The sequence below is a fragment of the Bos indicus x Bos taurus genome, chromosome 1 (assembly GCF_003369695.1).
Source record: "Bos indicus x Bos taurus breed Angus x Brahman F1 hybrid chromosome 1, Bos_hybrid_MaternalHap_v2.0, whole genome shotgun sequence".
Classification (NCBI taxonomy): Eukaryota; Metazoa; Chordata; class Mammalia; order Artiodactyla; family Bovidae; genus Bos; species Bos indicus x Bos taurus.
This window is the reverse complement of record NC_040076.1, coordinates 148,085,144-148,156,633: the sequence shown is the minus strand read 5'-3', so window position 1 is coordinate 148,156,633 and position 71,490 is coordinate 148,085,144. Positions and strand designations below refer to the sequence as shown.

The following is a 71,490-nucleotide window of genomic DNA, read 5'->3' as shown; positions in this document are numbered from 1 at the left end:
AGGCAGATTCTTTACCATCTGAGCCACCAGGGAAGCCTAACCCTTGGACAGAGGAGCCTGGTGGGCTGCAGTCCATAGGGTCGCAAAGAGTTGGACGTGACTTTGGGACACAACTTCCCAACCCATGGGTGGAACCTGCGTCTCCTGTGTCTCCTGCATTGGCAGGTGGGTTCTTTACCACTAATGCCACCTGGCAAGAATACTCGAGTGGGTTGCCATCATCTTCTCCAGTGGATCTTCCTGACCCAGGGATCGAACCTGTGTCTCCTGCATCGGCAGGTGGGTTCTTTACCACTGAGCCACCAGGGAAGCCCTCTGGCATGCAGTAGGTGCTGATAAAGGGGGACAGGCCTCCAGAGGTGGAGCACGTGAGCTTGTGGGCAGAGACTGCCTCATCAGTTGAAGGAGGGAGAAGGCGAGATTGCCACAGACTCCTCCCTGAGTGGGGATGGTCCCCTCGGAGGCCCCCAGTCTCTCTCATTAGGGAGACTCGAGGCTATCTGTGGCTGAAATGGAATCCACAAACCAGTCCCCATAGTACTTCTGCTCCTGTTCAAAATAAACCCCATTCTATCTATGAGGGGTTTTATTTTTATTTAAAAATATATATATTCCACATCCCTCCCAAACCTGCCTTTGAGCAAAAGCTTGATTGTTGCTGTTCAGTCGCTCCGTTGTGTCTGACTCTGCCACCCCATGGACTGCAGCACACCAGGCCTCCCTGTCCATCACCACCTCCTGCAGTTTGCTCAATCTCATGCCCATCGAGTTGGTGATACCATCCAACCATCTCATCCTCTGTTGTCCTCTTCTCCTGCCTTCAATCTTTCCCAGCATCAGAGTCTTTTCCAATGAGTCGGCTCTTTGGATCAGGGGGCCAAAGTAATGGAGCTTCAGCTTCAACATCAGTCCTTCCAATGAATAGTCAGGTTGATTTCCTTTAGGATGGACTGGTTGGATCTCCTTGCAGTCCAAGGGACTCTCAAGAGTCTTCTCCAACACCACAGTTCAAAAGCATCAATTCTTCTGCACTCAGCTTTCTTTATAGTCCAACTCTCACATCCATACATGACTACTGGAAAAACCATAGCCTTGAGTAGACGGACCTTTGTCAGCAAAGGTCCTTTGTCTCTGCTTTTTAATACGCTGTCTAGGTTTGTCAAACCCTGATCGAAGACTTACTCTTTAACTGAGACGCACGGTGCTGTGTCAACTGGCGGTGGTGGTGCAAATCTTTTAAATCTTCCCACAAAACCCGCCTCCCTGGAAGTTGTGCCCTCCAGTACCTAAGAGGCTGGGTCCATGGGAAGGGGACAGTTAGCGGGCACTTCTCTGACACTAACATAATATCCAAGTGTACGGCAGTATTTTCTCTGCTTAAAGTGTGTCAAATGTCTGTGCCTTCTGTGCGTGTGCACGCTCAGTCGTGTCCCACTCTTTGGAACCCCACGGACCGTAGCCCGCCAGGCTCCTCTGTCCGTGGGATTCTCCAAGCAAGAATACTGGAGTGGGTTGCCATTTCCTTCTTCAGGGGATCTTCCCGACCTAGGGATCAAATCCACATCTCCTGCATTGCAGAAGGATTCTGTACCACTGAGCCGCCTGGGAAGTCAGGTAGCGCTTATTTTTTAGACTGAGAAACATAAGTAAGAAATGAGAGAAATAGTATGGGAAAATGTCTAGATCTCATACAGCAGGTGAATGCTATTTTTTACATCAACAAATGCAAATAAAAGATAAGGGGAAATCTCTTAAAAACTCCCCCTAGCTGTTTATTCCTCAGCACCTCCTGCAAGTTACCAAGGAAGACTGTGATTATAGGGACATATATGTGGGATAAGATCTGAATTTTTCAAATGATGGGAATGAGATGAGGAAACAAAGCAAGCTGTACATTCTGAGTTAGAAACCACTTAATAGAAGTACAGATTGGGGAGTTTTTTTTTTTTTTTTTTTTCCATTTAAGAAAACCCTTTGTATGAAAAGATACATCCTTTCAAACATGATTTGTGTGTCTTGCCTGGAGCTTTCTGCTCAAATTATTTCTAATTCTAGTGAGGAGAAAGCATTTCTTTCTAGCCAAAACAGCCGTCTGGATGAATACAAATGAGCTTGTAAAAGGCTTGAGTTACTAACGGGGTATACACTCTGGGCAGGTGACCTTCTTCGTTTGAGCTTTGTTGCAGAAGGCTGTTGTAAGCCACCCCTGGCTTACGTTCTCTTTGCCCTCGGTGGATGGAGGGCTATGGCCAGGTGAGGCTCACTCCAAAGCAGATTCTGCCTGTGGTAGAAATGAGGGAGAGGAGGAGAGCAGAAGCCGTTTCCAGAACCTTCGCCATCTCCAACGTGCGGATTATCTCACTGAGCAAAATCGATTTCCCAGCAGCCAACCTGGGTCCCAGGATGAATCACACATCTCTGGGACAGGGCAAGGACAGATGCTCCCGCACGGATGGTCAGTGCGGGGGACCCACATTCTTTAGGATCAATGGAAGGGGAGCGAATCCCAGGCTAGCTCCGATGTCTCAGGTGGCGCTAGTGGTAAAGGATCTGCGCGCAATGCAGAAGACCCTGGTTCGATCCCTGGGAAGATCCCCTGCAGGAGGGCACGGCAACCCACTCCAGTATTCTTGCCTGGAAAATCTCGTGGCTAGAGGTGCCTGGTGGGCTACAATGTATAGGGTCACAAAGAGTTGGACACAATGGAGCATGTGCCTGCGCGCACACACACACACACACACACACACACACCAGTGAGAACCAGCCAAAATGAGACCTGCAGCCCAGTGGGAAGAACAGAAACTGGGAAGTAACTAGTTTGCCTTCTTTCTAAGAAGGGGAGTGTTAGCCTGTTTAAGAAAGAAGAGTTGCCTGGCATTTGGCTTCACCGATGCACAGAGGTTAAACGTCTCAAGTCATTTTTGTGCGTTCAAATCCCACTCAGCTGTGGACCCAGGCAGGCTAGTTTCCTCTCCAGCCTCCCTGCCTTAACTGGAAAATGATGGTAATAATAATGCTCGCCCCAAAGGGCAACAGTGACGATTATATGACTAAAGTGTGGAATTCTCTTACCACACTGCTTGGCACATGTTAAAGATGGAAGAAACGTTGCCTTTAATTGTACATTCTTTATTAACAAGTCTGCCATTATTACTTACTCATCTTTAGCAATAATTAGAGGGTGTGATAGCTAAAATAAATGTACCTCCTAGGGTGAGGTGAGAGAAACTGAAAACCAAGCCTAATCTTACAATATTGACAACATTGTGTCAAATAGTGAAGAGTAATAACTAATAGTTTAAAATGCAAAAAAAATTGCTGACACATTTGAGTCAGTCTAGATGATAAAGTTGGACTTTTTTTCCACTAATTTTTCCCAGGTGGCTCAGTCGGTAAAGAATCTCCTGCAATGCAGGAGACTCAGGTTTGATCCCTGGGTCTGGAAGATCCCCTGGAGAAGGAAATGGCAACCCACTCCAGTATCCTTGCCTGGGAAATTCCATGGACTGAGGAGCCTGGGAAGCTACAGCCCATGGGTCACAAAGCACTGGACACAACGTAGCGACTGAACCACCACCGCCAGTAATGTTTGCTACTTCAGCTCTGCATCAGACTGGTGTCTAGAAAAGAGACGTCCCAGTATTGTGACCAAGTCCGGGCATCTGAGGACGCCTTCTAAAACCTGAGCTTAATTGTTTTAAGCAGCAGAAATAAGTTCCCCTCCCCACCCAGTAATAGGAAAATAAGCAATGAGGGGGAAAAAAATTAGGAAATTAAATCGAGATGTCCTGGTGAATGCCTGAACGGTGACGATTCCTTACTCCTGCCAAACCTGGGGAACTGTTGTTTCTCCTATTTTCTCCCTAGAGAGGGACGAAATTATTGCATGATAAGTCATTTATCTTCAGTGCAGGTACGACAAGGATCTAACCGCATATTACCCAAAATGGGGAATTCACGTCACATTATTTTCCATCAGTGAGTAATAGATGGGAAATGGGAAATGTCACTACAAGGCTGGCTGGCCATCTGGTCAGAGCCTCTCGATGAATACGGCAGCTGATCTACATGGAAATATTAAGGCAACAAAGTCTGAATCTGTTTTGCTTCTCCAGGGAACGTCAGTTCATGCATGGGAGGAAGGCAATAAAGTCCAATTATTCTGGACGGGGCTACACAAGGACTATGAAAATTATCTCAGGTTGTGTAACTCTAAAGCTAAGTATTTTTTAAAGTAGCCATCAGTCACTCCAAGTAACTAAATCAAACAAACCGATCAATCTCTGAGGAGCTAACCATTAATCAAAAGATGGTGGTGAGATGTTGGCAATTTTTCATGATTCCACGTGTAATATTTTACATCTGACACGCTGACAGGGTGGTCCGAATAGATGGAATTATCACGTCCGAAAAGAAGAACAGTTCGGTTACATATGTTGGGCTACCTGTGCACTGACCATTTAACATGGATCCTCAAGTTTCCCCTTTTCAAGTGTTTGCTTTCCTTTTATTTGGGGTGCACGGTACCTGTAGGTGTCAGTGACAATGATAAAAAGCTCTTAGTAGGGAGCATGACCAAAACTTTGGGGAAACCCGGTGCTTTTCCAGTGGTCCCCAGAGCCAAGGTTCTGTCCATCAATGTCCCATGTCTCCAGAGGTCAGCATATTGTCCCCACCAAGCACAGAAGCAGCCTGACTGCTTCTGACTTCAGTAGTCAGATGGATTGTACTACTTATTAGGTGATGGTAAAGCCTAGAGGAAAGGTTAGTTATCATCACACTGGAGTGAAGTCTGTCTCAGGTACAGTTGCTCAATCAACCTCAGGAGTGTGGTTGCCTGGCTAGACTTAAAGTGGATATGAATGAGCACACCTAAAATAATAATAATAAAACCCTTCATCTGTTTTTATTTTTTCTACACCAGTGAAAACACAAACATCCCAATGGGTCCCCATGGACTTTCAGATCTCTGAGTCTTTAGCCAAGTCAGTCCATTTGTCCAGGGCTCTGCTTCATCATCAGTGAAATGAGAGTGAACATTAGATAGGGAGCAGCAGGCTAGGACCTGTGGGCCAGATCCGGCTCTCTGCTTGTTTTTGTCAATAAAGTTTTATTGAAACACAGCCATGCCCTTCACTTCTGTGCCATCACAGCTGCTTTCACACTGCAAGGGCAGAGTTGAGCTTGTAACAGAGGCTGTATGGCCAGCAAAGCCTAAAGTACGTACCATCTTGCCCATTAGAATAAGAGTTTACAGGCCTCTGCCCAGGTGATCTCCATAGAGGTTCCTTCCAACCCTGAACTCTGTGATTCTGGGAAGAAGGAAAGAATAGGACACCTGTGGGTACCTGAGTGGAAGGGGTGGCACAGAGGAGAGGAAAGGTCAGAAGGGAGGCTGAATGGGCCGAAATAAATGTTAGTTTTCCCTTGTGATGTTGCTTTGGCCCAGCCCATGGTGGAAGTGTATGTGGGTGGCTGGGAGGGGATCAGAGAAAGGCCCCAGCTCATACTTTCAAGATATGACAACCCTTTAGTGTTACTCAGTCATGTCCAACTCTGAGACCCCATGGACTGTACCCTGGCAGTCTCCTCTGTCCGTGGAATTCTCCAGGCAAGAATGCAGGAGTGAGTTGCCATTTCCATTTCCTTCTCCAGGAGATCTTCCCGATCCCAGCTCTCCCGCATGGCAGGCAGAGTCTCTACCATCTGAGCCACCAGGGAAGCCAGTTCCCAATAAGGCAATGGATGATGCCAGGGGCTCCCCACACGTCCCGAAGACCTGCCCCTCTGCACACAGGACAGTGGGTAGCCAGGGGGTCATGCTGGGGACCTTGTAGATGCCACTTCCCCAGCAGGGCCTGATTCCATCCCGAGGGTATCTGTTCTCTTCTGCTGTGCTCCGGGCACCCCACATGTGGCTGCCACATGGTCCCCACCCTTCCCAAACTGTCACTCGCCTGCTCAGGAAGTCGCCCTTCGAAGCCTCTGCCAAGTTTCCGAAGCCCCCACCCCCACCCCCTGTCTAGCCTCCTGCCAGCTCCTCTGTTATCACCCATTTTCCCTGGCTTGGCCCGGGGGCTCCTCACCATCCTCTGACCACCGCAGTGCACCCACCCAACCACTGTGTTGCTCTTCCGGCGCCAGAACCTCCTTTCTCCCTGCCCTTAGCTTTGATGTCTGCATCCTTCAAGGCTCAGCTCAGTGTTCACCTCCTCCAGGAAGACCACCACTCTCTCCTGCCCCCTTCCCAACTCCTCTAGCATATTTCAGCAGACCAGCAGCTACTGGGTCTGTGCACTTTGGTTCCATCTCTACACACAGCCACATGCCCTTGACGTCAGGATCTCTGTCTCTTATTTCTCTTGAGGTCACAGGATTGGACCTTGATAGGAGTCAGTGCTTCATTGATTCTCAACCGGTTTGGGCAGCCCTGCTGAGGAGGGCCATGGCGTCTACTCTCCTTGGGAGATAACTGATCAACTGGCATATTTCACTGAGCTCGTACATGTGGGTAGAGGTCCTGCTCATCTGTATAAGGTCTATGGAGCATCTTCCAAGGGCAGCAGGAGGTGAAGAAGGCTCTCAAAGGGCCCATAACTCCAAGGCCATGAGTCAGGGCTGCCCAGCAGTGCAGGGAGAGCCAAAGCAGAAAGCACCCTGTGCCTGTGCCTTGCGTCCCCAGCATGCGCGGGGGTGACCTGAGAAAAGAGCGCTGTCTCTGGACCTGCCCCCACCCCCCCACCAGGTCCCAGTCCTACCTCTCCCATGTGTCATGGCCTGATTGGGTGTCTCCACACAGGTCCTGTTTCCAGTCTTACCAAGTGCCTACCCGCCTGGCCGGAAAGTGGCTAGTGACTGTGTGTGAATGTGACAACTTGAACAGCAAGTGCCTGCATTCGCCCCAGTGGGCCCAGGTCCAGCAGATTCTAGGTATGTGATCCTGGCTGTCACGTGGCACCAGGCAGACCGTGCCCCTGGTTTCTGGGCCTCCACCGTGGTCATGTGATGTCGGAGGGAGGGGCATCTAGTTCTCCGTGTCACTGGCTCCCCTGTTTGCCTCGTGTGAGTAGAAATTCAAGGCAGAGGTGTGCTGCCAGAAGCTTGCACTGCTGGGGGGTGGGATGGAGTGGCGGGGCTTCCTTGTGTTCGTGGAAGGCAGTCAGGCCCTGGTGTAGAGGTCACATGCCTCCCCGTCTGTCCTGTTACTGCTCCATGGAGTCTTCCTGGGAACAGAGGGTTGGAGCATCTCAGAGCAGGCGGTCAAGCGGTGGGGATGGCCCTTACTCTTTATCGTGTGAAAGGGTGCTTACTCCACATTCCACCAAACTGGGAAACTTCCTATATTCTTTTCTTTCTTTTTTTTTTTTGTGGCCACGCCACAAGGTTTGCAGGATCTTAGTGGCGGCTCAGTGGTAAAGAATTCCCCTGCCAATGCAGGAGATGCAGGTTTGATCCCTGAGTCAGGAAGGTCCCATGAAGAAGGAAGTGGCTACTCACTCCAGTGTTCTTGCCTCGGACAGAGGAGCCCGGCTGGCTGCAGTCCATAGGGTTGCAAAGAGTCGGACAGACTTAGCAGCTAAATGAACACACAGTTCCCTGATCAGGGATTGAACCTAAACCCCCTGCAGTGGAAGTGAGAAGTCCTAACTGCTGGACTGCCAGGGACATCCTTAGATTATTTTCTAAGTCATTGAAGTTTTGATCCTGAGTGCAATCCTTTCATTTGCAAAAGTTTTGTTGAACACAGACCATCTAAACCATGGGTCTCCAGTCTCCAGGTCACGGATGGATACCTCCCATCAGATCAATGACAGTGTTGGATTAAAGTGCACAATATATGTAATGAGCTTGAATCATCCCCAAACTGTCCCCCACCCTATGAAAAAAATCGTCTTCCGCAAAATTGGTCCCTGGTGCCCAAAATGTCACGGACCACTGATCCTAAACAATGTAGCTTGAGAATGTTCCTTTTGGTGCACACACACACGTATTAACACACACCATCACTCTGTGCCCAGATGAGGTTTCAGGAGATGGATCTGTGATATCTAAAAGCTGGTTTCCTGCAAGATGTGCAGGAAACCAACCTATTATCTGAAGCTGTCTGTTTGCTCTGTACAAAGGCAAAGGAAAGAAATATGGGGGTGGCAGAGATGGTCGCCCTCGTGTGGGGAGCACACTGGGTCTGCTTAGGCTCATGCCTTGCTCCCTGGAGCTGGGAAGGTGGAAGCCTCGCACGAGGAGAAGGCGCACTCAGGACCATGAGTGACTCGGGACAGATCGGGGGCTGGAGGACGACTGTCCACGCCAAGCACCCTGGTTGGTCTCAAGCTGGGTCTGCAGTTGACATGGGGTCTGCCCACACTGTGTCGTGTGTGACACATGTCATCTCCCCCTTCCCCTTATCAAACACCTCTGCTCCCAGGAACGACCACGCATGGCCACCAGGGGTGTGTGGCTGGTGGTGCCGGGGCTGTAGAGGCACAGTCCTCGCTGCTCATGACCTAGTCACTGAGCCGGACATACTGTTTGTTGGAGACCCAGCAGATGATTGAAGCAGAATGGGGGGAAACATCACCTCGGAGTCAAAACTACGCTCCTCTCAGACTTACCTTGAGCACAAAAAGGTCCAAGTTTGCCAAGAGAGGAACGTCAGTACTCGCCTTCCCACTGGGAGCTGCGGTTGGTAATTTACGCGTGGAACCCCCGGGCACAGAAGCATCCTTACAGCACTGTTCTCGGATTTCCCTCCCCCGCGCGTCTGCATCCTGTCCTCTGGAAGGGACCATACATCACAGCGTCCTCCGGATGCCGTCACTTGGAGCTGCTGAAATCTGGGGCCGCAGGGCTGGGGAGGGGGCGGGGGGAGTTCCAGGCTTTGCTGGCCTTGAGGCAGGGATGTTCGCAGACCGCCACCCCCAACCCCATCCTGGGGAGCTCTCAGTGTCTCCAAGAGTTAATAAGTGAGGCCAGGAAGTGTACTGTGCCAAGCCAGGGTGCACCGTTCAGTTTGAGTCACTCCGCTGTGGTCCTGATGCGCTTTATTTCAAGACAGGCTCCTCACCCACCAGGGCAATCACACATAGTCTCAGATAGTGTGGGGTCTGAAAATGGGAAAGGAAGGCTAGGTGGGTTGAGTGTGGGGGTGTGGCTGTCTTGATTATATTGGACATGAAAAGAAGATGACTTTTATAATGAGCGTAGGTGCCATCGAGCCATTCTCTTACTTTGGGACACATTTATCGACAAGAGGAACACAGAGATCCTGCTGGGAGGTGTGGCCCTTATTTTTAACCTTAAGTCATGAATGGATTTCCTATAATAACTTGATGCTTCCCTGATGGCTCAGATGGTAAAGAATCTGCCCACAATGCAGGAGACCTGGCTTCGATCCCTGGGTCGGGAAGAACCCCCGGAGAAGGGGATGGCAACCCACTCCAGTATTCTTGCCTGGAGAACTCCATGGACAGAGGAGCCTGGCGGGCTACAGTCCATAGGGTGGCAAAGAGTCAGACATGACTGAGTGACTAGGAATCCAAAAAAATCCAAATAACTTGATGGGGATTTTTTTAGCTGACATTTTGCCATTGATAGAGCATCCTGAAGCCTAAGAGTCTTAATAAAACATGAAATATTCTCCAGCATGATTTTTTTAATGTCTTTTTAATTGTGGTAAAAGTCACATAATATAAAACATACTGCTCACACCCTATTTAACTGTATGGTTCAGAGGCACCAAGTGCATCACATGGTTGTGCAACTCTCACCGTCATCCGTCTCCCGACCTTGTCCCCTTCCTAAACTGAAAGTGCCCCCATTAAACACTTAAGTCCTCATCCCCCCTCCCCACCCCCCGCCCCCACCCCTGGCATCCATCAATGTCCTTTCTGACTGTGAATCTGACCATTCCAGGTACCTCGTTTAAGTGGAGTCAGGCGGCACTTGCTTGTATCTACTGCACCCTGGAATGCAGTTTTAAGGTTAACTGAATACACCCAGCACGGTTTTTTTAGCGGAGAAATCATGACAGTGTTGCCAGTTCCCCGGAGAAGTGAGGGGCTGGGAACAGGGATGACAGATGCATGCCACAGTGCCCCCCACCACCCCCCCGCTACCCCCATCAGCCCACCTGAGGCCCCAGCCCAGTGCCATCGGCATCAGGACGAAAACACTCTCTCCAGCCCGTGTTCCAGCCCCCGCCCGATTCCCCCTCCAGCAGTGACCACCAGCTCTGGGCCTCACTGAGTTGCTCTCAAGACATCTGCCCACACAGATGCACCTCTGATGCGTGAAAGATTATTTCCTTGCTCCCCCCACCAAATTCCAAGCCATCTACAGGACTCGATTTCAGGATTTTCTCGGAATGTTGTGAAAATCTCTGTCTTGGCCATGGGAACGTTCAGAAGTCGAGGTTTGTGTGGCTCTGGTTACAAGATGGTATGTCTGAAGCTATGTTGTTTTTAGTTGCTAAGTCGTGTCTGACTCTTTCGCAACCCCACGGACCATAGCCCCGCCAGATTCCTCTGTCCATGGGATTTCCCAGGCAAGACGACTGGAGCGGGTTGCCATTTCCTCCTCCAAGGGCGTCTTCCTGACCCAGGGATCGAACCTGCATCTCCTGCATTGGCAGGTGGATTCTTTACCACTGAGCCACCTGGAAAACATCTGAAACTATAGTCCTACCCTAAACAGATATTTGGTAGGCCACCGCGCTCTCTTCTCCTGTGTATCTGTGAGCTGGGGAAAGATGGAAACCACCTTTAGAAAAGGTTCCCACCCATTCTACCTTCATTCTCTTCCTCCCTTCCTTCTCTTTCTCCCTCTCCATCCTTCACCAAGTGGGTACCAGAAGGGGACATATGAAACCTCAGCTTCTCCCACGGAGCGGCTTAAATGCTGCCAGGAACCCAGTGGATGGCCTGGTGGTTTAAGGAGAAGCTGATCTTTACAAAGCAGCCTCCATTTTCAGACATTCTGTGGTCGCAGCCAAGTTTTTAAATCTTTGCTACTCAGCGCCTATCCTCCCAAACGGTGGAATTTTTTTCCCTTCCTTTTTGAAATGACAGCTTTTTGAGAAAGTCTGGCCTTCCCCCAAACCACTGCCATTTTGGGCCTTCTGCTCAGCGCAGCTTGGAAATTGAAGTGAGCAGCTGCTAGGTCACAGCGTCTGATGGTCCACGATCCCACGAGAGTCGCTTTGCAAAGCTGTGAGCCTCGTCCACGGGGAGAACTAAAAAGGGGGCGGTATTCTGAGAGACACACCAGCTTCCTCCTGCCAAACGTCTAAGGAAAACGCACACGTTGTTTTCCATTCCCTGCCTGGGTGCCACAGGAGGCCCCCTGGGATGGCACCACGTAGGCTGAAAAGACCTTGGAAAGAGATGTTTTACTTGGGGTCGTTGTGGCTTCTGGGGGATTGTTAGGACGTGTGGAGTCTGTTGAGAGTTGAATTGTGTCCCTGCCTCTCCAAGAGATGTTCACGTCTTCATCCCTCAAACCTGCAAATGTGACCTTGTGTGGCAACAGGGTCTTTGAAGATATGGTTGAGATGAGGTCATGCTGGAGGGCGTGCATGCAGGCTCAGTGAAATTTCATCTCATTGTTAAAATTTTTTGAAATTTTGTTGGGGAAAAGTCAAGATAAGAATAATATTTCATGACAATAATATCATGACAAGATAATATTTCAGGCTGGAGGACACTGATTTAGATGGGCTTATGCAATAATGTTGCAGAAATGTTGGCACCATCAATATGAATGGCAGGCTTCTCAGTTCTTGATGTTCAGACCTCACATGGATACAGCTGAGTCACTTCAGTCGTGTCCGACTCTGTGCGACCCCATAGACGGCAGCCCACCAGGATGCCCCGTCCCTGGGATTCTCCAGGCAAGAACACTGGAGTGGGTTGCCATTTCCTTCTCCAATGCATGAAAGTGAATACATGGATACAGCTGTTGTCTGATCCAGGAATTGGTGAATTTTTTCTGTAAAGGGCCAGATAGCAGCTATTTTAGGCTTTGGGACTACATGGTCTTCATCAGAACTACTCAACTCTGCACTGGTACAGCAAACGCAGCTATGAACAATGTATAAATAAAAACAAATGTGGCCATGTTCCTATAAAACTTTACTTGACATGATTTGAATATAATTTTTCATGTGTCATGAAATATTATTCTTATCTTGACTTTCCCCCAACCATTTAAAATGTGAAAACCATTCTTAGCTTGCAGGCAGTCTGAATGTAACTCTCTCTTACTTTTATCCCCCACGAACTCAGTGTGTTCAGCTAATAATTGAATGAAGACTTCAATAAATGTTCATTGAATTGAATGAAACAGAAACTGATGAAAAACAGTGATTTTCAAACTTCGTTTTTATCAGCAGAAACATTTTGGAGTTTGAATCTTAGAGAAACCCCAGTGTTTGAAACAAATATAGTATGTTATTAGTAAAATTTTATTTTTTGAGTTCAAATGGATAACATTTGTATATTTTGATGGACACAAAAATCAAGGGGGGATTCCAGATGGCTGTGTGAAGATTCTCTTTGTGCAAACTGTCCAGATGCTTGAAAAGGAGAGAGAGGGAAGTTTCTGTTTCAAAGCAGAACCCCTGATGATATCTAATGGTGGTTTATATTCTTATTCACAAATATAAAAGTTAGACAAGAAGCGTCAAAAGCTTCAAATACATGACAGATGTAATCTTGTGGTTGGGCATGTCACAAGGTGCTCTCATACAACGGGCTCCTATGGCTGTGACAAGCAGGTCATAGCTATGCTCCCATAATTTTATGTAACTGGATAAAGGCAAGTCTGAATTTGTAAAAGATTCGTAGCCCCTGACACATTTGCAATAAATGCAAATCCCCCCGAGAAATGCTGGAAGAAGCTTGATTCCCAGGAGAGCTTAAAGGAAGCCCAATTTAACACACAGGTGTCCTCTAACGTCTGCACAATTCATGTATATTTGACTATCTGGAAGTTTATGACGTTTCCATTATAGTTTTTTTTAGCAGTTAAGAGTTTTATAAATATTTTTTCAATTGTGGTAAAACTTATGTAACATAAAACTTAGCATTTTAACCATTTTTAAGTGTGGAATTCAGTGACATTAAGTACATTCATATTGTGTAACCATCACCACCATCCATTTCCAGACTTTTTCATCATCCCAAACAGAAACTCTGCACCCGTGAAACACTAGCCTCCTATTCCTCCCTCCCTTCAGCCCTTGGCAATCACGACCCTACTTTCTATCTCTGTGAATTTGACGATTTATACACATGGAATCATACTGTATCTGTCCTTTTGTGGCTGGCTTTACTTCACTTCGTGTTTTCAGGTTCATCCATATGGTTGTGTGTAACAGAACTTTATTCCTTTTTAAGCCTGAATAATATTCCAATATATGGATAGAACACATTGTGTTTATCTACTCATCTATCAGTGGACTCTTGGCTTATTTCCACCTTTTGGCTGTTGTGAATAATGCTGCCAAAAACATAGTTGTTTGTATCTGTTTCAGTCTGTGCTTTCAATTCTTTGGGATATATTAATATATCTAAGCGTGGAATTGCTAGGTCTTACACTTAATTTTTTTGAAGTATCTCCATACTATTCTCCACAGAGACTGTACCATTTTACATTTCCACCAGCCGCGCCCAAGCATACCAATTTCTCCACATTCCCACCAACACTTGCTTCCTGTTCTGTATCTTGTTTCCCACGTGAACCAGAAAAGTGTTTAAATGAGACTTGTACACTTGCAGCCCCTGAAGCCCTTTCATGTCACTTTAGGTTCCACAGATTAGTTCAAAAGCCAGTGCTGGGTTTATTTTTTTTGACCCTCTTTCAGAGTTTGTGATTTAAGAGTAAACCCTCCTTGACTTCACTCCAAGAATTGAGTGGGATGATTGATTTCAAGCTGCAGGTGAGACCAGGAAACGAAACAGATCTCCAAGCGTGGGCTGGCGTTCACAGCCCACGTGAAAACCAGCCACCCACCTCTTTAGGATCAGGTTAAGTGAGAAATCACTTGGCCCCTCTCGCTCTCTCTTCCCGGTCTCTCTCCCTAAGTCTCTCTGTTTCTGTCTCTGTTTTTCTGTTTCTGTCTTCCTCTCTGTCTCTCTCTCTCTGTGTCTCTCTCTGACTCTTGCTCTTCCCCCAGGCAACCACGATAAATCAGACTTATTCCCCTGCTCTGCCTTCCGGGACTCAGCTCCCACACAGCAATGTTTAAACTCCAGTTTAAAACATTTTAAATCAACATCATGTTGGGGATCACTGGAGTTTAATTCAGCTAGACTTCTCTACAAACCAGTCAAAACCGTCACCACTTCTGGGCAAATTCGTGGTGGATCCTGGGACACTGTGGAGGGCCATCTCCGGGGCTTTCTCACCTCTTCCCCACTGCGAGGTGGCGTGGAGCCACCTCCAAAACATTGCCACCCGGCCCAGGCACTGTGGGTCACAGCCCCCCGTGGCCCATGCTCAGCTCTGCGAGGTTGAAGCTGTGCTCCCTGTGGTGCTGGCCACCACACACTGGCTTCAGCCCTAAGGAGGCTACTGACATGTAGAAGCCGGAGCTTTGCACTCCAAAGGAAGGAAACATTCCCTCCAAATAGCCCAGCATTGTGATGGCTCTTTTGAGCCATCTCATAACCCCCTGCCCCACACCTGCAGCCTCACTCACCACCAGGATGCCAGAAGAATGGGTGCCCCTGTCTTAGGAGGAGTTCCCTGCTTCCCCAAAGCTCCCTCTCTCCTTCCAGCCACCAGGCTCCTGACCTCTTCTCCATTCTGGAAAATGTTCCATTGCCCTAGGACTCAAAGATGCCCCAAGTCCTAAGGAGCCTGAGACCTCATAAGCAGACAGGGCTCCTGCTGACTGCTATGTCAGTAAGGATGCATTAGGCTGCAAGTAACAGATAATCCCACCTCAACAAAAAGAACAGTGTCCCCTCTCACTCAGCAGAGGTCCGGAGGTAGACCAGCTCTGGGGTATGTTCATTCAGTGGCTCCATGAGGTCTTCAAAGACCCCAGTGTTTCCATCTTTCTAGCCACATTCTCAGAGGTCAGCTTGGTCCTAGCTGCTGCACCACCAGGCTTCTCATCCAGGACTCTAAGATATCCACCAGAAGGGAGAAGATGTGCTTTCTCTTCTTCATTCCTCCCTTTAAGAGCGAGGAAGCTTTATCCAGCAGCCTCCCATTGGCCATGATTATATCACATGATTAAGCTCAAGGAATCACTGCAGAGGGATGGGACCACAATGATTACCTTTGGTTTAATCACCTATCTATCATGAACTTGCTTTGTATTTTTCACTCTTTCCCTTTTTATGTAAGAAATACACAGGTTTTTTTTTGTTCTGAATAATTTATTCAATACAGAAGTGTGTTGAGTAAAAATATGGAAAGTATCCTTTACAGCCTTCCTCAGTCTCACTTTCCTCCTGAGAAGGAAACTGTCTCAATTTTGGTGTATCCTCTTCCTGTTTCCTTTATGGATTTACATACATATGGATGGTCATACATACTTAGGCACTTTGCTTTAATTTTTATGTAGATGGTATTTTGTTTAGTTGCTGGCCTTTTTCCACTTCACATTCAGGACTTATAGATTTTCTTCATTCACTTCAGTGGGAGAATATTATCCCATAGGGCGGATATTCCACTGCTTTGCATTTTAACTAGGTTTTCAATCTTGGGTCTTATCCCGGTAGCTAGATTGTAAACATCCTGAAGACATATTTTTCTTTCTGTCTCCAAGCACCTGATACAGTATTTTCCTACAAAGTGAAAGTCAATTAATAGTTACTGATGGGAAGATTCTTTCTCTTGCCACACAAGAGATGTTTTAGCACTTCTGAGTGTTTGAGGTGGAGGCTTTTTCAGAGTGAGTAGAAGGGACACAGCTCCATAATCTATCAGTTTGCCACTTTGTCTCTCGACAGTGATAAGTCCATCTACTGGCCAGGGAGAGTTGATCATTTCCCACTTTTCTTCGGCAGTGTTTCCTGGGTTCATTGCAGTCTTCCCAGCAGGTTGTCAATTCAGAGCACTTGGGCTCCTTGCAACATTCGGCTCTCATAGGAGCACTGGGGCAGAGTTATTAACAGCCCGCACTTCCTGGAGAACTGTTTCAAGGGCTACTAATGGTGTTCACAGACAGTTGGGCTGGCGCAGTTGTCCATATGCCTAGACATACACTCTTAATAACCTTCTCCAGGTTTCTTGAGCCAGTCACAACTACAGAAAATTGGTTACAACTGAACCTATTCTAGACCCTTTGGTGGGGAGAAATTACTTCAATATGAGGCTATCACCTCAAAACAGACCAACCAAATTTAGGACTGGATGAACTTCTCTTGAAGCAATCACTCTTGAAGCAGATGTTGGCGTTCAGACATGCTGATAGCATCAATGAATATCATCTCAGACTTTGGTGGGGCTCCCATACTTCTGAATCTTCCCAGCTTCCTGTAGTAGCTGGAAAAATTACCATTGTGAAGGAGCAAAGAAGAGAAACACGTGTCTCCCAGATGTGCTCTTGCATTGGGGAGCACTCTCAAAATTTGGACCTTAACAGGAAATCTGGAACGATGAAAGGAAATCAAGCAATAGAAATGAGACTGAAATTAGTTTATGTCCCTCAGTTGATAACACACAAGGGGAAACTTTTGGATCAATCATTTTAATTACTATTGATTATAAAAACTCTGATCTCTACCACTAAGAAGTCTACAATTGAATTGGGGAAAGAGAGCATCCACATATGAAAAACTGGACAATAATACAAGTTAATATATGGGATTGAGACTAAATAAATGCCTATTTGGGTTTGGAGGGATAGCAAGGCTCTGCTTCCAAACAGAGCTGGTAATCTGTCTGGATACACTGACAGCGTCGTGCTTGACCAGGCCTACTCATTTTTCAGAAAAGCAGTTTTCTCTGGGGACCCAGCCTGGATTTCTTTGCCAACCTGGATGCCTGTATATGTCTTCAGTTGTTGACGTCGAAAGGTTCCCACCCTGCCTCCTTCTGTCTTCCTACCACCTCCCTTACCTTGAAATAGCCATAGCCATTGAAGACCTTTCTACCCTTTTCTCTTTGCCCACACCTCCTATCTCATCCTAATTTGTTGAGAAAAATATTGCTGGCAGACAGAGAAGACAGAATCAGGAGAAAACCTAGATACTCCTTGTTAAAGGGGATTAAGAGGGTTTCTAATAAGTAGGTCAGAGCCTGATTAGGGGGGTTTGGCTGATGGGTACCCTGCAGGCTGCACCCCCATGCCCAGGCACTCGGGTCCCTGACACCCCTTTTGGGTGTTTCTGTAGACAAATATTTTTTCAGGCCAACACTGGATTACATGACTGTGGACCTTGAGATTCGAAAGGGGAAGATGAAATCTTTAGAGCAACTTGGGTTTTCTTTCAAGGGGAGTTTTTCCTCTACAGAATGTTTTGTTTTAACTGGTAATTAAAGGTGGGCAAACCAGTCCTGGCGAAATGGGTTTTCCTCCTCTCCAAACCTGTCTTTCTAAGAGAAACAGGCATAGGCAGGGCCACTGGGCCCACCCTCCTAACGAGCCAACTGCCCCTGATGGTTTATGGTCTGGTCTGCTTCAATTTCTCATGTGTTACCTTTCTAGGGGCTGCGAGGCCCAGCAACCTGGACCCAGGCCAAGAAGTCAAGAACTGCTGAAGTCCAGGCCTCCACGCTTGTACTAAGACAAGCGACCACCCAGCCCCACCAACCCATATGGCTCTGTTTTCCTGATGTATGAGGTGGGTAGAGTGCTTTCCCCCTAAAAGAGGACTCCAAGGGATTAATTAGTTAAAATCTGTAAACATGTATCATTATAATTAGTATTCCAGTTTCTAGTTAAAACCAAACTGGCCAAAAGGAAAGAAAATATCAGCCCTACCTCTGAGGGCAGCTACCTTTGCTTTTCTGGTATTTCCAGTCTGACCGGTGGGAAAATGTCCTGGGAAGTTCAGTGTTTGCTGGGTCTGAGCCTGTAGCTGTGTTCACCACGTTTGAGGATGAGGAGGCCAAGAATCCAATTGTGCCCTGGACCCACCTGGGCTCTGCTTGTTCAGACCATTGGCTCTAGCAAAGGCTGGACATCCCTCATTTGACCCAGATGCAATATGTCTACTGTAGGGCCCTGTGTCTTCATGTTCTTTGGGGATAGACAGGTTGTATAGGCCATTGTAAAGAGATTTTTGGTTTCTGAGGTGTTAATCTAAAAGCAGTGTCTCTGGGGTAGTGCCTACTGCTTTCCTCAAGAGAGGAAACTCGGGACCACCGAAGTTGTTCTATGGAGAAAAGTCCTGCATGGTAGGGCAACCCTCCCCTCCACAGCGACTCGGCCCGACCATTCTTTTTCATGGGAGACCCTCAATGGACCTCAGCCAGCTCAGCATGGCTCCCTTTTTCTGGGTCTAAATAAATCCACCCCATTCCCACTCCTGCTTCCAAGTGGTAAACACCACCCCCAAACGTCTACCCTTCTAACAAGACCAAACAAAGTAAGGTCTCAGACCTTTCTCCCTGTGGACTTCAGGCCTGAGCACAGCCTCCTCCCAAGATGGCCGACACCGGAAGCGAGTGGCCGACACCGGAAGCGAGTGGCCTTCGCCCACAGGGCAGGGGCTCCGCCTGCTCCACCAAGGAAGTTAGGGCCTAAAGCAGGAAGCACCGTAGCCATGCACAGGGCCAGGTGGAGACAAGATAACAATTTGCCACTGTTTAACTGGGTGGTATGAAAAGATCTGTTCAATATTTACTCAGAGGAAAGGCTGAGTCCTCAAAATAAATAAAGGAAGGGCCCAGTAGGAGAAGAATTCATCAGGAGGTAGCCTCAGCCTGTCCCCCACCGCCAAGAAATTCATTTCTGGCCCCACATTTGCAGCAAACCCTCCCCCCACCCCCACCTCGGCAAAACAGAAGCCTCATGGTTAAGGGCACCCACCTATCTCAGAAGACACTGTCCCGCTCAGGCCCCTCAGAACCCCTCATTCCAGGCCCTATTCCTGTGATCCTTCCCTCTCCCACCCCACCATTTCCCCTAAAGGCAGATCTGGAAGACTATTGTCTGTCTTGCTACTGTTTTCAGTGATGCTGCAGCTGTAGGGCCGGCCCACCCTGACTGAAAGGAAAGAAGTTTCTTTCCAAGAACACCGGGAGGCCTGAGTGCTCTGGTGTGTCTGTAAGGGGTGGCTCTGTGTCTTCCTGCCCCTTGCCCCCCACTTCTGGCAACCCAGGCCCCCTCAACGTGTGTGGGATAAGTAAGCCATGACATGGGCAGTGCACACAGAAGTTAGGAAGGATTGCTCTTTGGGCCTTTAGAAGTTTAACCTGGCTTCTGCTTCCACAGGCCTCTCACGTGCCCCTGGTCATCTCTCCTGGGAGCACAGGGCTGCTTGTGGTGCTGGTTACAGTTGCAGAAGACTTCTGTCCCTGGGGGTCGCTGACCTTCATTCACCCTCTGCTTCCTCCACCATTTCCATGAGGGCAACTTGAGCTGCCTGGAAACTGACTTTCTGACATCCAGTGTACTATTCTTTTGTCCTCTGAGGCAAGTCCGAACACCTTTTACTCAAAACTATGGCTGGAACATGAAATAAATGATAGAAAGAAAGGCCAAAGTAGAATAAGCAGTGTGCTTTTCAGCACGCACTCAATTCGGAAAAGCTCTGAAAATACTCATTAGCCAGGAGTCATGTATCATGCAGTCTGCTGAGCCGAAGGCCCCGATGGGGACAGGGGCTTCCCTTGCAGCTCTCATCCTTAGAGTGCAGATTGTGGTGGGGGGCGTGGGAGAGTGTAGTAATTACATGTAACTTTTAAGGTGAGTATTTCTGAGACCAGGGTTATCAGAATGAATCAGCATCATGTGGGGTAGAATTAACAAGAAATGTGTGTTTCCCATTTGCAAATAGTAACAACACTGCTGGTAGCTGAGACACTCCCTCTGTGAAGTGGGCCCAGGCAATCATTTTTTGTTTGTTTTTGCAGGGTTTTTGCAGATAACCGACCCCTTTCCATTTCCACACAGTTATTAAGTAATCAAGCGGTTGTCTCTGGATTTTGTCACCTGGTGGTGGCCGTCATGCCTGGGAGCCTTGGGTCCCCTGCTGCGTGGTCCTCTGGGTTTTATATTGCCCGACACTAAAAATATTCACCAGCCATGGGTGACAGCCATCCAGGAGTTGTGGTTTCTTCTTTGTCGACGTCGGTCAATTTCTCTCGACCTTCAGGGTGTGACTACTTTTTGCATGTATCTTTGGCTGACATGGTTGTTGCCATTTCATTCGGCTCTTTTTATTTTGCAGTAGGCATTTTGTTCCATATTAAATTAATACTTATTTTTACTTAAAAAACCACAGAGAAGAGCACGGTGTTAGAAGTGAAAGTGCTTCTGGCAAGTCTCCACCCTTAGCTGCACTTCCCAGAGGTGACCCCTGTGGACAGATACAGGCTTGAGAGGGTTCTCTGCATGATCAGAGCGCATGCGCTGCTTTGTACACAAATAGGATCCCATTGGACCCACTGGATTTCAGCGTCCTTCCTTTGCTTACAATCGTGTCTTGGAACTCTTTGCACACTAGAACTTTGAGAAGCATTTCATATTTCACTGAGGGTGTCCTAGTTTGGTTTACAGGTGCCATCAGTTAGCTAGTCTCTTACTGACGACATTTAGCTTTTATCTAGTTTTGTTTTTTCTCTGACAAAGCGTCAATGAGTATTGGGTATTGTGTGTGTTTGCTTGCTTTAAGAGTTTAACTATAAGATGAATTTCTACAGCTGGGTTAAAGAGCAGTCACAATTTACATGTTGATAATTATAACCGAATTACTTTCCAAAAAAAGATACAGACAGTATGATAATACAACAGGGCAGTTTCTAGAGAAGCAAAATGGCCAATTCAGTCATCTGTAAATGGACATGGACAGTACATTAAGCTTCCCTTCCATCAGCGCCAGCTGATTTGGGCTGGATTAAGCCAGGAAGCAAGTGAGCTATGGACTTCTCTTCATGCTTCTCTTCTGAAGCTAAATATGTAAGATTTGGGCTATCCTGAGTGATTTTGTATTTTCTTTTCATTGCAGTCCCTGAGTCCCAGGGTCAATTGCTGTGTGTTCATTGGGCAAGGCTCAGAGTGATGACGTGGGGTCTCTGAACCTTTGTAGAGCTACAGGGATGTGGATTCTGGGGTGAGCTGCCAAATGCAGGCTCAGAGGCTGGGGCCCCCCAAGGTGTGCTATTTTGGGATTTCTTTTCACTTCTCTAGTCGTCCTGTCCTTCATAATCCAAGTGCCCCTGCTCTTCAGCCCTTTTCTACCTGTACTGAAATAGAAATAATAGTTCTTAGTAATAGAAAATTACTAAGGGGATTAATAAGGTCATGCTTCTGGGATCTCCTCCTTTGGTGGCTCAGGGTGGGTTTCTGAGTGCTTCCCTGGCTATCTGAGGTGAAGTACTACTGTACTCTTTTTATTTTAAATTTCCAATCTGTTACAGATCAATACTTTTGCAAAATACTAAAAAAAAATTGAATTATGAGAAGTGACATAAAAAATAAAGACATACAAAATACAAACCCAATTTCTTTTTCTTATGCTTAACATACCTAATATTACTTTGCTATTTTGCTATAAAAGTGTTTTGAAATGCTTCCTCCAAATTTCTGCTCTCATCTCACTGGAGATGGGAAACAGTTTGAGTCACGCTGCTTGAAGTTGGTCTCCAGAAGTTTCTTTGAGCTTCTAAGTCCTCTTATCATTTTACTGGAAGACGGATTCTCATCCCAGTTTTCAGCGTGGAGGCCCCGGGGTCAATCCCCAGGGTTAACATTACATTTGGGTCTAAGCTCAAGGCTCTCCCACCGACCCTAGTCGCCTCCCCTCCCCCCAGCTTTTCCTGTGTGGGAAGCAGTAATTCATGTGTGCAAAGTTCCATCGTCTGCTGTCTACCAACCAAAAGACATCATAGTCTTTTGTTCATGTTTTACTTTTAATTTAAGTCAGACATTTACCTATCAGTATTACTACCCCTTCTCTATAGCCCACTGCAGATGAGACAGAATGTGAAAACTGAGGATGTGGAGAAAAGGGAGGTGATAATCTTTTCTATAAAGCCTTTAAAACTTTTCAATTCACCTTTTAAATAATTTTACACTTTGTGAGATACTTAGGATGGATGTTAATAGAAGGAAATTATGAGCAACAATCTCTCAAAACATGAGGTTTTAAAAGTCCTTTGTCTTTAAAAGTGGCTTACTGTTTCAATTTTAAATACTGAGAAAATTGGTTTTCAGATTTCGTTTTGGAATCTGAAGTAGCAGATCACAGCGGCATCTAGTGGACATTAGTGGTATAACAGGTGTAGTCATCATCAAAGTCGCTCAGTCGTGTCTGACTTTTGTGACCCCATGAACTGCAGCATGCCAGGCCTCCCTGTCCATCACCAACTCCCGGAGTTCACTCAAACTCATGTCCATCGAGTCGGTGATGCCATCCAGCCATCTCATCCTCTGTCGTTCCCTTTTCCTCCTGCCCCCAATCCCTCCCAGCATCAGAGTCTTTTCCAATGAGTCGACTCTTCTTCGCATGAGGTGGCCAAAGTACTGGAGTTTCAGCTTTAGCATCATTCCTTCCTGTAGAACTCTCTAAACTATAACTAGCCAAACAACTCTTCTTAGAGATCTTATCTAATTGGTCTAAGGGTGAAACCTGCACAATAGGAACTTGTAAAAGTTTCTGAAGCTTTTAAATTATAACATACAGGCTGGGCTGATAATTTCTTCCTTCAAGTCAGATGCTTTTGAGATTATATACGTTTTTTAATAGTTGAGAAATATTAGGTATACTGTTTAATAGTAAACAACTCATGTCTTATAACCATCATAATTATGAATGCCAAGAAACTCGACTTTTAAAGCAATAGTGGACAATGCTACAACCACGGTGTTTAAGAAAAATTCTTTCCTAAAGCTATCATCATTTAGGATGTCATTAAATAATGTACAACTTGCATTTGATTCTTACACACTGACTCACACAGCATTATTTGAAGTGAATACCACAGTGAGATCCAGAATGCTGAATAAGTGTAAAACAGTAGCTATAAAATTTTTACAAGACGTCACAGTAATATATCTTTAATGCACCATAACCCTCTCAAGGAACGTCTACCAACTAAGGAAAAAAAATATCTAAGATATCATTTCCTTGGAATACTCTTTTCTTGACTGAGAGTGAACTCTGCTAATTCCAGGACTGACTCTGAAGCATACTACCGGGATGGCATAACTGCTCTTGACCTTCTGGCTGATGCAGTAGTAGAATGTGATACTCCGTCAGGCCACGGCAGAGATGAGAACCGTGTTTCATGGGAGACTGCGTAGAGAAGAAAGGACCTCGTTTATTTCTGGGCCCTGCTGTTGTTGTTGTTGTGTCTGGCTCTGTGCAACCCTATGGACTGTAGCACACAAGGCTTCCCTGCCCTTCACCATCTCCTGGAGTTTATTCAGATTCATGTCCATTGAGTCCGCGATGCCGTCTAAACCATCTCATCCTCTACCGGCCCCTTCTCATTTTGCCCTCCGTCTTCCCCAGCGTCAGGGTCTTTTCCAATGAATTACCTCTTTGTATCAGGTGGCCAAACTATTGGAACTTCAGCTTCAGCATCGGCCCTTCCAATGAATATTCAGGGTTGATTTCCTTTAGGATTGACTGGTTGGATCTCCTTGCTGTCCAAGGGACTCTCAAGAGTCTTCTCCAGCACCACAGTTCAAAAGCATCAATTCTTCGGTGCTCAGATCTCTTTATGGTCTGGCTCTCACATCCGTACATGACTACTGGAAAAATCATAGTTTTGATTATGTGGACCCTTGTCGGCAAAGTGATGTCTGTGTTTTTTAATACATTGTCTAGGTTTGGCATAGCTTTCCTTCCAGGAAGCAAGTGTCTTTAATTTCATGGCTGCAGTCACCGTCAGCAGTGATTTAGAAACCCAGGAAAATAAAATCTGTCACTGTTTCCATTTTTTCTGGACCCTACCAATTGCTTGCTTTATAATATTGTACAAATTACCAAACTCATCAAATCTCTTGTTCCCTAATATGCAAACCTAGGGTAATAACACCAACTTCAGCTTTTGCCGATAGAATAGCAGTTACTGTTGTTCACAGTGGTTTCTTCTTAACTGCTTTTAGCTCATGGCAGTAAGTCAAAAGATGATGTTTTCCGGAATAGTCAAGCAGCATAGCACCATTAACCCCTGCCAGCCCACTTCATCCAGCCTCTAGGAGCTAAGGTCCGTGTCTAAATAATATCTTAGCTTCTTTGGGGTTCCTTAGAGTCAATCAGTAACTGGGGTTTTTTAATTCACAGTACTCTTTTTTCCTCTTCTTGAGTGTAGAGAGAATCATGGGTCCTTGAACGAAGGCCAGGCTGTTGATAAGAGAGGTAAGTCTCCGATGATCAAAGTGACCTTGTGGGTTTGGGACAGGAGAGCTGTGTCCATGTCTCTGCCATAGAAACTATGGAACAGAAGAGTGAGAAGGAGGTCTTCAAGTAGGAAATTTGGGAGACTGTGGATCTGTTCCCTAAAGCCCACAGCTTCTGGTTTAATTTCACCCAGCCCCTAATGTCCCAGATTCCATCCAGCACGCCTTTGATTGCAACCCACCCTGGATCAGAGGGTGGCGGCCACATCCCAAGGGTCTTGCTTATGTTCCATTTGCATTTTAAACTCTTTCTACCCTTGTGGGTCAGCTGGTAAAGAATCCGCCTGCAATGAGGGAGACCTGGGTTCCATCCCTGGGTTGGGAAGCTCCCCCTGGAGAAGGGAAAGGGAAAGGCTACCCACTCCAGTATTCTGGGCTGAGAATTCCATGGACTGTATAGTCCATGGGGTCACAAAGAGTGGGAGACGACTGAGAGACTTCACTTTCACTTTCTACCACCCACACTAGTGAAGCTCAATCATGCTTTTCATTTTTGTGAAATAGAAATGTGATACGGCCAGAAATTCCCCTTAATAGTGTATTTTACTGCCCTGCAGACGTGTCATGGGAAACCCATACCTTTCCTCAGTTTTCATTTTGCTAATATAAAATGGGCTGATATACTTAATGCAAAGAGGAGCTAGACTCAGATGAAATTTTTCAGGCCTTGGTAAACCATTGTTAATCCCTCCACTTTTAAAAACCTTTTTATTCGCGCATAGTTGATTTACAAACTTGTGTTGGTTTCCAGTGTACAGCAAAGCGAATCAGTTACACATGTACATATTTGTACACCCACTCTTTTTTAGATTATTTTCCCCTATAGATCATTACAGAGTGCTGAGTAATGTTCCCTGTGCTATACAGTAGGTCTTTATCAGTTACTGATTTTATATACAGCAGTGTGTGTGTGTCGCATTTGCTCCTTAAGGCAAGGAAAGATGCTTTTGATGGGAGTAGGTCATCACCAGTGGCGAGCCCCGCTGTCGCTCAGATGGGGTGATCCCTGGGCTACTCCCTCCCCATTTGTCAGCTGGGTCACCTTGGGTCACTCACTTAACCTCTCTGAGTTTGCTTTCTCATCATTAAGTGGGATCTAATAACACCCTCCGCATGGAGTTTTGTACGGATTAAAGGATACGGTGTAAATGGACTCGCTGGCACAGCCCTGGCAATTATCATCCAAATGTAAGGCAGCCTCTGTTTGCAACTTGAGAGCGAATATCAAGAAGGACCCGCAATTTGCTGTCGAAAGCTAGTTGAATCTCTTGAAAGATAAGAAAACATGTAAACAAAGTAGGAGCTAACAATGGAACACATCCCTGTCCTGGGAAACAATTCCTTCAGAGCCTGTTGTTGGGCAGTGGGCGCCGTTATTATCCCACGGTCCACAGGCATCACTGCCCAGGCCAGGGGCTGCGAGGCTGGCCCCACCCTGACCTCAGGTCACCCGCCAGCCAAGAAGCAGCATGGGGACACGCCCTCAGCCCACCCCATGTTTCAGGCCAGGGGCTGCGAGGCTGGCCCCACCCTGACCTCAGGTTACCCGCCAGCCAAGAAGCAGCATGGGGACACGCCCTCAGCCCACCCCATGTTTCAGGCCAGGGACCTCAGGTTACCCGCCAGGCCAAGAAGCAGCATGGGGACACGCCCTCAGCCCACCCCATGTTTCATTTCGTTCGTCTGCACCCTGATTTCTGTTAGAACCAGTGTTTGACTCCTGGATCTGGGGCCGAGTGCTAACTTGCAATAAATAGACTAGAAAGGGGGAACTTTGCAGCCAAGCCAAGGCAAACACCACTCTGAAAACCTATCCTGAGTTGCCCTGAGGTGTTTCCAAAAGCAAAGCAAACATTAGCTCTGAACAGCATGCTCTAATTCTCCGCCTGGGGTTAGGGGGAAGGGGACCAGCAGGGGAAGACAGGTACACTCTGTTTGTGGCTGGGCTCAGCACTGCCCACGGGTCACTCCAAAGACCCTCCAGATTCTCCTCCTGGGCCTCTGATTTTGTGAGAATGTCACTAGACCTCAGGAGAGAACCCTCGCTTTTCAAGTGATGGGTCACCTAGGAAGCAATGAATCACTTTTGGCTTTGCCCAGCTGGCTCTATGAGCTGTAATAAGTCTCTTGTTTATCTTCAGCCCTGCTAGAACATCTAGAATCAGTATGTATCATCCATGTGTCTGGATCCATGACTCTCAACTTTACCACGCATAAGAATCACCAGGACAGGAGCCAGCGCTGACATCAGCGCTCAGTTCCCCACTCACCTCCTAAAATTCTGAATCAGCAGGTCTGGGTCAGGGGCCTGGAATTTCCCTTTTAAAAAGCGACTCTGCAGGCTCTGAAACAGGCAGGCCTAAGGCCCACCTTTAGAAACTCTAAACACGTCCCATAAAACAATTAATGTCTAATCCCCCATCCTGTTGTGTTAACATCCCAAACTGACTCAACTCCTAAGAAGTAATTCTCCATGGCAACCCAGGCTCATAAAGCAAAATGGCTCCACGCGTGCAAGTTCTAAGTGAAAACTGATAGAGCCTTCTGGGGTCCTGGGTGGTGCCAGGGGACTGAAGCACAGATGAGTCATGGTCTTAACCTTCAGAAAGCCCAAAGTCTAGCTGGGTAGATGGCTCGTCAGCAAAACACCAGTGAACTAGAGAGGCCATGAGCAGCTCAGGGAAGGAGCGACTTCCGGCATCCTCCGGAACCGGAAACAAAGGGTATGGGAGGGACTGAGACAGCTCGGGAAGCCAGCAGGGAATCCCGTTCGATGCAGTACGCCTGCACTGAGGCTCCACCACCTGAGGGACAGAAGCTGTAAGAGGAGGAGGGGGGTGGGTCCTGCCAGGGGCAGGAGGGAGTGGGGAGAAACAGGAGAGCAGCCTGACCAGGGTCGGGTGGGCTAAGAGCAGAGAAGGGTGAGGCCTGGGGGATGGGGGTGACTGGCAACCGCATCAACAGTAGGGAGATGCAGGTCCATCAGAGGGTGAGGAGACAGGTTGAAAATCCGGGTGCGGGAGTTTAGACTTGGTTAAACAGGTTAGGGCTTCTCAAGTGGCTCAGTGATGAAGAATCCACCTGCCAATGCAGGAGACTCAGGTTCGATCCCTGGATCAGAAAGAGGCTCCCCCCTGCAGAAGGAAATGACAACCCACTCCAGTATTCTTGCCTGGAAAAATCCCATGGACAGAGGAGCCTGGCGGGCTACAGTCCATGGGGGTCACAAAGTGTTGGACACAATCTAGCAACTAAACAACAAAAGCAACCAACAAGTAAAAGATGAATGGATTTCTTAGAGCATAATACGAGAAGAAGGGCTTCTTCTGGAACAGAAAGGAAAGCTGCTGGGATAGGCAGGGTCAGAGAGCCAGTGGGCGGCAAGGCTGGGACTATCTATGGGTTAACTCTGTGGGATCCCAGGGGTCAAGATCCATGGATTTCAGTGTCTGTGGAGGATGGGGGTGGACTGGCTTGAACAGTGAGCTCAGGAAAGACAGTACGGAGCGCCATTCAGTGGAACAAGCGTTGCTCTCAAATTCATGTCCTCCCTAGGTTCTCAAAATGTGACCTTATCTGGAAAGAGGGCCACTGCAGACATAACCAGTTGCGCTAAGGTGAGGTCACACTAAGTAAAGTGGACTTTTCATCCATTCTGACTGGTGTCAGCGGAGCAAAGACTTCTCAGCGGAGCAAAGACACAGAGACTGGCATGCAGGCCACCAGCAGAAGCTGGAGAGACGCATGGACAGACTCTCCTTCAGAAGCCACAGGAGCACCTGGATTTTGGACTTACAGCCTCCCGAATGGTGAGAGGATACATTTCTGTTGTTGTCAGCCACCCTGCTTGTGCTTGTCAGACAGCTCTGAGAAACAAATACAGGGGCTTTGGGGAAGAAAAGAAGCTGAAGACAGGTCTCTAGGGAGTGAAAGATGGCCAGGCGAGGGCCCAGGGTCAGCTGTGACCAGGCTGGAGCCCTGGGGAGCCTGGAGTCACTGCCTCTCCCTGCCTCAGCATCCCTGGAAGACAAGGGGCTATGTTTTCAGAGGAGGAAGTGGGCAGGCCCAGTAGCCACCCTGCTCTGCACTCCGACATTATCTTCTGATGCCCTCTTCCATGTGCCTCCTAAACGGTTATCACTGTGGCCACGTGCTTAGACAAGATTTCTGAGCCACCTCCAGAAATTAAAGGCTTTTTCTGGTCATTAAGTGTGTACCAAATAATTGTTAAGAGCGGGCCTTGTTTTCCCATGTAGGCACTGCATCATTTCAAAGAGAAAACACAATGGCCCCCTTTTCCTCACAAGATTATAGTCCTGGACTTCCCCTATAAAATCAAAATTGGAGAAGACTGAAGGCAGAATGGCCCCATTCACACGAAAACTCTACGGCCGAGTTCCCCATGAGTTGAGGGCTTCGCGGGCCTCCCCAAACCAGTGTGTTATGTCGCTTACTTCTCGAGGCTTGCCATCCTCAGGGTCATCTCTCTTGCCCTCCCTTTGTAAAATTTCCTGCAAGCAGCCCTGATTCTGTTAGATCAGGGTGGCTTACATGCCCGGAGACGGTGCAAAGTGGGGGTGGGGGAAGTGCCTTATCCAGGAGGATGGACTGCAAAAAGACACCTTTGTCTGGATGGCTGACTTGCGAAAAAGTGTCCCTGCTGAGTGAGCCACATAGAGGAAAATGACCTCCTGGAGCAGAAACGAGTCTTAGCTGCCTGGGCCCTGGTTGGATTTCAGCTCTCCCAAGGCTCGTGTTTGCACAGGACTGACGCTGCCCAGACAGACACCGCCAGCCAGATCCCGGGGCAGGACCCAGGCTCATTATATCATCTCTTTATGAAGCTAAAAGACCCTGCTGGGGGCAGCTCTCATCTTTCAGAGGCTGCCGGACACTTACAGCCGCTTCCTGTGTGTGCATCTTTCCCTGGGTGGTTGGGAGGAAGGCTTTGCTCTCTGTCTTATCCATTTTCACATTTCCATCACCAAAAACAGCACCCAGTCATCACACATCCTCCCAAGGTGTCTGTTGAACACAAGTGCCACGTATCCGATTCAAGATAGATAGCATCACTGACTCGATGGACACAGACTTGAGCAAACTCTGGGAGATAGTGGAGGACAAGGAGGCCTGGCGTGCTGCAGTCCATGGGGTCGTAAAGAGTTGGATAACGACTGAGCGCCTGAACATCCAGTTCAAGACTGGAAACCTCTTCTCTTGCTCAATGAACCTGCTGCCAAGAGACCCAGTGCAAGCTCTGAAATGACCAAACTTCAAAGATTTCGCCCAAATCATCTGAAAGGCCTGACCTAAGCCCAGGACTTTAAATGCTACCGACAGTATTTTTCCCATCAGTTGTTCTATTGGTCTTTAATAGCTAAATCCAGACAAGAAATGTAAAATAAAGGGAGAAGGAAAGGTCAAATTTTAATCCTCCAGGACTGGAGAAAAGGCACCATCATCACTACCATCATCATCATCACCATCATTATTTTACTTTTTTTCTTCTCTCTTCTCACACTTCTCCCAGCTCACAAAGGCATCCCACCTCTGCCATCAACAGTATCACTTTGCACCATCACCACCAGTGGCCGAGACTAAGATTGACTGCTGTGGAGAACCATCACTTCCACCCACTTCCTGCAAAACTACCCCAACAGCAGCAAAGGAAATTAAACCAAAGCCTTGGTGAGGCCGCCCCAGCCATCACCCCCCTGGAATAACATCCAAGCTGCTGCCAGCAGACCTGGAGCGCAGCTTGTAACTCAGCCTTTGGAGGGTGGATCATGCAGGTGTCTTGAGGTGGTTGGGACCCCAGTGGGGCCGGTTAAGGTGACAGGTGTGACCTGCAAGGTGGAACAACGTCTCAGTGACACAGTGCTGAAATAAGGAGTGATTTCTCAGCCTCCTTCGGGCTTTCCTGAGCTTAGGTCAGGCCTTTAAGATGATTTGTGTGAAACCTTTGAAGTTTGGTAATTTCACAGCTTGCTCTGGGCCTGCTTGAGTTTGCTGAAAGATAAGAGTTATTGGAGACGTGAAAGACCAATTTGAAGGGAAGAGGGAAAAAAAAAAAACAGACTCGGGGCTGCTGCCTGTTGGAAAGCTAAGAAAACCTGTGTTCTCTGCCATCCATTTCCTCCCTCCTCGGTGGGGTGGGAGGGAGCCCTGGTGGCCAGGAGTGGGGGTGAGGGGGCATTTGCTCTTCAGGCTCTAGGTCAGATGGTTTAAACCAGGAAGGGAGAGCGAGGGGAGGTGCCCTGCAACCTCTTGTGCCCCCAATTCACCACATGCTAAAAATCTGAAGTAATTTGCTCTCAAGGGGAAGATTTCTAACTCCACCTAGATTGAGTGAAATTCTTCTGAAAGCTTGATTCCTATGAAGTTGTGTATTTTAGCTTCATAGGACCACAGTAACAAAGCACCACAAACTAGGTGATTTAAAACAACTGAACTGTGTTGTCCCACAGTTCTGGAGGCTGAAAGTCCAAAATTAAGTGGTCAACAGGGGCATGCTCTCTCTGAAGTCTCTAGGAAACGGGTTCCCAACCTCTGGGATCTAATGCCTGATGATCTGAGGTGGAGTTGATGTAATTATAGTAGAAATAAAGTGCACAATAAATGTAACACACTCAGTCATCCTGAAACTATCCCCCTACTCCAGTCTGTGGAAAAAGTATCTTCCATGAAACTGGTGAAAAGTGAAAGTGTTAGTTGCTCAGTTGTGTCTGACTCTTTGTGACTCCATGGACTGTAGCCCGCCAGGCTCCTCTGTCCATGGACTTTTCCAGGCAAGAATACTGGAGTGGATAGCCATTCTCTTCTCCAGGGGATCTTCCTGACCCAGGGATCAAACCTGTGTCTCTTGCATTGCAAGTCGATTCTTTACCATCTGAGCTACCTGGGAAGCCCCATAAAACCGGTCGCTGGTGCCAAAAGGTTGGGGACCAGTGCTCTAGGGGAGAGTCCTTCCCTGCTTCTTCTCGATTCTGGTCTTGACCAATGATTTGTAGCGTCCTTTGGCTTATGACAGCGTCACTCCAGTCTCTTCCCGTCTTCACATGGTTTCTCTCTGGTTGTCCTCTCTATGAGTGTATCTGAGGATGACAGTCATCTTGGGTTGGGGCCTACCTGTAAGACCTCATTTAACCCTGGTCACCTCTTTAAAGACCCGATCTCCAAATACAGTCATGTTCTGAGGCGCTGGGAGTTAGGACTTCAACTTAGCAATCTTTGGAGGGACACTGTTCAGCCATAACCATTATCCTTTCAGGCCAAGGTGGTGAGAACTCAGACTCACTTCCCCCCTTCAGGTGTGCTGGGGTCATGAACCTTCCATAGTTCTCTTCCACGCTAGGCTCTCTCCAACGGGCATTAGAAGGGAGTAATTTGTCTTTGAATTTGTCAACTCTGGTTGAAATGATCGCCTTCAATGGACACAGACTTCTGGGAATATTTGTTGATAGATTTCAATTCTCATCAGTGCTGTTTGCTCCTTCCCACCCTCATACCCAAGGTAGCAGCTGGTGCACAGAGAAACTCATGGTCCCCATGGGTAGACGACAGGTCTCCTGGTCTTGTCCTGACCCTGCACGGGCCCCTCCTGCCAGGCAGCTGTGCTGGTCGCCCTTTTGGACTTCCCGCTGATGTCGCTGCTAAAGACGAGGGACTGAAGGCCTGTGCTTGGGGCCTCTTGAGTGTGACCAGGTCACCGTGGAGATCCTCTAGGTCTGGTGAGATTTCTGCTTCATCCCTGGCCAAACTGGGGCCCTCACAGCCACTTGCTCCCAGCAGACCCTTGGTTACCTGCTGTGCTGTTGTGGGGCATCTGAGAGAATCCCTGGGCCCCCTCCACGCTGCAGAGGAGTTGAAGGAGCCCAGGAATCCTGGTCCAGCATGTTTACTGCTTCTTCCTACCACCGCACTGGGCTCCCTAGCACCCACATGCCTCTGTATTAGGATGTGGGCATGTCCACCAGTGTTCCAAACAAGGAGCAGGAGAAAAGCCCATCTTCCTTGGGCTCCCACCCGAACCTTCATTTTGCAGGGAGTTGGAGCAACCCGTGTGACCTCTGGCTTCCCCTTCCTCGGCTTCCTTCCTTGTCCTCATCCACCCCCATCCCTCATGGCAGAAACTCATCTGTGATGTCCTGAGTGATCTGGATTATAAGAACCTTAAGGATCAAATCTCTGAGTGAATTATATGGGACTAAGAGCTAAAGGTCATAGCACTGCTCATAGCAAACACCCTCTTCCAACAACACAAGAGAATACTCTACACATGGACATCACCAGATGAGTTTGATGAGTTCATCAATACCGAAGTCAGATTGATTATATTCTTTGCAGCCAAAGATGGAGAAGCTCTATACAGTCAGCAGAAACAAGACCGGGAGCTGACTGTGGCTCAGATCATGAACTCCTTATTGCCAAATTCAGACTTAAATTGAAGAAAGTAGGGAAAACCACTAGACCATTCAGGTATGACCTAAATCAAATCCCTTATGATTATACAGTGGAAGTGATAAATAGGTTTAAGGGACTAGGTCTGATAGACAGAGTGCCTGATGAACTATGGATGGAGGTTTGTGACATTGTACAGGAGACAGGGATCAAGACCATCCCCATGGAAAAGAAATGCAAAAAAGCAAAATGGCTGTCTGGGGAGGCCTTACAAATAGCTGTGAAAAGAAGAGAAATGAAAAGCGAAGGAGAAAAGGAAAGATATAAACATCTGAATCCAGAGTTCCAAAGAATAGCAAGGAGACATAAGAAAGCCATCCTCAGTGATCAATGCAAAGAAATAGAGGAAAACAACAGAATGGGAAAGACTAAAGACCGCTTCAAGAAAATGAGAGATACCAAGGGAACATTTCATGCAAAGATGGGCTCGATAAAGGACAGAAATGGTATGGACCTAAAAGAAGCAGAAGATATTAAGAAGAAGTGGCAAGCATACACAGAAGAACTGTACAAAAAAAGATCTTCACGACCCAGATAATCACGATGGTGTGATCACTCACCTAGAGCCAGACATCCTGGAATGTGAAGTCAAGTGGGCCTTAGAAAGTATCACTACGAACAAAGCTAGTGGAGGTGATGGAATTCCAGTTGAGCTATTTCTAATCCTGAAAGATGATGCTGTGAAAGTGCTGCACTCAGTATGCCAGCAAATTTGGAAAACGCAGCAGTGGCCACGGGATGGGAAAAGATCAGTTTTCATTCCAATCCCAAAGAAAGGCAATGCCAAAGAATGCTCAAACTACCATACAATTGCACTCATCTCACACGCTAGTAAAGTAATGCTCAAAATTCTCCAAGCCAGGCTTCAGCAATATGTGAACCGTGAACTTCCTGATGTTCAAGCTGGTTTTAGAAAAGGCAGAGGAACCAGAGATCAAATTGCCAACATCTGCTGGATCATGGAAAAAGCAAGAGAGTTCCAGAAAAACATCCATTTCTGCTTTATTGACGATGCCAAAGCCTTTGACTGTGTGGATCACAGTAAACTGTGGAAAATTCTGAAAAAGATGGGAATACCAGACCACCTGACCTGCCTCTTGAGAAACCTGTATGCAGGTCAGGAAGCAACAGTTAGAACTGGACATGGAACAACAGACTGGTTCCAAATAGGAAAAAGAGTATGTCAAGGTTGTATATTGTCACCCTGCTTATTTAACTTCTATGCAGAGTACATCATGAGAAATGCTGGGCTGGAAGAAGCACAAGCTGGAATCAAGATTGCTGGGAGAAATATCAATAACCTCAGATATGTAGATGACACCACCCTTATGACAGAAAGTGAAGAACTAAAAAGCCTCTTGATAAAAGTGAAAGAGGAGAGTGAAAAAGTTGGCTTAAAGCTCAACATTCAGAAAATGAAGATCATGGCATCGGGTCCATCACTTCATGGGAAATAGATGGGGAAACAGTGGAAACAGTGTCAGACTTTATTTTGGGGGGCTCCAAAATCACTGCAGATGGTGACTGCAGCCATGAAATTAAAAGACGCTTACTTCTTGGAAGGAAAATTATGACCAACCTAGATAGCGTATTGAAGAGCAGTGACATTACTTTGCCAACAAAGGTCCATCTAGTCAAAGCTATGGTTTTTCCAGTGATCATGTATGGATGTGAGAGTTGGACTATCAAGAAAGCTGAGCGCCAAAGAATTGATGCTTTTGAACTGTGGTGTTGGAGAAGACTCTTGAGAGTCCCTTGGACTGCAAGGAGATCCAACCAGTCCATTCTGAAGGAGATCAGTCCTCGGTGTTCATTGGAAGGACTAATGTTAAAGCTGAAACTCCAATACTTTGGCCACCTTATGCAGTTGACTCATTGGAAAAGACTCTGATGCTGGGAGGGATTGGGGGCAGGAGGAGAAGGGGATGACAGAGGATGAGATGGCTGGATGGCATCACTGACTCGATGGACGTGAGTTTGAGTGAACTCTGGGAGTTGGTGATGGACAGGGAGGCCTGGCATGCTATGATTCATGGGGTCGCAAAGAGTTGGACACGACTGAGCGACTGAACTGAACTGAAGAGCTAAAGCCGGCTTCCCAGGTGGCACTAGTGGTAAAGAGTCCAACTGCCAGTTCAGGAGATGCAGGAGACATGGGTTTGATCCCTGGGTTGGGCAGATCCACTGGAAAAGGAAATGACAACCCACTCCAGTATTCTTGCCTGGGGAAATCCTATGGACAGAGGAGCCTAGTGGGCTACAGTCCATGGGGCCTCAAAGAGTTGGACATGACTGAGCACACAAGAGCACACACACAGGACCTAAAGGAATTTTGAAAATTATCTCTTGCCAATACTTGGCCTTCAAGAACACTGTCTTGCTGGAGACATAACCTGTATTAGCTGTCAGAAGCCAAAACCTGGTCCTTCCTGCTACTTCTCCATGTCCTGCCTCCTCAGGAATCCAGAAAGGCAACTGTCTCTACTCACCATTTCCCAACTCAGCTGGGACATTTAGAGGACCCCACCTGTCCATGGAGGTGACCCTGAAGGTCACTCAGGCTGTCTTCTCAATCCTTCAGCCCAGAAGAGTCTCTCTCTCTCTTTCAGTGAAAGGAAAACAAATCAAAATGGAAAAAAAGAAAAACTAGATCAATATATTATTTCAAAGTCCATTCTGCCCTACTCCTGGACTTATGCTCCTAACTTAGAGGCCAAGAATTTGGTCACGTTGTTGTGGCTGTTGTTTAGTCAGTAAGTCATGTTCAACTCTTTTGTGACCCCATTGATTGTAGCCTGCCATGTTTCTCTGTCCATGGGGATTCTCCAGGCAAGAATACAGGAGCAGGTTGCCATTTCCTTCTCCAGAGGATCTTCCCAACCCAGAGATCAAGCCTGTGTCTCTTGCTTGGCAGGCCGATTCTTTGCCACTGAGTCACCCAGGAAGCCCTTTGACCATGTTCTTGGTCCTAATATGCCCCATCTGTCCCAGCCTATGCAGCTCCCAGCCATAAAGGGGCTGCCTGAGTTTCCATAATAGTTCATCACAAACTAGGAAGCTTAAAACAACAGAATGTTATCCTCTCCCAGTTCTAGAAGCCAGAAGCCCCAAATCAAGGTGTCAGCAGGGCGGTCCTCCCCGAAGGCTCTGAGGGCTGTAGAGGAGAATCCATTCAGCCTCTTTCAGCCTCTGCTGGCTCCTGGCATCCCTTGGCTTCCCTTGGCTTTTAGGTGCATCATCCCAACCGCTCTGTCTTCATATGGTTTTCTCTTCTGTGTGTCTCTTCTCTTCCTGTGAGGACAACAGCCATTCGATTTAGGGTTCGCTCCCATCTAGTATCAGTTCAGTTCAGTTGCTCAGTCGTGTCTGACTCTTTGCAACCCCATGAAGCGCAGCACATCAGACCTCCCTACCCATCACCAACTCCCAGAGTTTACCCAAACTCATGTCCATTGAGTCAGTGATGCCATCCAACCATCTCATCCTCTGTCGTCCCCTTCTCCTCCCACCCTCAATGTTTCCCAGCATCAGGGTCTTTTCAAGTGAGTCAGCTCTTCTCATCAGGTGGCCAAAGTATTGGAATTTCAGCTTCAACATCAGTCCTTCCAATGAACACCCAGGACTGATCTCCTTTAGGACCAATCTAGTCTTTACCAGTCTAGTCTTAGCAATCTAGTATGACCTTCACTAATTAAATCTACAAAGACGGTTTCCCAATAAGGTCATGTCTGAGGTTCTTAGGGCTTCCCTGATGGCTCAGTTGGTAAAAAATTTTGCAAGAGACCACATGCAATGCAGGAGACCAGGGTTCCATCCTTGGGTCGGGAAGATCCCCTGGAGAAGGAAATGGCAACCCACTCCAGTATTGCTGCCTGGGAAACCCCAAGGACAGAGCAGCCTGGCGGGCTACAGCCCACGGGGTCACAAAAGAGTTGGACACGACTGAGTGGCTAAACCATCACTACCTGAGGTTCCCAGTAGATGTGAGTTTGGGGCTGCTAGGTTAGTGTTTCCTAATATTGTTCTTTTTTAAAATAATTGTGTATTTAGCTGTGTCAGGTCGTTAGCTGAGGCAGGCAGGATCTTTCACTGTGGTGTGCAGGCTTCTCTCTAGTTGTGGTGCGTGGGCTCAGCAGTTGTGGGCTTGCTTCTCAAATTGCAGTGCTCAGACTTAGTTGCCCCCAAACATATGGGATCTTAGCTCCCCAACCAGGAATTGAACCTGTGTCCCCTGCATTGCAAGGCAGATTCCCAACCACTGGACCACCAGGTAAGTCCCCCTAATATCGTTCTGACTCCTGTGATAAAGGAGTTCCAAGCCCAGCACGAGAGCCTGGGAAGAGAGTGGTGCCTTCTCCTCCTCACTTGTCCTCCCAAACATGCCATATTTACTTGAACCCAATATATGTTTTCATAACAGCCTGACACGTCCCTTCAGAAGTCAGAGCTCCTGTAAATACTGGCCTTTCGCACTTGCTCTGGGTTCACCTTCCCCTCCTTCTGAAACAGCCCTCCTCCTCCCCCTGGTCTTTTATAACCATTTGCTTATTTGTTTATATCCCTTCTCTTTCCAAAAAGGATTTCAGGCAGATGGTTTTTATTACTGGGCTAAATGAACACAGCAAGATCTTGTAGCAAACACAGTCTCCTCTGCAAAAATAAATTTCCATGAAACCAACATGAAAAATCCCCCAAGCGCTTGGAAAAAAAAAAAAAAAAACGTGTTAAGTTGACCTTGGGCTCCCTTTCTTTATTTTCCTGGTCTCGCTGTAACAGTACCTTCTCCGCTGCTCTGCCTTCGCAAGCTTCGAGTGCACGGTCCTGGGTTCTGGTGATCCTCTTTACACGAGAGGCCTCCGGCTGCGAAGGGAGATTCTGGATCATGGAACACTGTGGAGAGCAGGGGAAGTGATTTGTTTCAGAGCATAAGCCTTAGAGAGGAGACCGTGAAGGGGGACCCTGGTTCACAGACCAGAATGTGCCCTGGGGTCCCCACATGGCCCTGTCAATTTGCTGGAGTCAAGGCTCGGGGAAGCCACTGCCCAGTGTTTGGGACTGAACGTGGTGAAGGGCATTCAGCATTCAGCCTCCTCATTTCACCTGATGGAAGGAAGCTCTTTCTCTGGTTCAAAGTTGTTCTCCTTTTTACCTTATTTTTGATATTTTAAGTATTTATTTTTGGCTGTGCTGGGTGTTCGTTGCTGCACAGGCTTTTCCCTAGTTGCGGTGAGGGGGGCTACTCTTCCTTGCAGTGAGCAGGCTTCTCGTTGCAGTGGCCTCTCTCGTGGTGGGGCATGGGCTCTAGGGCGTGCAGACATGCGAGCTCCAATAGTTGTGATTCAAGGCTCAGTAGTCGTGGCTCTCAGGTTCAAGAGCACAGGCTCAGTAGTTGTGGTGCATGGGCTTAGTTGCTTGGAGGCATGTGGGATCTTTCCAGACCAGGGATTGAACCCGTGTCTCCCACATTGGCAGGCGGATTTGTTTTTTAAGCCCTGAACCACCAGGGAAGTCCTCCTTTTTACCTTATTTACAGAGGGTTGGAAATATTCAGCTTTGCTGCTGCCAAAATTGGCTTTAAGAAAAAGTGTGGGTCTCTGTGTTTGTGTGAATGTGCGTGCTGCTGTGCTCAGTTATGCCTGACTCTTTGCGACCCCATGGACTATAGCCCACAAGGCTCCTCTGTCCATGGGGATTCTCCAGGCAAGAATACTGCAGTCGGTTGCCATGCCCTTCTCCAGGGGATCTTCCCAACCCAGGGATTGAACCCAGGGCTCCCGCATTGCAGGTGGATTCTTTACCATCTGAGCCACCAGGGAAGCCCTTGAAGCCCACTGTGTGTCCATGGGTCCATTGTGTGTGCACAGGTGTGCATGTGTATAAACAAGAGAGGATGGGGCAGGAAGCAGAGGTGGAGGGCAGTGTGAACAAGCATCTTCCCAGATGATCAGAGTCAATATTCAGGTTCCTCTCCCTTTTGAAAAGGCCCTGTTAGTATCTAAACACATCTCAGGAGCCTCTGACTCTCATCCATGTGCTGCCTGGGTAAATTCATGGCAACTGAGGTATTTTTGAAGGTGTTTCAAGCAAGACCCTGTCCAAGTCATCCTGGTCCGTTAGCTGTAATGGATGTAAGTTAGCCTCCAGGGTGGAGGAAAGACCTTTCACAAAACTGTGCTGAGACCCACGCTTGTTCACTCAGTGAATCTCAGCCGTGGGCTTGGGGCTTGCTTCCAGAGCACCACCTAGAACCCAGCTGCTCATAACCACTGGCTTTTCTAATAGCCAGAAGGAGGGTTGGCAACACTGGGCTGGCAGCTTGAGCAGGAGAGAACTCCAGGCTTAGATCAGGAGCTCGGCTCTTTCTCTGGTTGTCTGTGAGGGCGGGACCAGATGCCTGGCGATGATAGCAGCTGCCTCTTAGAGGTGTCTGCGTGATTCAGTAACAGTCTGTGCGAGAGCACTTAGTAAATTACAAGGCACGAAGCACCCCGAGGTGAGACACCTGGCGTCACGGGATTGTCTGAGGCAAGGGGTAGCAATTAGGAGGAGTCCAGGGAGGCCGGGTCGGCAGGTGGATGACCTGGCAGCCTTCTCTAGCCCCACCTGATGCTACCCGCCCGCAGAGGCCTGCAGTTGGCTTCACGGCTGCACACCTCCTCCTCCGGCAATGCCAGGCCTGCCCACTCAGGCAGAGTGGTATAACCACGATGAGCCCATGAGAAAGGAAGCATTTGCTGCAGAAAATGCTCATGACCTTAAATCCCCTGAGAAGGAGTGGTTCTTCCTGCCAGGTGGCCAGGATCTGGATTTGGCATTAGTTTGTCAGAAGTAGCTAGAAGAGGGATGCTTCTGAATCCAACTTGACTCTCACTACTTTGGTGGTGGTTTAGTTGCTAAGTCGTGTCCAACTCTGGCAACCCTATGGACTGTAGCCCACCAGGTTCCTCTGTCCATGGAATTCTCCAGGCAAGATTACTAGAGTGCGTTGCCATTTCCTTCTCCAGGGGATCTTCCCAACCCAGGGATCAAACCCAGGTCTCCTGCATTGCAGGTAGATTCTTTACTGTGCTACTCAGACCTTATAAGTTAGCTGAATCATATAACAGTGACCTGTTGTGACTGGATTATTTCACTTAGCATAATGTCTTCAAGGTTCATCCACGCGGTAGCATATATCAGAATTTCATTCCTTTTTAAGGCTAAGAAATATTCCATCATTTGGCTAGTCCACTCTTTGCTTATCCATTTACCCGCCTATGAGCATCCGGGTTATTGTGAATAGCCACCTCTTGGCTATTGTGAATAGTGAGCACTGCTGTTGTTGTTCAGTTGCTAGGTTGTGTGCAACTCTTTGCACTCATAGACTGCAGCATGACAGGATTCATTGTCCTTCACTGTCTCCCAGAGCTTGCTCAAATTCATATCCACTGAGTCCATGATGCTATCTAACCATCTCATCATCTGTCATCTCCTTTTCCTCCTGCCCTCAATCTTTCCGAGCATCAGTCTATTCCAATGAGTCAGCTCTTCTCATCAGGTGGCCAAAGTATTGGAGCTTCAGCATCAGTCCTTCCAATGAATATTCAGGGTTGATTTCCTTTAGGATTGACTGGTTTGATCTCCTTGCTGTCTAAGGGACTCTCAAGAGTCTTCTCCAGCACAATTCAAAAGCATCAATTCTTTGGCACTCAGCCTTCTTTATTGTCCAGCTCTCACTTCTGTATAGGACTACCAGGAAAACCATAGATTTGATTACACAGACTTTTGTGCAGATTCCTGCTGAGAACCCACGTTCCATTCTTTTGACCTCTTTATAGTTTAAGACATAAGTTTTTGGTTGTCACTTATCAGATAATCCCTGGCTTCTCAGCTGGAAAGTTACTGGTATCTATCTCATCCAAAAGGTTAAATCTTCCTGTGTCCAGAGTACACAAGAGCAATTAGCAAACACTGGATTGTGTCGAAATGTCTGTTGCTGACACTGTGGTCGACTCAGGTATGCAGCTGGGCTGGTCCCGGCTTTCTCACCCCACCTAAGCCAAAGGCAGGTGGGAAAGGAGTCTCTTCCCCCAAGATGGGCCTGCCGTGGATAACAACATCATCAGTGCTGGGATCCCAAAGGTCCCAGCCCCCAAACCAGCACTTGGCCTGTGGGTGCCCACCACAGCCCTCTCCACAAAGGGATGACAGAACCTCTCCTTCAGTGATCCCTGTGCTGGACAAGGTGCCATCCATCATCCCATTCAACCGCATCCTCACCAACCGTGAGGTCAGGTTCTTTCAACCAAAGATGGGGACTCCCTTTCCAAGACTGACCTGTGCTCTCCAGTTACCTGTAAGCAGAGAAGAATCCCCCTGTCCTTCACCGTGTGACCCCTTAGAAGGCCTCAGAAGAGGGAGCTGCCTTGAGCTTTGCTTTCTGGGCCTCACTGGACACAGCCTCTGCAACCCCAGATAGAGGTCAGGAACAGTCCAAGGCCCAGCCAGGCAGTTCCTCCGCAAACAGGTTGATGGTTTGAAAGAAAGTGACAGCTCTGTGCCCGCGGTCTATGAGACGCAAAGCTGGCCAGGAACTGAGCTCCGCCCACAGGCCACCTGAACCCAGCAGGGATGGGGGCAGAGCTGAGTCAAAAACAAATCCACCTGTCAGTGCAGATGGCTCGGTGATGCTGAGCTGAACAGGGGTTCGAGGAGAGCTTGCCGCTTCCAGCTAACTTTGGACATGTCACACACACCCTTGTCCCTTGGTATCTGCAGGTAGCTGCGCCAGCCTCCCCTGAGCCAAAATGGAGGATGCTCAAGTCCTTTGTATAAAATGGCATAGTATTTGCATATATAACCTATGCACATCCTCCCATACACGTTAAAGCATCTCAAGTTCCTTATAATACCAAGTATAATATAAATAGCTGACAGTTGAGTCAGCTCAGTTCAGTTGCTCAGTCGTGTCTGACTCTTTGCGACCCCACAGACTGCAGCATGCCAGGCTTCCCTGTCCATCACCAACTCCTGGAGTTTGCTCAAACTCATGTCCATTGAGTTGGTGAGGCCATCCAACCATTTCATCCTCTGTCATCCCCTTCTCCTCCTGCCTTCAATCTTTCCCAGCATCAGGGTCTTTTTCAATGAGTCAGTTCTTTGCATCAGGTGGCCAAAGTATTGGAGTTTCAGCTTCAGCTCCAGTCCTTCCAATGAATATTCAGGACTGATTTCCTTTATGATGGACTGGTGAGATCTGCTTGCAGTCCAAGGGACTCTCAAGAGTCTTCTCCAACACCACAGTTCAAAAGCATCAATTCTTTGGCACTCTGCTTTCTTTATAGTCCAACTCTCACATCCATACATGACTACTGGAAAAACCATAGCTTTGACTGGATGGATCTTTGTTGGCAAACTAATGTCTCTGCTTTTTAATATGCTGTCTAGGTTGGTCTTAACTTTTCTTCCAAGGAGTAAGCGTCTTTTAATTTCATGGCTGCAGTCACCATCTGCAGTGATTTTGGAGCCCAAGAAATTAAAGTCTGTCACTGTTTCCATTGTTTCCCCATCTATTTGCCATGAAGTGATGGCACAGGATGCCATGATCTTCATGTTTTGAATGTTGAGTTTTAAGCCAACTTTTCCACTCTCCTCTTTCACTTTCATCAAGAGGCTCTTTACTTCTTCTTCACTTTCTGCCATAAGTGTGATGTCATCTGTTTATCTGAGGTTATTGATTCCAGCAATCTTGATTCCATCTTGTGCTTCATCCAGACTGGCATTTCACATGATGTACTCTGCACGTGAGTTACATAAGCAGAATGACAATATACAACCTTGACGTATTCCTTTCCCAATTTGGAAATTGTTCCAGTCCATTGTTCCATGTCCAGTTCCAACTATTGCTTCTTGACCTGCATACAGATTTCTTAGGAAGCAGGTCAGGTGGTCTGCTATTCCCATCTCTTGAAGAATTTTCCACAGTTTTTTTGTGATCCACACAGTCAAAGGCTTTGGCATAGTCAATAAAGCAGAAGTAGATATGTTTTTCTGGAACTCTCTTGCTTTTTTGATGATCCAACAGATGTTGGCAATTTGATCTCTGGTTCCCCTGCCTTTTCTAAAACCAGCTTGAACACTTGGAAGTTCACAGTTCACATACTGTTGAAACTTGGCTTGGAGAATTGTGAGCATTACTTTGCTAGCTGTGAGATGAGTGCAATTGTGCAGCCGTTTGAACATTCTTTGTCATTGCCTTTCTTTGGGATTGGAATGAAAACTGACCTTTTCCAGTCCTGTGGCCACTGCTGAATTTTCCAAATTTGCTGGCATATTGAGTGCAGCACTTTGTCAGTATCATCCTTTTGGATTTGAAATAGCTGAACTGGAATTCCATCACCTCCATTAGCTTTGGTTGTAATGATGCTTCCTAAGGACCACTTGACTTTGCATTACAGGATATCTGGCTCTAGGTGAGTGATCACACCATTGTGGTTATCTGGGTCATGAAGATCTTTTTTGTATAGTTCTTCTGTGTATTCTTGCCACCTCTTCTTAATATCTTTTGCTTCTGTTAGGTCCATACCATTTCTGTTCTTTATTGTGCCCATCTTTGCAAGAAATGTTCCCTTGGTATCTCTCATTTTCTTGAAGAGATCTCTAGTCTTTCCCATTCTACTGTTTTCCTCTATTGCTTTGCATTGATCACTGAGGAAGGCTTTCTTATCTCTCCTTGCTATTCTTTGGAACTCTGCATTCAGATGGTATATCTTTCCTTCTCTCCTTTACCTTTAGTGTTTCTTCTTTTCTCAGCTATTTGTAAGGCCTCCCCAGACAGCCATTTTGCCTTTTTGCATTTCTTTTTCTTGGGGATGGTCTTGATCCCTGCCTCTGATACAATGTCAAGAACTTCCATCTGTAGTTCTTCAGGTACTCTGTCTATCAGATCTAATCTGTTGAATCACTTCTACTGTATAATCATAAGGGATTTGATTTAGGTCACACTTGAATGTTCTAGTGGTTTTCCCTACTTTCTTCAATTTAAGTCTGAATTTTGCAATACAGAGTTCATGACCTGAGCCACAGTCAGCTTCCAGTCTTGTTTTTTCTCATTGTATAGAGCTTCTCTATCTTTGGTGGCAAAGAATACCCCACATCCAAGGGCAAAGGAAAAACTCCAGCAAGATGGTTGGAGGGGCAAAATTGCATTTAGAATCAAACCCCATACCTGCCAGAGATGCTCGGAGGGCTCAAACAAAATCTTGTGTGCACCAGGAGACCCCACAGAGACTGAGCCAGACCTGCCTTTGAGGGTTTGAGTGTCTCCTGTGAAGGTACAGGTCAACAGTGGTCTGCCACATGGGCAGAGGCTCTGGGTGCAGCAGATCTGGGTATGGCATAAGCCCTCTTGGTGAAGGTCGCCATTAACCCCACCATAGAGCCACCAGAACTTACACAGGACTGGGGAAACAGACTCTTGGAGGGCACAAACAAAATCTTGTGTGCACCAGGACCCCGGAGAAAGGAGCAGTGACCCCATGAGAGACTGACCCAGACTTGCCTGTGAGTGTTCAGGAGTCTCTGGTGGAGCTGTATGTCAGCGGTGGCCTGCTGCAGGGTAGGGGCACTGAGTGTAGCAGTGCATGCATGGGACCTTTTGAAGGAGGTCGCCTTTATCTTAATTAACTCCACCATAGTTTGGTCTCAGATCAAACAACAGGGAGGGAACACAGCCCTGTCCATCAACAGAAAATTGGACTAAAGATTTACTGAACATGGCCTCGCCCATGAGAACAAGACCCAGTTTCCCCCACTGTCAATCTTTCCCACCAGGAAGCTTCAATAAGCCTTTTATCCTTATCCATCAGAGGGCAGACAGAATGAAAGCCACAATCACAGGAAACTAATCAAACTGATCACATGGACCACAGCCTTGTCTAACTCAATGAAAGTATGAGCCATCCCATTTAGGGCCACCCAAGATGGATGGGTCATGGTGAAGAGTTCTGACAAAATGTGGTCCACTGGAGAAGGGAATGGCAAACCACTTCAGTATTCTTACCTTGAGAACCCCATGAACAGTATGAAAAGGCAAAACGATATGACACTGAAAGATGAACTCCCCAGGTTGGTAAGTGCCAAATATGCTACTAGAGAAGAGTGGAGAAATAACTCCAGAAAGAATGAAGAGACAGAGCCAAAGCAAAAACAACACCCAGTTGTGGATGTAACTGGTGATGGAAGTAAAGTCCGATGCTGTAAAGAACAATATTGCAGAGGAACCTGGAATGTTAGGTCCATGAATCAAGGTCAATTAGAAGTGGTCAAATAGGAGATGGCAAGAGTGAACGTTGACATTTTAGGAATCAGTGAACTAAAATGGACTGGAATGGGTGAATTTAACTCAGATAACCATTATATCTACTACTGTGGGCAGGAATCCCTTAGAAGAAATGGAGTAGGCATTACAATCAACAAAAGAGTCTGAAATTCAGTACTTGGATGCAATCTCAAAAACGAATAATCTCTGTTCGTTTCCAAGGCAAACCATTCAATATCACAGTAATCCAGGTCTATGCCCCAACCAGTAATGTTGAAGAAGCTGAAGTTGAACAGTTCTATGAAGACCTACAAGACCTTCTAGAACTAACACCAAAAAAAAAAAAAAAGATGTCCTTTTCATTATAGGGGACTGGAATGCAAAGTAGGAAGTCAAGAGATACCTGGAGTAACAGGCAAATTTGGCCTTGGAGTACAAAATGAAACAGGGCAAAGGTTAACAGAGTTTTGCCAAGAGAATGCACTGGTCATAGCAAACACCCTCTTCCAACAACACAAATATCTGAGAGCACATGGCAAATTCAAGTTTTGCATTTTGGAACTTCCTAGAAAATTTTTTTCACATATTTTTGACTCATGGTTGATTGAATCTGTGAATGCCAAACCCACAGATACCAAGTGCTGACTATATCGTGATATGAGCCCAGATGCTGAGGTCAATCTGCCTGTATTCAAATCCTGCCTACACCTATTAATGTGACCTTGAACAGGTTATTTAACTTCTCAGAGCCTCCATTTTCCCATCCATTAAATTGGTGGAAGGGCTAATACTATACTCAAGCATCAGGCTGTTTTTAGGATAAAATTATTAAATATATGTGATGTGCTTAAAACAATAACTAACCCACAATGAGTTCAGTATCATTGTTATTATTAATACCAGGAATTCGCTGAAAGTCAGAGCTCTGCACAGTTAACATGAAACCACTCAGAAAGGATTCCATGGAAGTCTTGTGTGTCTGGCAGGATTTACTGCCAATAAATTGATCAAGGTCAAGTTTTACAGTGGCTTCTGTCCCAGCAAGATAGCTGAGTCCACTCCAAGGGGACCCAAAGTACTATAGTAACTGAAAATCATAACATTCTTTTTACTTACCCATTTATTCTACAAACTTCTACCAACTTCCTAATGTATGTTAGCCCCTAGCCTGGCTCTATGAGGAATCATAAAATAAATCAAGCTTCAACGACCAGTCTAGATAGAATAAAGATTATCTATTCATCCACCAATGGGTTCCCTGATGGCTCAGTGATAAAGAATCTGCCTGCCAGTGCAGGAGACAGGGGTTCAGTCCCTGGGTCAGGAAGATCTCCTGGAGAAGGAAATGGCAACCCTCTCCAATATTCTTGTCTGGGAAATCCTGTGAACAGAGGAGTCTGGCGGGATACAGTTCACTGGATCACAAAGAGTCAGACATGACTTAGTAGCTAAACAACAACAGTATTCATCACTCAACTACCCATTCATCATCTATCTGTCCATCCATTCATCCATCATCCATCCATTTATTCCAAAATATCTACTGGCTTCAATCATATCCATAAAGACAGGTTGCCTTAACTCAATGGAATGACTGCCTATACATGCGTGCTCAGTCAGGTCTGACTCTTTGAGACCCCATGGATGGTAGCCCACCAGGCTCCTCTGTCCATGGGATTCTCTGGGCAAGAATACTGTAGTGGGTTGCCATGTCCTCCTCCAGGGGATCTCCCTGAGCCAGGGGTTGAACCTGCATCAGTCTCTGGGATCTCCTGAATTAGCAAGCAGATTCTTTATCACTGTGCCACCTGGGAAGCCCTAATGGAGTGATTGGAGGTGTTAAAAAAAAAAAATGCTCACCACCTTCCTTTCCCAAATCCTCCTGTACACCTTGATTGGTGTTTGAAATTTCACTACTAAATCTTTATCCATTAGACTTAAAAATACCTTCTGGGAGGAACAATATGTTAAACCATTATTAGTCATTTACACCTTAGAGTTTAAAAAAGATCTAAGGGCAGATCTGGATGGCAGTGGGGAGGAGCGATGATGAGGATCCTGGGTGGGAGAGGAGGGCTGGAGCCCCACACCTAGTTCAGTTCAATTCAGTTGCTAGTCGTGTCCAACTCTTTGTGACCCCGTGGACTGCAGCACGCCAGGCCTCCCTGTCCATCACCAACTCCTGGAGTTTACTCAAACTCATGTCCATCGAGTCAATGATGCCATCCAACCATCTCATCCCCTGTCATCCCTTTCTCCTCCTGCCTTCAATCTTTCCCAGCATCAGGGTCTTTTCAAATGAGTCACCTCTTTGCATCAGGTGGCCAAAGTATTGGAGTTTCAGCTAAATCAGTCCTTCCAATGAATATTCAGGACTGATTTCCTTTAGGATGGACTGGTGAGATCTCCTTGGAGTCCAAGGGATTCTCAAGAGTCTTCTCCAACACCACATTTCAAAAACATCAATTCTTTGGTGCTCAGCTTTCTTTATAGTCCAACTCTCATATCCATACATGACTACTGGAAAAAGCATGGCCTTAACTAGATGGACCTTTGTTGGCAAAGTAATGTCTCTGCTTTTTAATATGCTGTCTAGGTTGGTTATAACTTTCCTTCCAAGGAGTAAGCGTCTTTTAATTTCATGGCTGCAGTCACCATCTGCAGTGATTTTGGAGCCCCAAATATAAAGTCTGTCACTGTTTCCACTGTTTCCCCATCTAGTTTCCAAGCCTAGCTTCCTTGCCTAATGGTCACTGGTGCAGCTGCTCCGTGTACCAGTGACCCCCATAGTCTGAGGATGAAGCGGCAGTGTCTGTCTTCCCATCAAACTCACACATGCTGTAATTCAAGAAATATTCAGCAAATGAAAAATGGATCGATACTTTTACACTTGGATTGAGTCACAGAGAGTCCCTCTGACTTTGCCCTCGGAGAAGTCAGAGGGCAAAGGCCCTTTTGTCCACCAGCAACCACAGACCAGGGCTGCAGGCCTGGGAGCTTTCACTCTTCAGCCCAGAATAGGACTGAGTTGTTCCAGAGGAAAATCAAGTTTTTACGGAATTCTGCAAAACGTTAACATTATGTTCACCTCTTTCATTACTAAGTGCAGTGTTCTCAAAAATGTCATGATATTTTATCACAATTAGAGGCTGTCTCTCTCTGCAGGACTGCCTAAGATTCTACCATCAAGGTCAAGAAATCAAAGGCAGTTGTGAATGAAATGTATCACATGGAGCCGAATCATCCCAGAGGCAAAATTACAAAATAATTTCAAAGAAGTTCCCAGCATAATATTAAAAATAATATGGGTGCATTTTTTTAGTATATAAAATATAGTGAGCTATCTCTAAATATTAATAGAAGAGGATCAGGGCTTATGAATGACCCTGAACTAAAGATGACCTTGTTTAGGACAGTTATTTCTGGAGAAGAGACAAAAAAAAAAAAAAAAAAAGCAAGCTATGTGGATGTGGGTTGTTAATCCTCAATCAATGATAACTCACAGACACTTCTGAAGACCCCAGACACAAGATGCTCCCATCCCTGCCTTCCCAGTCCCATTGCCAGGGATACAGGGCAGGCTCAGGTCCCCGCCCAGGCCACTATCCCACACCTGAGTCCCTTCACCGTGTCTTTTCCTAAGCACCAGCCAGAGTCAGGCAGGTTGATGAGCGCTGGAGAAAGAACTCAGGAGCATAGTCACTGCTCTTGGAGATTCATTGATATTAATGAGGCAGGGACAGATGTGTGTGACAAGTTAGTTGTGACAAGGGGTTCTCAGCCATTCTGAATCCCAGCACAGCCCAATTCCCTCGGCCAACCTCTCCTGCAGTCCTAACTTTCAGAAGAGCCATCTGGGGACTGTTACTGATGGTATTGAACTCGCTGTGTTCTTGAGTCATGCTTGAACATGCTTCTCCAACTAATTACAAACTGTCCCTTTATCTGCCCTGCGCCTACAACACACATACACCCCACCGATGTCCCTGAACCACCCATGTCTGCAAATGTAGGCAGAAAGTAACAAAGCAAAAAAAACAGTTGCATGTTGATCAGAACTCATTGATGGATGCCCAGCAGCCCGCTGGTTGAGAAACTTCGTGTTGCTCAATGGAACAAAAGTCCAAAGCAACAAGGCGATGGCCAGGTCACCACCCAGAGCAGGCTGGGTGGTCAGGGCAGCAGGAGGGTATGTGTGCGGGTCTCAGTCACTGGCAGGAATTGCACGGTCCCTTGCGGGGTGATGAACAAGGGTGCGAAGAAGTGAGGATGCAGAGAGCAGGGAGGTGGGCCAGTCTGGATGTGGATGGCCTTTGACACCCCGTGGAGTGGTCCAGGCTTTGTCCAGTCCCGGAGAGTCTCCAGAGAGTGTTTTAGGGAGGAGATGATGATGCCCTGATGTATCAGGCGTTTTTTCCAAAGGGCAGAGATGGCATTTCTGGTTGGTCCTGAATGTCTGCCTTGGCCCAGCGGACAGGGCAGTTAACCATCCAACCAAATGACACGTGTGCCCACACAGGCTCATCCCAAAGGACACAGTAATTGTCTAGCTGCCAGCTGCTCAGATGCCCTGGCCTTGAAGCTGCCAGTCAGTGAAAGAGGGAGGTCGGGAGGGCGGCAGGGTCCGGTGGAGTCCGTGGGTCAGGCCGCCTGGCGCCCGGCCAGTTCCCACAGCCGCTGGGAATCCGGCGAGGCGGCTGGGACTGCAAGGGCGCTGCATGTGAGTGTGGGGCCGGTAGACGCGGTGGGAGGGCTTGGGGTCAGCAGTGGTCTGTCTGGGGTCTGTGTGCAGGCGGGGGTGCTCTGGGAGGGAGATGTCACCCCCTGCAGAAGGGCCATTGTGCCTGGGCCTTGGGTGGGGAGCACCCTGAGGACCCTGCCCCGGGTGTGGAGACAGCCCGGCTTCTCATGAGCCAGGAGGGACGGACAGAGTCCAGTTCCTGAGTGTTTGGGCAGCAGAACCCTCTCATCACCTGCGGAGCCTGGGGCTGGGGGCTGGATCTGTGAGTGTCAGCTTACAGCGCTGGTTGTCACTGCCCCTTGTGTTCTGTGGGGGGTCAAGGGCCTCCAGACTCGGGAGACGTATCTTCCCCCCACCCCCCAGCACGCAGACACGGGCCTGGAACAGAGAGAGGAAGAGCTGGATCTCTGGTTAATGAGGGTCAGGTTTGGTACTGAAGAGGGGAAACCCATGCAATCTGATCAGTGAGTTAATCCTTCGACTGCTTGAACCCCACATCCCCAGCAGCTGCTGGGGAGGACTACCACCTACTTAGAGCGAGTGCTGGTTGCTCAGTCGTGTCCGACTCTCTGCGACCCTGTGGACTGGAGCCCACCAAGCCCCTCTGTCCGTGGAATTCTCCAGGCAAGAAGACTGGAGTGGGTTGTCATTCCCTTCTCCAAGGGATCTTCCCGACCCAGGGATCGAACCTGGGTCTCCTGCATTGCCGGCAGATTTTTTACTGTCTGAACTGTCACTGGGATGGCCACAGACAAAGGAGACCGGGATCTGGGACTAGTGCCCTGAGAAGGTCCCGGACCCTGGAAAGCACTCAGTATGCTAGCTTTTGGCGGCAGCTTCCTACTGGGAGATTTCATTCCTGCTGTTTGCAAGGCCCCCAGTCGCTTGATCACTCTGTTTCGTTTTAAAGTCTACGGAAACCAGAGCACAGTCCCATCGTGGAGTTACCCCAGCATCTTACCCCGGGTCTCCAGTTTGGTTGGTATCAGTGAAGTCCTAATGGATGTATCTGAAACAATGACAGAACTTCAACAGCACACACCTTCCTGTACTGGGTGTCCTTCCTTGCGGGGCTTATGGGTTTTTACAGATATTATCTTAGCATCTTCTAGAGAACTCTGGGAAGCAGCTGTTATGATGTAGATAGCCAGGTGAGTCATGTATGACTCAGCTGTTTATCCAAAATCAGTTTGACCAGATGCCAGCCTCTGTTCTTATCTGGCTCCATCTGCTCCGTTGTTGTCAGTCCCTAAGTCGTACCCTACTCTTTGTGACCCTGTGGACTGCAGCACACCAGGCTTTCCTGTCCTTCTCTATCTCCCGCAGTTTGCTCAAACTCGTGTCCATTGGGTCCGTGATACCATCCCGTCATCTCATCCTCTAACTCTCCTTTCTCCTCCTGCCCTCAATCTTTCCCAGCATCAGGGTCTTTTCCAATGAGTCAGTTCTTCGCATCAAGTGGCCAAAGTGTTGGAGCCTCAGCATCAGTCTTTTGCAAATCTCTAAAGCTCACCATGCTTTATTTATCCATCTGTATAACGGGGTTGATGCTACTTAAGCATCTGCAGAGAAATCTGTGGAAAGAAAGAGATAATTTCTTCCCTTGTTGTTGTTATTGTTTAGTTGTCGTGACCCACTCTTGTTTGACCCCAGGGATTGTAGCCCACCAGGCTCCTCTGTCCAGGGGATTTCCCAGACAGGACACAAAGTTACCATAAATATTTCCTGCTTTCCAGTTAGTTTTTTTTTTTTTCAATTATAGCTCATAAAAATTGAATATATCAATTTGGGGTTTTAAAAAATCATTTTCTCAGAGAATATCTTGCATTACAGAGAACAAGAAGTCTAAAAGCCTCTTTTCAAGGCTTATCCTGATGTCTTTTTTTTTTTTTTTAATTCAGACAGTCAATCCAGCCAGTTCAAGAGTAATTCTTGGCACTTTTCAGTTCAAACCTTCCTCCTTCCAGCTGATCTTCAGAATCAGCTTGAGGTGGAGTCCTTACCGTTTGCAGGATGAATGGGTGCCAGGGCCATAGGCTCTCGGCTGGGCAGCCAACAGCAACCATGAGCAGAAATTTTCCAGGGGAAGGTGCCCCGAGATTGTCCTTGAAGGCAAGAAGGGAGCCGATGGGACTCCCATTCCTCACCTGGGGTTGGGGGTCCCCTGCCAGGGTGCAGGGAGGCTATGAGCAGGATCTCTGGGCCCAAGAGGCAAGCGGTTCACCCTTGAACTTGGATGTGCACGCACATCCACACACCTACAGCTTCCCTGGAACAAGAAAGACATGAAAGCTGAGATTCAGAACATCAAGTCTGTTTCCCCTGGCGGCCTGTCCTGGGCACAGGAGACCAGCAATAGCTTTGTTTTCAAAAGGCTCCTCCTTGGCAGGTGTTTACAGAGGCATCTGGGCTCCACTTAAATGAAGAAAAAGAAACTAACACATTAAACCATATTTTTCATTCCGCAGAACACTGCAAAAGTGTCTCTTGTCCCTTTCAACATTCAAACTAGAACTCTTTGGTTTAAGGGAGGAACATCTCAACATCCAGGTCGCGTGGGCCTGCCACCTCCATGGGCGCCCAGGACTCGGTGCCAGGGAGGGCACCTGCTGGGTTTGCTGGTCTGCGGTTACCATCTTGAACTTCTTAATCATTTTTGAACAAGGGATTCATTTTCATTTTGCACTGTTTCCTTTGCAAGCTCCTTATGTGAACTTCTGCAAGCTGGAATCCCAGACTCGGCCCAATTCATTCTAAACTTCTCAAATGTTTTATAAATACATACATCAAATTAGCACTGGCCTCTCTCCAGGACTGACCCCATCATTTCTTGCCACTGCACGTATCATTCTTTGGAGCCAGAAAGAGTTTTGTTTTCAAGGGCCACCCAGTGAAAGCTAAATGCCCCGGGGGGTAACTTCTTGGCTGATATTAACACCACAGGTGGGCTGAATGCCCAAGAGGGGCTGGAATCCCAGAAAAAGGACCCAGGTGGTAAGAACAAGTTTGGGGGGCGGGATACTGGGAGGGCAGGAGCCAGAAGGTGGAGAGGTGAATCGGGAAACTGCCTCTTTCTAAGATGCTTGGCCATTGAAGAGGCAGCTTAGGGGTAGATGGAGGTGCAGGATCAAGGATGGACGTGGGACTTGAGTGCAGGTAGGACTTGTAGATGGAGAGGTGGTTCTGATGGCAGAGGTGGTGTGGGGGTGAAGGCTTGTAGGTAGATGAACACAACTGTCTCCATCTTGGGCTGCCCAGAGAAGGCCCCGAGTCAGCCAGCAGAGCCAGCAAGCAGAGTAGACATCGGTACTGTGCCTCTTGGCTAAACAATTTCAAGCTCTTTTGGGGGGGAAGGTGGGGGGAGGATTTTGATAAATTTGACTTTGTATTTCTTTCGTTGTTGTTGTTGTTTGTCTTCATCACTGATTAACAGTGTTGTGTTAGTTTCGAGTGTTTGGCAAAGTGATTCAGTTACACACACACCTGTATCTGTTCGTTTTCAAATTCTCTTCGCATTCATTTCAGAATACTGACAATGCTAGACGTTACGCCCTTGTTGGTGATCTATTTTAAATATAGCAGGAACTCTTTGAAAGCTCCTGATAGAACCTTTACAAGTCACATGAATTAAGGCAGCGATTCTCAAACCTGACTGCACATCCCAGCACCTGGAGAGAGGGGGGAAATTAAAAGTTTCCATATTTTCTGAATGAAGCAGTGAATGAATGGATGAACCATGCTGTCTGGAGTGGCTGGGGCTTCGGGGTCTTTTTAAAGTCCTCCAAGGGATGCTGACCCATCGGGAGAGTGGAGAGCTGCTGAGTTCAGTCTCCTCGGCTGGAATACTCAGAGTTGGGTGAGCAACTCCCAAACCTCCTTCCTATCCCGTCCTTCTCGGTTGTCACAGAGCCCCTGTTTGAGTTCCCTGAGTCATACAGCAAATTCCCATTGGCTATCTATTTTACATATGGTAATAAAAGTTTCCCTGTTACTCTTTCCATACATCTCACCCTCTCCTCCCCTCTCATCATGTCCATAGGTCTGTTTTCTATGTCTGTTTCTCCATTGCTGCCCTGAAAATAAATTCACCAGTAGCATCTTTCTAGATTCCATATATATGTGTCAGAATACGGTATTTATATTTCTCTTTCTGACTTACTTCACTCTGTATAACAGGCTCTAGGTTTGTCTACCTGTTTAGAACTGACTCAAATGTGTTCCTTTTGATGGCTGAGTAGTATTCTGTTGAATATATGTGCCACAGCTTCTTTATCCATCCATCTGTCAATGGGCAGATGGTTGCTTCCCTGTTCTAGCTATCATAAATAGTGCTGCAGGGGACACTGGGGTGCATGTGTCTTTTTCAATTTTGGTTTCCTCAGGGTATATGCCTAGGAGTGGGATTGCTGGGTCATATGGTGGTTTTGGCATGTGGGATCTTAATTCCTGAATCAGGGATCAAACCACAGTGTCCCCTGTACTGGAAAGCGGATTCTTAACCACTGGGCCACCAGGAAAGTCCCTATCAAAGTATTTTACTATCATTTTGTCCATGGTAATTTATGCTTCTTTATCAGACCTAGCAGGGGTCTTATAACTAGCATAGTTTTGAAATAGTAACGATGGTAACTGATCTTCCCAGATACCTGCAATGCTGGTAAAACCACGATTTCTGTTGGTGATGAAGTCACAGGCACTAATCAGATTACTGTAAGGGGTCATTATACAAGGACATGCTTTTCAAGGAGAAGATAGTGAAATAAATCATGCAACTGTTTTCCCCATCCAAGCTGACTGATACCGTGAATTCTATGGGCCCTCGACCCCAGATTAAGAACCTCCCTCCTGCAACAGTTGCCTCATCTCCTGGTTCACTTGATGGTCCAAATCTTGGAAAGAATTCTCCGGGCTCATTATGTCCTGTGCCCCTCTCTGTAGCTTATCCTGAAGCCACACCCATCACTTGGCAAAAACTGAGCTTGTCAAGGTCTCCGTTGTCCTTCATGTTGCTCAATCCAACCGTCATTTCCGGGGCTCAGATGATGTGATTCACCTGATGACTTGACCCAGTGGGTCGTGCCCTCCAACTTGGAGCTTTCCTCACTCACCAATCTCGCTCTGGGTTGTCTCCTCCCTCCCGCCACTCTCTGTGGTCCATGGCTGGCTCCTCCTCCTCACCTCCATCTCTGCTGTTGGAGGCTTCCTGGGATCAATCATCAGGCATCTGCTCTTCCTGATCCACACTCGCTCCCTAGGGGCTCTTACCCAGTCTCATGGCTTCTTTCCATCTTGCCTCTTTTTTTCTCCCCCCGTGCTATGAGGCTTCCAGGATCTTGGTTCCTTGACCAGGGATTGAACCTAGGCCACCACAACGAAAGCACCAAGTCCTAACCACTTGACCACTAGGGGATTTCCTCAGTCCTGGCTCTCTGCTGTTGAGTTCCGAGTGGACTTCCCCACTTCCGTGCCCTCCCCGGACTCTGCACTTACACATCCAACCATAGTGTCCCCCTCCCACACCAGATGGCGACAGCCGTCTCAACCCAGCATGTCTAAAACCAAACTCCCCTTGTCTGCCCTTCAGCCATCTCAACCCAGCATGTCTAAAACCAAACTCCTCTTGTCTGCCCTTCACCCTCCAAACATAGGTCCTCCCACTCCCCACTGTCTTCACCCTCAATAAATAGCAGCTCCATCCTTCCAGTTGCCCAAGCCCTTAAGCCACTCTCACCTCCAAATATATCTCTTCTCAGCACCCACCTTTGTTACTGCTGGGATCTCTTACCTGGGTGATTGCAGGACTCACCTATGAGTCTCCCTGATTCAGCCCAGGTGTGACCTAGGACAAGTTACTTAACCTCTCCAAGCCTCAGTTTCTCCGTCTGTAAATGAGGATGCCACGCACATTGGAGATTTGTTGAAGGATTAAGTTAATGCCAGTGAAAGCACGAAGCCCGTGTCTGGAACATCATGGACACTGAGCTGTGATTGTTTCTACCCTCATCATTAATAACTCACAGCTTCTGTGCACCTGGGCTTGAAAGGCTAAATGTACAGAGAATGTGCATTAAACATCATTTTTAAAATTTATTTGTTTTTGGCTGTGCTGGGTCTTTGTTGCTGCTTAGGCTTTTCTCAAGTTGCACTGAGTGGGGGCTTCTCTCTAGTTGTGATGCTCAGGCTTCTCATTGCGGTGGCTGCTCTTGTCACAGAGCAGGGTCTCTAGTGCACAAAGGCTTCAGTCACTGCAGCTCCGGGCCTCTAGAGCACAGGCTCAATAGTTGTGGCTCATGGGCTTAGCTGTTCAGCAACATGGAGGATCTTCTCGGATCAGGGATTGAACCTGTGTCCCCTGCATTGGCAGGCAGATTCTTTACCACTGAGCTGCTAAGGAAGCCCTAAACATCATTTTTTTTTAGCAGTATTTAATTTAGCATTTGTAAATCTCAGTCTTACCTTCTCGTTTGACACCATATTTTTAGTCACTGCTGTATAATCCCAGTTAAATGCTCAAATAAATCATTTTCTCAGGTTTACAAAATCCATCAGATAGTTACCTTGTTCATGGAGGTTTCCAGCCCAGCTGGAAGTAACAATGTCCTGTTACTTGTTTCTGTTTTGATGTAAGTCCTAAAGGGAGGTCCCTCTGAGATCTACTGGATTTCCAAGAGAAAGCTTGGACAATATAGGAGTTGCCTTATCCAAATCTGGCCTGAACCCCATATTTAGGTTTTTATGGTCTATGAAACCAATACATGTTGACTTAAGAAAACCAGACATGCAGGCTGAAAGGTCTGCCATGTCTCTGAACGCAGCCCAGCCAATTACACAAAAGTGAAGAACTGAGCCCCCAAACTCTTTGTGGGGTCAGTGGATTCGTGCACTTTTCCAAGCTGGAGAAGCTGAGTCATCTGACCGCTGTCTGGGTTACTTACTGTAGTTGGCACTCGCTCTTGAGTTTTTACAACCACAGAAGGGCTTCCAAAGCCCCTTCCCCATGTTCTCTCTCTCCCTGGATTCTGTCCTCCGCACTTTGGGATGTGAAGCCATTAGACCCTGCTCAGTGCCTCCTCCGGAAGGGAACTCACTTCTCATATTCAAACATGGGTGTTTGTTTCTTTTTTTTTCTGTAATTCCCCAGGCCGCCATTCACTGATCCTCTGTGTTGGTCTCCTGGGGCTGCCTTAACAAAGCACTGCAAATTAGGTGGCTTAAAACAATACAAATGTATCCTCTCACAGTTCTAGAGGCCAGAAGTCCAAAACTCAAGCAGCCAGCTGGCCCCTTCTGCAGGCCACAAGGAAGGATCTGTTCCAGGCCTCTCTCCTCCTTTCTGACGGCTGCTGGTCATCCTTGGCTGTCCTGACGGCTGCTGGTCATCCTTGGCTGTCCTGACGGCTGCTGGTCATCCTTGGCTGTCCTTGGCTTGTAGCAGCATCATCACTCCAATCTCTGCCTCCATCTTCAGATGGTGTCATCCGTGTTTCTTCATCTTCCCATAAAGACACCAGTCTTACTGGTTTAAAGGTCTACCCTACCCCATAGGTCCTCATTGTAACTAAAAGTTACATCTGTAACGGCCCTATTTCCCAATAAGGTCACATTCTGAGGTCTTAGGGATTATGGGGCTTCCCAGGAGGTTCAGTAGGTAAAGAAGCTGCCTGCAATGCAGGAGATGCAGAAGATGCAAGCTCTATCACTGGGACAGGAAGATCCCCTGGAGGAGGGCATGGCAACCCACTCCAGTATTCTTGCCTGGGAAATCCCATGGACAGAGGAGCCCAGCGGTTACAGTCCATGGAGTCACCGAGTCAGACACGACTGAAGTGACTGAGCACAGGTACGCAGGGGTTACGACTTCAGCATATCTTAGTGGGGAAACAGTGCAACCCAGAGCCTCTCTTACATAAAGCTTTCCTAGAGAACACTCAAACTAGTAGCTACCTAATCATCATCTAACACTTTTGAAAATAACCATATAACCTATGAGTTTTGTTTTTTGCTTTTCTAATATTTTTCTTGTATGGCAGATTTTTTAGTCACCTATCCCCTGAAAAATGAAAACAACATAGCCAATCTATACAACTATCTTGTCAGGAAAAAAAAGAAAACCTATGCAGAGGCACCAGGGTATTTTATTAAATGAAATTCAATCACTTCATTTTAAACATGTTGATCTACTGCATTTTTAATGGATTCTAATGAAATTTGGTGAGTTGAAATGAGAGAGATAATGCCTCCTGGGAAACGGTTTAGGAATTTATAGTCATGGTAACTTAAGCTTGTAGATTTCACTAAATCAATAGTTTGTTCAATCTCGCTGAGTTGAAAACGGCCTCTGCAAGCATTTAACCACATCCCATGACTTTTATTCATATTAACACAGGATTTTCCCCCAAACCAGCTCTTGTTATGAAAAAATAGATTTTTCCTTACTCATCCAAAATAGAGAGGAAGTTTTCATCTATAAACTGTCATTCTATATGATTTGAGCAAGATATTTCACACCAGTTTTCCTGAATAATATCAACTATCCAAGCAGTCAATAAGTTAATTATATAATTCTTCTGACTCTGCCTCTTATGGAAAGACTGCAGTTCTTCAACACAGTATGTACATGGCATAAAAGTCCTCATAAGCTTAAAATACAGATGGCTGCCAGTCTGAAAAATAACCCAAGGAAAGTTACAGAAAGCTTGGAATACTAATGAAGGAAACTTTGTTTTTAGAGCCAAAAAACCCATAGTCCAGCCCATCCTAAATGAATATGAAATGGTTTTTCCAAGGTACGGCTTAATCACTTTGTCATAATTTTGACATATTTGCACAAAAAGAAGTACTAAAATAGCACCTTTGGAGAATACCTACATTTCTAGGAAAGAGATCCCCTCCCTTTGCACATTATGAAGTAGCAAGCATCCAGCATGTGATTTAAGCATTACTGGTTGGAATTATTTCATGCCGATAGTGCATAAAAGTTCTTTTTCTTTTCTCCTGTTGGGTAGTTTGGCTAATGTAGCTCATTTAGATGAATCCAAATTTCCCTGGAGTTTTTATTTCCCAAGATTTAGCATTTATGAAATATCTAAGCTATAATGAAGTTTAATTGGCATGACAGGAAGGATATTTTTTAAATAATTTTATTTTATAATGCAGTATAGTTGACTCAGTGGTAAAGAACCCATCTGCCAAGGCAGGAGATGCCAGAGACACAGTTTCGATCTCTGGGTCAGAAAGATCCCTGGAGTAGGAAATGGCAACCCACTCCAGTGTTCTTGCCTGGAGAAGTCCAGAGGAACCTGGCAGGCTACAGTCCATGGGATCACAAAAGAGTTGGACATGACTAAGGGACTGAGCACGCACGCATCATTGATATTGTTAAATACTGTGTTAGTTTCCCATGTATACAGCAAAGTGATTCAGTTATACATATACAGGTATCTATCAGTTTTTCAAATTCTTTCCCACTTAGGTTATTATCACACAGCATTGAGCAGAGTTCCCTGTGCTATACAGTAGGTCCTTGTTGGTGGTGGTTGTTTTCAGTCGCCCAGTCTTGGACTCTTTGCAACCCCATGGACCGCAGTACTCCAGGCCTCCCTGTCCTTCACCATCTCCCGGAGTTTGCCCAAGTTCATGTTCGTTGCATCTGTGATGCTGTTCAGCCATCTTATCTTCTGATGCCCTTTTCTCCTTCTGCCCTAGATCTTTCCCAGCATCAGGGTGTTTTCCAATGAGCTGGCTCTTCGCATCAGGTGACCAAAATACCGGAGCTTTAGCTTCAGCATCAGTCCTTCCAGTGAATAATCAGGGTTGATCTCCCTTAAGATTGACTGGCTTGATCTCCTTGCTGTCCAAGGGACTTTCAGGAGTCTTCTCCAGCACCACGGTTAAGAAGCATCAATTCTTTGGCATTCTACCTTCCTTACGGTCCATCTTTCACAACTGTACGTGACCACTGGGAAGACCATAGCCTTGACTATATGGACCTTTGTCGGCAGAGTAATGTCTCTGCTTTTCAACACGCTGTCTAGGTTTGTCATCACTCTCCCACCAAGAAGCAATCATCTTGTTGGTCATCCATTTAAAATATAGCAGTGCGTACATGTTGATCCCAAACGCCCAATCTACCCCTCCCAACACTGCAATTGGTTGAGCCAGACTTCTGTAATTGCTGAACATCAGAGCTGGGGCAACTCAGCATTCTTTCAGAGTCCAGCAACCATTGTGCTTGAAAGGCAGCTCTTCATTTTTCTGATAAAGCTCTAGGAAACAAAGTCCAAGGTGTCTCAGGGGATCCGACAGGTGTCAGGAGCCCGTGGAGCCATCCTATAGGGGATGGCCTGTTCTCAACTGGCTGTAGATCCACTGTGACTGCAGGGTAGCCAGAAGCTGAAATGAGGTGCAAGAGCTCAAGTCGTCCAGCTCTTTGCCAAGGCAGGAAGGCCCCAGTGGTTCTGGGGTGTAGAGCCTTCCACACACCTGGCTTGCCCCCAGCATCCCGGGTATAACCTGCACGGCCTCTGCTCCTGGGCTGACATGCCCTTCAGCCGTGTGGGTGGAAAGGACACAGGACATGTGTGTCCACTGCAGAGCTCATCACAAAAGGGGCAGAGGGAGCTGGGGCAGTAAAGGGGCAGCAGCAGGGGCCGGGCAAACAACCCGCACGTCCCTCGTCCCGGCAAAGCTCCCCCGCTGGCCAGGGCTGTTGAGATGACCTAATTCAGAGGCCAGCTCCAAAGCTGACACAGCTGGGGTCCAGGCAGGCGGGGAGGAAACCCACCATGTGCTCTGGGTTCCTGTCTTGTTTTTTTTTTTTAAATTCCTTCCTTTAAAAAAAAAAATGTAGCCTACAGACAACAGAGGAAGGAGACAACATAAAAGTTTATATGAAAAAGAAACAAACCCTCGCCTTTTGGATGTGGCGCTCATAAAACCAGATCCAGTGTAGGGGGCCCACAGTCACTCTGCTGCACTTCACAGCTGCCCTTCGCAGACTTTCACATCAATTTACAGCCCTGGGTTTCCCTGAGACTTTCCGGGGGCACATCAGCATGTCTTGCTGTCCCTCCTATTTGTGCTCTTTCAACTCCCACCAACATCAAACTTATCCTTTTAAAAAATCAACCCTCTCTCATCATTCCTCCATTAAACTTTCAACAGACGTCCACCCTCTAAGTCCACTTGCCAAAGTGATCTGACTTTAAGCTGCCCTTTGGCAAAATCGGGGGGAGGATGTCTCCAGTCAAATAAACTTAGGAAATGCCACGCAAGAGACTTTTCTGGGAGATTCCAATGCATGGTTGCATGTGGCCAACGATGAGAGGTCCTGCCATTACCAGATTTTCTCCAACATACCTGTCAAAACCATGGTTTTCCCAGTGGTCAGGTATGGATGTGAGAGCTGGACCATAAAGAAGGCCGAGTGCCAAAGAATTGATGCTTTTGAACTGTGGTGCTGTAGAAGACTCTTGAGAGCCCCTTGGACTGCAGGGAGATCCAACCAGTCCATTTTAAAGGACTGAAAGGACTGATGCTGAAGCTGAAGCTCCAGTCCTTTGGCCACCTGATGCCAAGAGCCAACTCACTGGAAAAGACCCTGATGCTGGGAAAGATTGAGAAAAGGAGAAGAAGGGGACGACAGAGGATGAGATGGTTGGATGGCATCACCGACTCAATGGACATGAGTTTGAGCACACTCTTGGAGATGGTGAAGGACCAGCAAGTCTGGCGTGCTGCAGTTCATGGAGTGACAAAGAGTTGGACATGATTTAGTGGCCGAACAACAGCAACCTGGCATTTATGTCTTCCATGAGGCATCCTGCCAACATAGCACCTCAAGAAGCAGCCACTGGGAAGCTTGGCCCGAAATCCTGCTCAGGTGTGTCACTAAGCCACACACTGCTCCGCCAGGAGGGTGCTTCTAGGGCTGTGAACCCCAGCGCAGGCCCAGTGTTTCTTCCTGGAAGGCGTCTTGTTACATGCAGCCCCACCCATCCAGCTGGTCAAGGTTTTTTCAGAACCTGATCCTTAGAACCCTTATTTGTCCCAAACGCACATCTCTCTCTGAGCACGCGCACGTCTGCAGGAAAAGGGTAGCTCGTGGGTGAAGCCAACTGCAGACCAGCTGACCTCTCCACACACCGCCCCCCGCCTCCCCTCGGGAGGCCATGCTTGGGCAAGTTTCCTTCCGAAGCTCCAAGATGAGTGGTTTCCAAGGAGATTCATTCACTTGAGGTTGTTTTTCCATCCAGGGGCCCCAAAGTGAAAAGTGGCTGGGCTGGGAAATTGAATTATGACCTAAGACCAGTAGCAGCTGCTGGTAACTCTGGGGGAAGTGGGTGGAGAGCTGGGGTCTGGGAGTTGGGGGCTCATTAACACTCACTTCTTAAATTAGCAACTCCTGCTGGCAGGAGTTTAAATATAGCAACCTAATGGTTTCTAAAATTAGCAGTCCTTGCTCTCCATAAATATTTAGAGGTCCAATAAACTCCAGTCCCCCTCCCTAGACCAGTGGGGTCAGCAGGCTTAGCTTTCATGCCACATTCTTTAGGCTCAGGATACTGAGCGATTGACCTTGACAAGCAAGATCCCGGAGGAACCTCAGAAGGCCCCGGATCAGGGACAGACAGTGCAGCCACCCGGCTGGAGGATCCGAGGTCATTTGGAGAAGTCCCCAGCCTCCAGACTCCCTGGAGGAGTTGATCGTCCTGGTTTGCCTGGGACGATTTCAGCACCGAAAGTTCCCCCACCCCTGGCCACCTGAACCACTGTAGAAAGATGTCTTTGGACGGGGTGGGGAGAGTCAGCCACAGAGGATATACTCATAACACCACTGCTAGTCCTTACTCTAACTTCAATCCTGCTGAATTCAAAAAGGAGGAAGTAAACCAGGGAAAATTCTAGCCAGGCCAGAAAATGAACTTTCATTTCTGCACCCAGGTCCCCCGTGTGGAAAACAGGGCAGGGAACAGCTGCTGTTCCACGCATCGGCTCTGGCCCCCCATATCAGAGCGGCCTCCTCTGCTGGCCCCGCCGCCTCCCTGGCAGTGACCTCGGGACAGCTGGCCCCTACCCTTCCCTGGGCAGCAGGGACTGGGGGGGTCTCCCCCACGCCCCCATCCCGCCACTGCAAGCCCAGCACCTGCACAGAGTGGCTACTTGCTGAATGGAGGGAAGAAGGCCTCCGAAGGAAGGCCAGCCCCATAACTAGATGTGTGTGGTCGATCAGCTCGAGGCGTGAGTGACGAACAGGAGGGTCCTGGGCAAGCAGTCATTTATTTTTATTTTAGTTTTTAAAACTTTTTCTTTTGTATTAGGGGATAGCTGATTAATAGACAATGTTGTGGCAGTTTCAGGGGAACAGTGAAGGGACTCAGCTATACACAGACATGTATACATGATCCCCCAAACTCCCCCCCGCCCCCCGCCGCCATCCAGGCTGCCACAAAACACTGAGCAGAGTTTCCTGTGCTACAGTGTAGGACCTTGTTGGTTATCCATTTTAAATATAACAGTGTGCACATGTCAATCAGAAAACTCCCTAACTATCCCTTCCCCCAATCCTTCCCTCTGGAAACCATACATTTGTTCTCTAATTCTGTGAGTCTGATTCTGTTTTGTAAAAAATAGTTCATTTGTATCATTCCTTTTTAGATTTCACATATAAGGGATGTCATACTATATTTCTCCTCTGTCTGACTTCTCTCAGTATGACAATCTCTAGGTCTGTCCAAGTTGCTGCAAACTGCATTATTTCATTCTTTTTAATGGCTGACTAATATTCCATATATATATATACACACACACACACACACACACATCTTTTCTATCCATTCTTCTGTTGATGAACGTTTAGGCTACTTCCCTGTCTTGGCTATTGTAAAAAGTACTGCAATCAACATTGCATGTATCCTTATGGACCATGTTTTTCTCTGGATATATGCCCAGGAGTGGGACTGCAAGCTCATATGGTAGCTCTACTTGTAGCTCTTTAAGGAACATCTCCGTAGTGGCTGTGCCGATTTACATTCCCACCAACTGTGTAGGAGGGTTTCCTTCTCTCCACACCCTCTCCAGCATTTATTGCAAACAGTCACTTTTAACATCAGCAAAACCCCCAGCCTTGTTCCCATACCCCCACCCTTCTAGGGTAGATCTAAGATTACTTCCAACAATGCTAAGACATGTAGGCATAACTTTTTTTAAATTAATTTTTACTGGAGTATAGTGTCTTTACAACGTTATGTTAGTTTCTGCTGGATGGCAAAATGAATCAGCTTTACATATACATACATCCCCTCTTTTTTGGACTTCCTTCCCATTTAGATCAGCACAGAGCATTAAGCAGAGTTCCCGGTGTTATACAGTATGTTCTCATTATTTTCTATTTTATACATAGTATCAATAGTGTACATGTGTCCAGCCCCATCTGCCAGTTCCTCCCACCTCTAGGCATAGATTTTTAAATCCAGCAAGATTATCGTTGAGGTCCCCAGAGGAAGCATCACCTGTTACTAACCCAATCCTGCATTATGATTTAGTGGGAGGATTTCTTTACGACAGACCCAGGATTAAAGCCAAGAGGTCCTGGGGGACCCCAAAGACAGCTCACAGGAGGAATTGCCTTGGGAGACTCCCTCTCAGCCCACTTTGCTCCCTGCTTCCTTTCTGCGCTTAACTGCAGAAAAATGCTCTGAGAAAGAAGGAAGGTGGGGGTGGGGGTGCCTTCTGAATTCTCACCAGTTTGGGTTGCAGAAGTGACTTGTCACCAGCTGAGACCCTTCCCTTTTCCTCCCCTCAGAATCAGAAGACACTTGGGGGCCATGAAGTCCAGTCCCTCGTTGCTGGGTTTTTTTAATGGTTTATTTGTTTTATTTATTTTTAATTGGAGGATAATTGCTTTACAATGCTGTGTGGGTTTCTGCCGTACATCAGCGTGAATCAGCCACAGGCATACATATGGCCCTCCCTCTTGACCCTGCCTCCCACCCCCCACCCCTCCCAGCCCTTGAGGTTGTCACTGCAGCTCCCTCGTTTTAAAGACAGGCCCCTAGTCACCCAGAGGGTGGGGGTGGCCCTGCGCACAGGACTCCTGACTCTCTTCCGGCAGGAGAGAGGAGCTGGGGTGTCCACTCGGGTGCTTTCGCTCTCCCTCCCTTCCTTCCCTCTTCCGCCCTCCCTTCCATCCTCTCTTCTCCCTCCCCCGCCCCACCTCTCTCCTTCTTCCCTCCCAGTATTTCCTGAGTATCCTGTACATGCCTGCCACCACTTACTACACACGTGCTGGGTCCTTGCCCCCAAGAAGGGTTTGAGATTTTGCTGTGGTTAGCACGTTTGGGGGGCTTCCCAAGTAACACGTGGTAAAAAAAAAACAAAAAAAAACAAAAAAAAAACAACTGCCTACCAATGCAGGAGACATCAGAGGCTCCATTTAGATCCCCCGGTGGGAACAGTCCCCTGGATGAAAGCTTAACAACCCACTCCAGTTTTCCTGCCTGGAGAATCCCATGGACAGAGGAGCCTGGCGGGCTACGTCCCTGAGGTCACAAAGAGTCAGACACAACTGAAGTGACTTAGCACGCATGCATGCACGCACGCACAAGTGTCCCAGATGCAAACCTTCCAACAGGCAGTTCTAGGAAGGGTCTTAAAGTGGAAATAGAAGAAAACTAAGGGATTGATTGAGCATTTGACAAGACAAGGAATTAATTTAATGAAAATTGATTTCCTAATGAGGACGAAATGGCTCTGCACACCCCCACCCTGTATCCGAAAGCCAGGTCGCAGCCTCTGTCTGTAACAAGCCCACCCCTCTTCAGAGTGGTGTCAGGAGAGGTGCCCTGCCTGGAGGGGAGGGCCATTGGTTTATGGTCTTGGCCATAGCACCTAAGAAGCTGATGCCTTGGTAGTTCCTGTCCCCTGGCGTCATGATCTCTAAGGTCATGCCTGGAATTCTGGAAGGCAGCATCTGACCTGCCCAGGGTGCTAACCCCCTCCCTTCCTGAGCACACAGGGAAGCCTCCCACTTGCAGAAAATGTTTCGTCCTGACAGGCACTCTAAGCTATTTTCTAAGCCATAGGCAGCACAGGCTTATGAGTCCATTTGTTAACAATGATCAGTCCATTGTTGATTTAGCAGCCTCCAGTAAGTACATGACTCCAGTACTCTTGCCTGGAAAATCCCATGGACGGAGGGACCTGGGGGCTGCAGTCCATGGGGTCTCTAGGAGTCAGACACGACTGAGCGACTTCACTTTCCCTTTTCACTTTCATGCATTGGAGAAGGAAATGGCAACCCACTCCAGTGTTCTTGCCTGGAGAATCCCAGGGACGGGGGAGCCTGGTGGGCGGCCGTCTATGGGGTCGCACAGAGTCCGGCACAACTGAAGCGACTTAGCAGCAGCAGCAGTAAGTACATGAGTGTCGCTCAGTCATGTCCGACTCTTTGTGACCCCGTGGACTGTAGCCCACCAGGCTCCTCTGTCCATGGGATGCTCCAAACAAGGGTTTGGAGGGTATGGATTGCCCTCCAGGTCATCCTCCAGGGGATCTTCCTGACTCAGGGATCGAACCTGGGTCCCCTGCACTGTGGGCAGGTTCTTTACCCTCTGAGCCCCAAGGGTATCCCTAACAACCTTAGTGGATCATTGATCAAACAGAACAAAGTACGAGTCTGCAGCAGCCTAGTGTGAGGGTAGACATAAGGCAGAACTTCCCACGTGCAGCTGGTAAGCACTGAGACAAATGGGGGCCCTGCGGTCCTTGGAAAGCACAGGCCGGCCTCATGACCCTCGCTCCTTCTAGCTCTGGCCTTCCACGGAAGCTTAGACGAAGCAGCTCTTCTTGCACCCAATCAAGCCTCAGAAGCTATTTTTTTTTAATATGTTAATCGTGGTACCAACGGCTTATGGAAATCTGGCTTTCGGGGGCAGAAATGGCATGCCTGAAGATAATCTTTAACTCGTTTCCTGTCTCCCCGCCCCGCCTCCCGGCTTCATTAGGACTCCAGCCGGCGCCCAAGTGAGCGGGCAGCCGCCGGCGAGGCCATGGCCAACACCGCCGTGCAGCTCCTGGGTTTCCTGCTTTGCTTCCTGGGCCTGGTGGGCACGCTCATCACCACCGTCCTGCCGCACTGGCGCCGCACGGCGCACGTGGGCACCAACATCCTGACGGCCGTGTCCTACCTGAAGGGGCTGTGGATGGAGTGCGTGTGGCACAGCACGGGCATCTACCAGTGCCAGATCTACCGCTCGCTGCTGGCGCTGCCCCGCGACCTGCAGGCGGCGCGCGCGCTCATGGTGGTGTCCTGCCTGCTGTCGGGCGCCGCGTGCGCCAGCGCCGTGGTGGGCATGCAGTGCACGCGCTGCGCCAAGGGCACCCCGGCCAAGACGGCGTGCGCTGCGGTGGGCGGCGCGCTCTTCCTGCTGGCCGGCCTGCTCTGCCTGGTGGCCGTCTCCTGGACCACCCACGACGTGGTGCAGAACTTCTACAACCCGCTGCTGCCCAGCGGCATGAAGTTTGAGATCGGGCAGGCCCTCTACCTCGGCTTCATCGCCTCGGCCCTGTCGCTCATCGGCGGCACGCTGCTCTGCCTGGCCTGCCAGGAGGAGGCGCCCACCCGGGCCCCGCCCCGGGCCGCCGCGGCCCCTGCCGGCGCCCCCGCGCCCGCCTACCGGCCCCCCGACGCCTACAAGGACAATCGGGCCCCCTCGGCCGTCTCGGCCTCGCACAGCGGTTATAGGCTGAACGACTATGTGTGAGTGCCCCCCCTGGGGGTTGGGGTGGCCTGTCCTCCCCCCGCACCTCACCCCCCATCTTCCGGAGCGCCCTCGGCAACCCCCGAGAGGCTGCGAGGACCTAGCCTGCCCACTGATGGATTCAAGGCCCGCCTGCAGCAGGTTTCCTTGTGGACTGCTTTAGCATCCAAAGACATCAGGCTGAACCACTATGTGTGAGTCCGGTGCAGGGTGGGGGGGCTGTCTCCACCCCCCCATCCCACCCCGCATCGCAAGGAGCCCCAACCCCGAGAGGCTGCGAGGACCTAGCCTGCCTACTGATGGTTTCAAGTCCCGCCTGCACCAGGTTTCCTTGTGGACTGCGTTAGCATCCAAAGACATCAGGCTGGACGACTATGTGTGAGTCCGGTTGTGGGGGAGGGGGCTGTCTCCACCCCACTATCCCACCCCCCATTGCAAGGAGCCCCCACCCCTACAGGCTGCAAGAACCTAGCCTGTCCACTGATGGATTCAAGGCCCTCCAGCACCAGGCTTACTTCTGGGCTGCTCTGGTGTCCAAAGGCATCATGTGAACCTGAGGAAAGGGGCTTAGAACCACAGGGAAAGGGGGAAATAAGAAGAGGAGAAAAGCTCTCCATACCAAAGGCTTAAAAGTAATCTTTACTGGTTTTGTATTTATTCTATGTATTTATGTGGTGGTTTATGACAGCTGAATAAAAAAGTGACTTGGGAGTTTGGTCAGTGGGGTTTGTTTTGCAATCCGGGAAGACAGCTTTTGGATGTGGTTGTCTGTGAAATGGACAACATCCATGTCTGTTTCCAGGCTGTTATTCTGTCTGCTGAGATGCTGGTAACCATGGTCAGCCCACTTCCAGGCTCTGCCTGAGGCAGGATGGGAAAGCAGAGGAGGGCTGAGCTGGTGTTCATCCCAGAGATGCCTGAGAGACATCACCAGAAACTGCCACCCTGTCCTGGCTTGAGAGGCCGGGCAGGAAGTCCAGGGTTTTTTTGGGGGGAAAAAAAAAAGGTAATTGCCATAAACCAAAGAAGAAGGACAAAGTCATCTTCTACCCTTTCACATTAGGCCCCAATGGTAAGGCAGCAAAAGTCAGAAGGAAAAAAAAATGACAGAGTGGAACGCGCCTGCTTTCCAGGCATTGGCACAAGGCCCAGGTAGGAAAGCTGCTAACCCCTGGGGCAGGACGTACAGGCTTCTTTTCTGGGGACAGAAGTGTGATGGCAGCTGCTTCCAGAACAGACACGGGAGCCTGCTGAGGCTCTTCCAGCTGGAAAGAACTGCTGGAAGGGCCAGGTGAAGGCTGACTGCCTTAAGGACCCTGACGCTGCTTTCTGGCTGTGATCTAAACCACACACACACACACACACCTGCTGTTACCCCATTAGCCAGGGAGCTTGTGTCTGTTGACACGCCCCGAAGGCACCCTGCTCCAGCCTCTATTTCAGCCTCAAGCTGTGATTCAGAAGAAAGCACCTTGTCCCGGGGAAGGGCTATTGTTGTTGAGTCACTCAGTCGTGTCCAGCTCTTCACGACCCCGTGGAGCAGCTGAGTCTGAGGGTTGTCCCATGAAGCCCCTCCGTTCTCAAGGGGTCTTGGAAGAGGGTCACCAGGGCTCCAGCTGTCACTGTCTGCAGGGAAGAGAGCCACAGAGGGTCAGCATGAGCACGGAGCCGGGTGGCCAGGCTTGCTGGCCTGGCCTGGTGAGTTCCTGGCCCGGGGACCAGGAGGGTGGAAGGGGAGGCCCAGCCCTGCCGCTCTGGATCCAGCAAGGCTGGAGGTTGCCCGATGCTCCCCTAACTGCACACTTCCTCCTGACCAGGTTGTCGGGGTCACCGAGAGGATCACAAGAAGCTTAGCTGCCATGTGCTTCCCTGAAGGCAGAGGCTCCCACCAGGAAAGTGTGTGCACCCAGCTATGCTCTGCTGATTCCTTTAAGCCTCACCAGCTACACCTAATAAGCTGCACCATTGATGAGATCTAACAACAGGAAAACCTTCGAGCAACATGAAAAATCGGGGTATAAAGGACAGTCCAACACAGACACGTTTCTTTTCTATTTTGTGCTGACGTCTAGACCCCAGGCAACAGGAGCCTCTTCTGTTAGGAAGGAGAGGGTACCATACATTTTAGCCTCCATCTAATCCTGGAGATGCAGGAGACACAGGAGACTTGGGCTCGATTCCAGGTGGGGAAGTTCCTCTGGAGGAGGAAATGGTGACCCACTCCAGTATTCTAGCCTGGAGAATCTCATGGATGGAGGAACCTGGTGGGCTACAGTCCATGGGATCGCGAAGAGTCAGATGTGACTGAGCATGCATGCCAGCAATCCTAGAGAAGCTAAAAGGGTCTGGGATATGCTATCCTATTTAGGTCAGGGATTTAGATCAGAAAGATCATCACTTATTTATGATAAAACAAGCAATTTCTACTCTTCAAATTGTATCTGAATCAATAAAGAAGAGAAACAAAATCTCCTTAAAATAAAGTGATATTCTACAGTCCTTACTTGGTGATCGCAATCTAGAATGTGTTTAGTGAAGTTGTTCTAGTTAATAGATCGATTACAAATTTAAAGATAAAAATAGCTTTTTAAAATTTGAAGTATAGTTTATTTATAATATTGTGTTAACTTCAGGTGTACAGCAAAGTGATTATTATCTATTTTTTCAGAATATTTTCCATTAAAAGTTATTATAAGATATTGAGTATACTTCCCTGTGCTATACAGTAAATTTCTCTATTTTATATATAATAATTTGTATCTGTTAATCCCGTACTCTTAATCTGTCCCTTTCCAGCCTTTGGTAACCATAAATTTGTTTTCTATGTCTGTGAGTGTGTTTCTGTTTTGTATATAGATTTGGTTGTATCATTTTTTAGATTCCACATGTAAGTGAGAGCGTATCTGTCTTTGTCTGACTTTCTTTGTCTGACTTACTTTGTCTGAAGTAAGTATGGAAATCTCTAGGTCCATCCCCTGTTGCCCCAAATGGCAATATTCCGTTCTAAAATAGCTTTTACCAAACTCTTTCTCTGATTTCTGTCATTCCTCAAGTAAAATATGTTTCTCTCTTCTTATCAGGTGAAAGACTAATAATAATCAGGATTACAATTTATTAAGCACTTACTATGTTCCAGGCAGACCTTTTATTTACTAATTTGATCTAAAGAGATACATGAGAACCCAATGAATAAAGACTATTTTAACCGCATTTTACAAAAGAGCACATCAGAGTTCATAGAGATTAAATTATTTGCCCAGGGTCACAGAGCTAGTGAGCAAAAGACCCAGGATTCGAACCCAGACAGGTAAGCAGGAAGCACACACACTAATTCAAGTAGAAACGTGTGTGTGTGTGTGTGTGTGTGTGTGTGTGCTCAGTCATGTCCAGCTCTTTACAACCCCATGGACTGTAGCCTGCCAGGCTATGGAAGCCTCCCTGGAGCTCCTCTGTCCATGGAATTTTCCAGGCAAGAATACTAGAGTGGGTTACCATTTCTTACTCCAGGAATCTTCCTGACCCAGGTTTCAAACCCAGTTCTCTTGCCTCTCCTGCACTGGCGGGCAGTTTCTTTACCACCGCGCCACCTGGGAAGCTCACAGGCATGACCCGTAGCCTAATTACTTTCATTCAGACTATTTCCAAACAGGTGAATCGTTTCATGACCATATCTAGTTCTTTCCAGAACCATCACTCCACAAAG

General features: G+C 47.7%; 1 protein-coding gene and 1 long non-coding RNA gene across 2 annotated transcripts; one reads left to right on the top strand and one right to left on the bottom strand.

Moving 5' to 3' along the window:
* Positions 1–37,713: 37,713 nt before the first annotated feature.
* Positions 37,714–41,937, bottom strand: LOC113896526. The gene is made up of 2 exons (XR_003512036.1): positions 41,323–41,937; positions 37,714–37,879 (listed from the first exon to the last, which is right to left on the bottom strand). It is a non-coding gene; the product is annotated as an uncharacterized LOC113896526 (long non-coding RNA).
* A 6,893-nt stretch (positions 41,938–48,830) lies between these two features.
* On the top strand, positions 48,831–68,503 carry CLDN14 (claudin 14). Its single transcript, XM_027548754.1, has 2 exons — positions 48,831–50,007; positions 67,032–68,503. The coding sequence occupies exons 1-2, from the start codon at positions 49,786–49,788 to the stop codon at positions 67,788–67,790; spliced, it is 981 nt and encodes a 326-aa protein (XP_027404555.1). The 5' UTR covers positions 48,831–49,785; the 3' UTR covers positions 67,791–68,503.
* Positions 68,504–71,490: the final 2,987 nt, after the last annotated feature.

Coding starts and splice junctions, on each gene's coding strand:
- CLDN14 (XM_027548754.1), top strand. CDS start 49,786: ATGACACGTGTGCCCACACAGGCTCATCCCAAAGGACACAGTAATTGT. Junction 50,008..67,031: donor GGACTGCAAGGGCGCTGCAT/GTGAGTGTGGGG, acceptor CGGCTTCATTAG/GACTCCAGCCGGCGCCCAAG.